At 48.5% G+C, this 71,909-nt stretch overlaps 1 protein-coding gene and 1 long non-coding RNA gene across 2 annotated transcripts; one reads left to right on the forward strand and one right to left on the reverse strand.

Annotated features, from left to right (window-relative positions):
• Positions 1–22,586: 22,586 nt before the first annotated feature.
• On the reverse strand, positions 22,587–50,705 carry MXRA5 (matrix remodeling associated 5). Its single transcript, XM_025277379.3, has 7 exons — positions 50,515–50,705; positions 46,830–47,048; positions 43,776–43,905; positions 42,406–42,796; positions 36,060–41,051; positions 31,677–32,577; positions 22,587–25,954 (listed from the first exon to the last, which is right to left on the reverse strand). The coding sequence occupies exons 1-7, from the start codon at positions 50,559–50,561 to the stop codon at positions 24,046–24,048; spliced, it is 8,589 nt and encodes a 2,862-aa protein (XP_025133164.3). The 5' UTR covers positions 50,562–50,705; the 3' UTR covers positions 22,587–24,045.
• Positions 50,706–52,613: 1,908 nt separating this feature from the next.
• On the forward strand, positions 52,614–54,055 carry LOC123331746. The gene is made up of 3 exons (XR_006548501.2): positions 52,614–52,852; positions 53,105–53,380; positions 53,558–54,055. It is a non-coding gene; the product is annotated as an uncharacterized LOC123331746 (long non-coding RNA).
• Positions 54,056–71,909: the final 17,854 nt, after the last annotated feature.

Below are 71,909 nucleotides of genomic sequence, written 5' to 3' on the forward strand. Positions count from 1 at the left end.
GTGGATGGCCTTTCTCTTCTCCAGGGGATCTTCCCAACCCAGGGGATCGAACTTAGGTCTCCCGCATTTCAGGTGGATTCTTTACCAGCTGAGCCATAAGGCAAGTCTAAGGATATCAGAGTGGGTAGCCTTTCCCTTCTCCAGGGGATCTTCCCAAGCCCAGGAATCGAACCAGGGTCTCCTGCATTGTAGGTAGATTCTTTACCGACTGAGCTATCAGGGAAGCCTGACTATCTACCTACTGAGTGTATACGGGAGTATATTTTTTTTCTTGCATTAAAAGAAGAAAAGCATAGCAAAAGCATTGGCCACATGATTAGGGGTAGAAAAATGATTTTATTTGATGGAATTGACCTGCTGGGATCATGGGCTTTTAAAGAAACAACACACCAGTTTTCTGAGGATCAATCGCTTTTATCAGCTTACCGAGCATCGGAGTAACCCAATGTAAAAAAAAATGATTTTTTTCCCTGTTGGGTGGATTCTCAACGGATGCTTCTTCACTTAAGTTAAATTTGTTGAGATATAATGAGGAAGGGTTGTTTCTCACCCAGAGCCCCTGAATTATCAATACATCCATATTGTAGACTTCGTTTGTGAAAGAGTAAGTGAAAGTCGCTCAGTCGTGTCTGACTCTTTGCGACCCTATGAACTATACAGTCCATGGAATTCTCCAGGCCAGAATACTGGGGTGGGGAGCCTTTCCCTTCTCCAGGGGGATCTTACCAACCCAGGGATCGAACCCAGGTCTCCTGCATTGCAGGTGGCTTCTTTACCAGCTGAGCCACCAGGGGAAGTGAAAAAATAATCAGACTGCTATTAAAACTCAGATTCAGATCCATAAAATGGAGATCATACACATGGGCATTTGAGAAGGAAAAGGCCAAGCTGTTAAACTGTAGCTGGAATTCACTCTGGCCTTATTATTCAGTTTGGTGAATCATTCAGTTCGGTGGCCCAGGGTGGGTTACCTGGAAAACTGCCGACTCGCCAATGCCCTCATTGGTCCATACACAGGCTCAGGGGTTGCCCTCTGGGTTTAACCATAGGGTTGAGGCAGATCCCGTGCATTTCTTTCATCCTGGCAGAAAGGAGTTCAGTTTCAAGGCTGAGTCAACATCTGGACTTGGGTTTGTTTAACTCTCCTGAAAGCCTGTTCTCCTGGCAGGCAAAGAGAGGAGCTATATAATGAGTCTGAAAATCTTAAGGAACTTGGATCACGCTGCACAGCCGTGTCATGCTTGTGGGCTTTGTCCGATGCGGTGAGGCAAAGCGTTCTTAATCCACTCAGAGACACACATGCAAAGGCGAGTCTCGTTTAGACGTGCTTGTGGTCACGTGGGTGCAAGCTCAGTCGTGTCCGACTCTTTGTGACCCCTGTGGACTGTAGCCCAACAGGCTCCTCCGTCCATGGGGATTCTCCAGACAAGACTACCGGAGTGGGTTTGCCATTTCCTCCTTCCGAGGGGATCTTCCCGACCCAGGGATCGAACTGGCATCTCCTGCATTGGCAGGCAGATTCTTGACCACTGAGCCCCGTCTGTGGTCACACAGAATCAAAATAGGGGACCCAGAAAGCTTTAAGGAGGGGCGAGAGTTCACCCCGTATCAGCCTTAGGATGGCGGGCGTGTGAAACCCTCATGAGGACTCTGATGAGCTCCATGCAGCCCGTGGGGTTGAGCCGGTCCAGGTTGCAGTTCTGAGCAATACAATGGAGACGGTCAGGCGGAGCGTGTCTACAGCTGCGGGAAGAGTTCTCTGGCGTCTCGGAGAGCGGCCGTCAAGCAGGAGTGGTTCCGAGGCATCTTCATGTCCCTGAGGCCTTTGACTATCTGTGGACGCTCTGGGCTGTCAACGCTGCGGAAAGGGGCTCCCAGGGGGAGACCTGGGACGCTGCTCCACACCCACAATGCACAGGATGCCCCACTTCAGAGAGTCGTCTGGCACCCAGATGTCAGCAGTTCAGGGGCTGAGAAACCCTGACTTAGCATCAGAGATCCTATCTGTCTGCCTATCTCTTATCCATCTATGTCTCTCTGACTATATCATCTATCTATATTTACCCATTTATCTATCATCTATCTCTATGTGTACCTATCCATGTCAACTATCCATCACCTATCTTTTTTTCGTCTCTGTATCTATCATCCGAGTCTCAGCACTCTTATCTGTCTCTGTCTCTCTTATCATCTATCTACCTACATCATCACAGAAATAATGACAACCTCAGATACGCAGATGACACCACCCTTACGGCAGAAGGCGAAGACGAACTAAAGAGCCTCTTGATGAGGGTGAAAGAGGAGAGTGAAGAAGCTGGCTTAAAACTCAACTTTCAACAGAGATCATGGCATCTGGTCCCATCCCTTTATGGCAAATAGATGGGGAAACAGTGGAAACAGTGAGAGACTATTTTCTTGGGCTCCAAAATCACTGTGGATGGTGACTGCAGCCATGAAATTAAAAGACGCTTGCTCCTTGGGAGGAAAGCTATCATGAACCTAGACGGCCTATTAAAAAGTGGAGACATCACTTTGTCAACAAAGATCCATCTAGTCAAAGCTGTGGTTTTTCCAGTATTCACATACGGATGTGAGAGTTGGAGCATACAGAAGGCTGAGTGCTGAAGAACTGATGCTTTTGAACTGTGGTGTTGGAAAAGACTCTTGAGAGCCCCTTGGACTAAAAGGAGATCCAACCAGTCCATCCTAAAGGGGATCAGTCCTGGGTGTTCACTGGAAGGACTGATGCTGAAGCTGAAGCTCCAATGCTTTGGCCACCTGATGGGAAGAGCTGACTCATTGGAAAAGACCCTGATGCTGGGAAAGATTGAAGGCAGGAGGAGAAGGGGACGACAGAGGATGAGATGGTTGGATGGCATCACTGACTCGATGGACGTGAGTTTGAGCAAGCTCTGGGAGTTGGTGATGGACAGGGAGGCCTGGTGTGCTGTCCGTCACGAGGAGTCGGACAGGACTTAGAAACTAAACAACAAAAATATGACTGATAAACAATGTCAGGATACTTCCAGGTGGACAGCAAGGGGACTCCGGCAAACATAGACATCTCTTCATTCTCCCCCAAGATGCACTGTGTTTACAAAGCAACCAGAGAATATCTAGAAAGCTCGAGTCTATCAACTTCTATAAATACACATGGTTCATTCTTTGGGCTGTTAGTCGATTCTACACCTTTGAAGGGTTGCTGTGTTTCATTATTTCCTGAAAAGCGAGTTGTCTGATAGTCACAGTGCTGAGCCTCTTACATGCCTTATTCTCTGTTTTCACTCACCGCACACAGACCCCGTGGAAGAGTGGCTGCTGTTGTTTCTTTCTGTTGTTCTTGTTTTCCCAAAGATGATGCTTGAACGAATTAGGAAATTTTCCAGCCTTGAAAGCAGTTCTTCGGGGACTTGATTCCCAGGTCAGACAAACACACCCAAAAGTTATTATCATGTATCACCGACTCCATGGACATGGGTCTGAGCAAGCTCCTGGAGGTGGAGATGGACAGGGAAGCCTGGCGTGCTGCGGTCCATGGGGGTCCCAAAGAGTTGGACACGACTGAGCGACCGAACTACAACAGCAACAGATGAGAAGATCATTGACCTGCATCTGCTTTGGTGGGTTTCCCGCTGGCTTTCCCCCAGTCTTGTGTCTGCAAGTCCTCCGGGTCCCTCTGCTTTTCCCCCTCATCCCCTGCCTCTCTCTGACCACACTCTCGCCTCTGACCCCCTCTCTGCCTTCTCTGGGTGACGGACTACTTCAATGAGAAGCCCCCAGCTTCCAAGAGTCATTTTGCCCCTGACACCTTGCCAAGTTCCCCCACCCCAAATGCAACTTCCCCACCTTCCTTCCTGCGTATGTGTCACTCACATGTTATTCCCTGCTGTTTCCCATTCTCTCTGTCAGTTACCTGTCTGCTAGGGACTACATCTTCCACATCCAAGTGTCTGCAGAGACCCTTGTTCTGTTGTCTACGCTTGTATATGTTTGCACATGTCACCATGCACCTCCAGCCCTGCACACTTGTTGCGTTAATTGAAACCCAACATCATAAAGTGAAACCTTCAGTCGCTTCAGTCATGTCCGACTCTGCGACCCTGTGGAATGTAGCCCGCCAGGCTCCTCTCTCTGTCCATGGGGATTCTCCAGGCAAGAATACCGCAGTGGGTTGCCATTTCCTTCTCCAGGGGATCTTCCCCAACCCAGGGATCCAACCTGGCTCTCCTGCACTGGTAAGAAGATTCTTTACTGACTGAGCCACCAGGGAAGCCTCAAGACATTTGAAGTCTTGATAGGTTTGATTTTGATGCAAGTTTTTGTCTGAATAATGCCAGTGTATTCCTCCCCCCTCCATTTTTTTTGATGTCAATTGTTTTTTGAACTCTTTCTTGAATTTATTACAATATTGTTTCTGTTTTGGGCTTCCCAGGTGGCTCAGTGGTAACGAATCCGCCTGCTAGTGCAGGAGACCGGGGTTCGAGCCCTGGGTCGGGAAGATCCCCTGGAGGAGGAAACGGCAACCCGTTCCAATATTTTTGTCTGCAGAGTGCCATGCACAGAGGAGCCCGGCGGGGCTACAGTCCACAGGGTCACAGGGAGTCAGACACGCCTGAGCCTGCACGCACACGTTGCTCCTGTTTTATGCCTTGTTTTTTTTTTTTTTTTTGCCTTGGAGGTATATGAGATCTTAGCTTCCTTACCAGGGATCAAACCTACATCCCTCACATTGGAAGGCAGAGTCTTAACCACGGGAGCCCCAGCCAAGCCCCACCCCCCTGCCCTGGGTAGCCCTTTAATGACAGAATTCCTTTTATGCTGCACTTAATCTCCCCACGCTGTGCCCCAGGACTTTGGTTTGAATGTTTCTGCATCCCTGGTGTATCTGACTTCTGCTATTTTTGCACCATGTTAGTCTCAGAGTAAAACAAAACCAAACAGAATTATAATGGAGGGTTTCCCGTAACTGACGGCAGTCTTAGCAGTTCTGCCTGACCCTTCCTTTTGGGCTCCCATGGTTACCGTCCGTGAAAAAGAAAAGACAAACCCAACAGTCTTCACTGCTGCTGCCCACGCACATAATTCACGCCGTTCGTCTCTTTGCCGGTGCGTTTATCGAGATTCTGGCCTCAGCGTGATTCATTCTATAGGCATGTGGCTTCAGTGAGCTCTTGGTCAAAGCCCAAGCTTTCCTAGGCACCACCCTTAGCAAAAAAGTGGTTCTCCAAGCCAGGAGGGGTCCAGCCGGCTTTATTTATCCTGGCAAATTGGCTGGCAGTCGGCAACAGTTTTGTTGGCTTGGAGATGGCATTGAAGTTGCTGAAACGTTTAGACTAATGAGATTTCCATTCGTCGTATTGAACATTCGCGCTTTGAGAGTCTCCTGTGTGTACCCACGGGGTCTTTCCAGGAGTCGTGTACAGATGTGGGAGTTGGACCACAAAGAAAGCTGAGTGCCGAAGAATTGATGCTTTTGAACTGTGGTGTTTAAGAAGATTCTTGAGAGTTCCTTAGACTGCAAGGAGATCCAACCAGTCCATCCTCAAAGAAATCAGTCCTGGGTGTTCATTGGAACGACTGATGCTGAAACTGAAGCTCCAATACTCTGGCCACCTGATGAGGAGAACTGACGCATTTGAAAAGACTCTGATGCTGGGAAAGATTGAGGGCGGGAGGAGAGGGGGACGACAGAGGATGAGATGGTTGGACGGCATCACCAACCTGATGGATGTGAATTTGAGCACGCTCCGAGAGTTGGTGACGGACAGGGAGGCCTGGCGGGCTGCGGTCCATGGGGTCGCAAAGAGTTGCACGTGATGGAGTGACTGAACAACCGCAATGGGGTCTTTTGTCTTTTGCCTGGTTTTGCAAAGGAAACTTGTGCCTTTTTTTCTTTCCCCTGCCTCTTTCTCCTTGCTGGCTTCTAAGGTCAGGAGCAACAGCAGCATCGTCTGAATCACTGCCCTGTTCTCTGTGCTCTAGAATTGTTGTTTTCTGCGTCTGTGATTCTTTCTTGCTGACTCCCGGGTGGGGTGCGGCGGACTCTGGCTCTGGCTGTCCTTGGTGGAGAGCCGAGGTCCTCCTGGGCAGCCACCTCTGTCAGCAATCCCTCTGGGTCCCCCCACGTCCAGACGCATAGCTTTGCAGGCCAGCCAGGACTTTGCTTCTGAACGTTCCTGGCTTTTGTAGCAACGGACGGTTTTTCTGGGTGGGGGTCTTTATGGCCTCCACTCGGGCCAAGTGAGAAAGATTTTATAGGAGGCTAATAAGCCTTTCCCCAGTCTGCAAGCAACACATGTTTGGGGTTGCCACAAAGCATCTTGAAATCAAAATAAGAATCTCTGGTTTATGCCTTTGTATGTATCAGCCAGCCTGGAGTAGGGCATGGCAACCCACTGCTTCCCTGATAGCTCAGTGGTAAAAGAATCCACTTGCCAAGGCAGGAGATGTGGATTTGATCCCTGGTGGCAACCCACTCCAGTATCCTTGCCTGGAGAATCCTACGGACGGAGGAGCCCGGAGGGCTACAGTCCACGGGGTTGCAAAGAGTCAGACACGACTGAGGGACAGAGCATGCACACATGTATCCATTTTATAACTGAAACTTTTTTTTTTTTGGCTGCACTGCAAAGCATATAGGATCCTGTTCCCCAAGCAGGGCTCAGACCCTCAGCCCGACCCCCTGCATTTGAAGTGCAGAGTCTTAACCACTGGACCGCCAGGGAAGGCCTTGAAAACATTTTTATTGTGGCAAAACGCAGCATACAATTTACCATTCTAAGCATTTTTTTTAAAGCACACAGTTCAGTAACATTCTCGAGCTGAAACTTGGTCCCCACTAAACAATCCATCCCCATTCCTCTCTACCCTCAGCCCCTGGCGACCTCTGTTTGACTTTCTGTCTATGAATGTGACTGGCATGTTTTTAAGGTGAAGTATAGTTGATTCCAGTTAGGTTCAGTTCAGTTCAGCCGCTCGGTCGTGTCCGACTCTTTGCGACCCCATGGACTGCAGCACGCCAGGCTTATTTTACACTAGAAATGTAACACTGTTCATTTCTACTGTATGGCAAAGTGATTCAGTTCATATATATGTATTCTTCTCGAGGATGTTTTATCATAGGGTATTAAATATAGTTCCCTATGCTCTGTAACAGGGGCTTGTGTATCCATTATTCTTTTGGTGTCTTTAGCTCAAGTGAAAGTCGCCCAGTCGTGTCCGACTCTTTGCGACCCCATGGACTATGCCGTCCGTGGAGTTCTCCAGGCCAGAATCCCGGAGAGGGTAGCCTTTCTCTTCTCCAGGGGATCTTCCCAACCCAGGGATCGAACCCAGGTCTCCCACATTGCAGGTGGATTCTTTACCAGCTGAGTCACCAAGGAAGCCCAAGAATACTGGAGTGGGTACCTTCTCCAGCGGATCTTTCAGATCATATCTATAAGTATCTAATAGTCAAAAAAGTTAAACTTTGAAATAACAAAAGAGATACATTTTTAAAAAATGCATTTCTGAATCTGGTGATGGTGAATAGAATCCAGTTCATTTCTAATGAAATCAGCCTGATGGTTTCAGTTCAACATCTGGAAAAGAAATAACAACTTCATCTTTCAACTTCCCCCTTCTTACTAAAGGACGTGCCTGTGCGTACAGGCTAAGTCGATTCAGTGGTGTCTCTTTCTGACTCCATGGACTGTAGCCCACCAGGCTCCTCTGTCCATGGGATTCTCCTGGCAAGAATACTGGAGTGGATTGTCATGCCTTCCTCCAGGGGATCTTCCCCACCCAGGGATCAAACCCGTGAACCCCATTAATTTTTCCCAAATGGGAATCAATCCAATTTATCAAGTTCACATTAATCTTCTTTCTTTTTTTTTAAAGATTTTTTTTTTGATGTGGGCTGTTTTAAATTGTTTATTAAATTTTGTTACAATGGCCTTTATTGAATTTGTTACAATACCGTTTCTGTTTCCTGTTTTGTTTTTTTGGCCACGAGGCAAGTGGGATCTTAGCCCCCTGACCAGGCATTGAACCCACACCCCCTGCATTGGAAAGCAAAGTCTTAACCACTGGACCACCAGGGAAGTCCCTCCCCACCCAATTAATTTCCTTGAAGGCTCTTAGTTGGCAAATAATTGATGACATGAAGTCGAAAGCAAACGGAAAAGCCTACAGCTGTTCCATACCGACTATGCACTTCTTCCTATCGGGGCAATTTGCCGAAACACAGCACGTGGGCTCCGTCAGAGTCCTCTTCCACCCCACACTCCGTGAGACTCAGGTCTAAGCTAAACTGAAACACTCACTGTTTCTCAAAGACCCAGGATCCACATCATGTCTCTTCCTCAAGATAGTGTTCTGGCAGGGATGTTTGCCCGCCGTCTATACTTCTTGTGTTTAGTTGCTCAGGGGTCTCCAACTCTTTGCAACCCCATGGACTATAGACTGCCAAGGTCCTCTGTCCATGGGATTCTCCAGGCAAGGACACTGGAGTGGGTTGCCATTTCCCACTCCCGGGGAATCTTCCCACCCCACAGGGGATTGAACCTGCGTCTCTTGCATCTCCTGTGTTGGTGGATTCTTTACCACTGAGCCACCTGGGAAGCCCCATCTCTGCTTGACCAAATCACAACCCTCTGGGACTGACCCTTCTTCTAAGAATCTTTTCTCACCCAATTTGATTCCCACTTTTAGTCTGGGACTAGGAGACGGAAACTTGTTGAAGCTGAAACTCCAATCCTTTGGCCACGTGATGCAAAGAACTGACTCACTGGAAAAGACCCTGATGCTGGGAAAGATTGAAGGCGGGAGGAGAAGGGGACGACAGAGGATGAGATGGTTGGATGGCATCACCGACTCGATGGATGTGAGTTTGAGCAAGCTCTGGGAGTTGGTGATGGACGAGAGGCCTGGCATGCTGCAGTCCATGGATTCACACAGTTGGACACAAATGAGCGACTGAACTGAACATACGCAGCATGGATAAATAGCAAGGTTCTCCTGTATAGCACAAGGGACTCCTTCCGACATTCTGATAAACCATCATGGATAAGAATATGAAAGAGGATGTTTATATTGCATAAGTGACTCACTTTGCTGCAGGGCAGAAATGCACACGAGTCTAGATCAACTGTACTTCAGTAAAATAAAGATTATAAATTCTTTCAGGAGAGTCTGGGGGAGAAAGGATCTGTGTACATGTATGCCTGAGTCTCTTTGCTGTCCACTTAAAACTATCAAAACATTATTAACTGGCTATACTCCAGTATAAAATACAAAGTCTTAAGGAAAAGAAAACGCAACTACTCCTCTTAATGAACGCTCAGCTGGTGGTCTGTTTCATCCCTGGGGTCACTGGTATATCTCACCCATTCTTGCCCCCACATTGTGAATTGATCACCAATAGTAAATCTTCACGAAGCATGAGAAGGTGCAAATGAAGGAATTTGATGTATATGTAAGGACACGAAAGTCTCCTATCTAAGAACTCCATGCAAAGCGGACTACTGGTGGAACTCTGCAGCTAAGAATTTGTAACTCAGTTCATAAACATGCGGGCATGCCATCTCCTCAGCTATTTTAACAGCAAACAATAAAATTCGGTCGCACGGAGCTAACATAAACAACGCTTGATAAGAGCAAAACCTATTGCTACCTTGTGCCTTATAAACCCAAGCCATTAAGAGTCAGAGAGGAAAAGAAAAGTTTCCAAGTTCCTAAACACACGCACATATGCAGGGTTTGGGTGGGAAGTGAGAGGCTCTGAATTATTCCAAGTTTTGCTTTTATTACTTTCTCTTCAAACCCATGTGGAACTCGTTAAGAGTTCTTTTCCATTGGCGTTCTCTGCTACACAGAAACAATAATATAATCTGGAAACCAAAAGGCCCGGAATGGGAGGAAAAAAACAGAACCTGGGAAGCTTCGACCCAGAGAATGTTTCTTATGAGATTGGTGGGTTCAGAGGCTTGACTGTAGATTCCACTATAAATCATATATCCTGCGCTTTCATCTCAGGCTTCTCTCGTACGAGTGAATCTTTATTTCTCAATTCTGAGGCTTGGCTGTTCTTCCTGAAGCGGCTTCTGTTTATTGTGGCATGCTAGCGGTTTAAAGAAAAAGTGGTCTCTCTGCATTCGATGTAGGGAATTCCAGTTAGGAAGCAGTTGTTTATATTTTCACAGGGTCCATGGAGAGTTCTGGGTGGGTGACTCGGTCACGGCTGAGGTTTCACGTCCTCGGGGAAATCTTGGAAAATCAGGTCTTTAGAGACGGCTCCCTTAGAGACTCTGATCCCATCTAATTCCAAACTCCCAACCCCTCCACGCTCCAGCTCCCACCCCCTTGGCAAACACACGTCTGTTCTGTGAATCATCTGTTTCATAGATAAAGTTTATTTGTTTCATATTCTAGATTCCACATAGAAGTGATATCATATCATAAGTATTTGTATTTTTCTGTTGAATTACTTCTCTGAGTATGACCATCCCTAGGTCCATCCGTGTTGCTGCAGATAACATTCTTTTATTCTTTTTCATGGCTGAGTAATAGCCCATTGCATATATGTACCACAGCTTTGTTATCCAGTCTTCTGTTGCTGGACACTTGGGTTGGTTCCACGTCTTGGCTATTACCAATAGTGCTGCTATGAATATTGGGGTGCATGGATCTTTTTGCATTAAGAGTTTTATCTGGATATATGCCCAGGAATAGGATTGCTGAATCATATGGTAGTTCTCTTTTTACTTTTTTTTTTTTTTTTTTTTGCAGAACCTTCACACTGGGCTTCCCTGGTGGCTCAAGACAGTAAAGCGTCTGCCTATAATGTGGGAGACCTGGGTTCAATCCCCAGGTTGGGAAGATCCCCTGGAGAAGGAAATGGCAACCCACTCCACTATTCTCGCCTGGAGAATCCCATGGACAGAGGAGCCTGGTGGGCTACAGTCCACGGGGTCGCAGAGAGTCGGACATGACTGAGCAACTTCACTTTCATTTTTCATACTGTTTTCTGTAGCAGCTGCACCAATTAACATTCTCACCAGCAGTATAAGAGGGGTCCCTTCTCTCCATACCCTCTCCAGTATTTGTTATATGTAGCCTTTTTAAAAAAGATAATGGCCATTCTGACTGGTGTGAGGTGATACTTCGCTGCTTTTTCCTCTCATTGTAGTTCCAATTTGCATTTCTCTAATAATTAGCAAAGTTGAGTATCTTTTCCAGTGCTTGTCGGCCATTTATATGTCCAGAAAGATTCTTCTTAATATTTGCTTTGTGGGGCCAGAAGCAAATTTTCTTGAGTAGAAAAGTCCTTGTTTCTTTTTGTAGAGCATCAGACAGATTGAGAAGCAGAAGCAGAATCCTGAGCTCCACGTAGGCAATGCTCCTCCAGACAGGTTATCCTACTACTAACCCTCAGAATTTTTGTTGTCAGCCACGACTTTGGGATGAATAGCCAGTAGCCCCTGTGTGGTAAGTTGTTTCAGGCATGTCCGTCTCTCTGTGACCCCGTGGACTGTAGCCCGCCAGGCTCCTCTGTCCATGGGATTCTCCAGGCAAGAATACTGGAGTGGGTTGCATGCCCTGCTCCAGGGGATCTTCCCGACCCAGGGCTCGAACCCGAGTCTCTTATGTCTCCTGCATTGGCAGGCGGGTTCTTTACCACTAGCGCCCATCTGGGACAACCAGTGGAGTGGAACATGAAACACACATAAGAAATCGAACAACTGAGGAAGAGAATAAGCTATATTTTGTCACAGACCATCTGCTCGATGAAGTAGCTACACTGAAAATGATGTATGTAACCTCAACGAGAAGACTTTGCAGAAGTGTTCAAGACTTTTGTGAACAAAAGGTCACAGCGATTCTGGTACATATCCTACTGCTGCTGCTAAGTCGCCTCAGTCGTGTCCGACTCTGTGCGACCCCAGAGACAGCAGCCCACCAGGCTCCCCCGTCCCTGGGACTCTCCAGGCAAGAACACTGGAGTGGGTTGCCATTTCCTTCTCCCATGCATGAAAGTGAAAAGTAAAAGTGAAGTCACTCAGCCGTGTCCGACTCTTAGCGACCCCATGGACTGCAGCCTACCAGGCTCCTCCAACCATGGGATTTTCCAGGCAGGAGTACTGGAGTGGGGTGTCATCTGGTAGATATGAAGATGCTTATTATCTGCTTCTATGGATACCAACACATTGAAGACATGGAACATCAACACATCACTCTACTTAAATTTTTAGCTGCTCACTTGTTGAATTAGCTCAGTGATTTTTGTTTCTTTGTTTATTAGACTGCATCTGGCTTTAGTTGGGGCATAAGGTATCTCTCCTTGCAGTATGCTGTTTAGTTTTGGAACACGGTCTTAGCTGCTCCACAGTATGTGAGAGCTTAGTTCCCCAATCAAACTGGCATCCCCGGCACTGCAAAGTGGATCCTTAGCCACTGTACCACCAGGGAAGTCCCTCAGTGATTGTCTCATAAATAATTTTTAATTCTTTAATAAAGAAAGAAACTTAAAGTTTGAAAAAATTTTTTAAATGCTTTTAAAAATATGGGAGGTGCAACTCATGTCCTTCTGTGGAAAGATTCAACCTCAAAATATATATATATATATAAATATTGCAAAACTAATCTGTATTTTGAAAAAATTCCAATTGAAATGCTGATGACTTTTTGTTGTGAGATCTTTGTCCTTGAAATATATCTCCAAGCAAAATTGGACAACAATGCAGATGGCAGTATGGAAAATATTGAGAGACTTGTACTGCCATATTAACATATGAGGTTTGCACTATCATTAAAATATGGTGTAAAACATTCTACGATAAGCCACAGAACAGACACCTGCGGGTGTATTTAATGTGAGAAGAACTTCTGATCGCTGGGGAAATAACACATCAATACCTGGTGTTAGAAAAAATGGTTAAATTGGTCAAAAAAAATAGATTTTTCATCTCATACCTTAGCGCTAAGTGAGTTACAAATGTTCTCAGTTTTGATATTTGAAAGTGAAAAATATCTTAAAAGCTCGGAGGAGAATATTTAATCTCAGAACGAAGCACTTTCTAAACGTAGCAAAAGAATTTTTTAAAAAATGAAAAAAAATGAATGCAAGAGGGAAAAAATGACAGATATTTTCTTATTTCTCAACCTACAATTTAAAAATGCTGTCGTTTCAAAAACTGCCGTTCTACAAACAAAACTGGAAAACATGGTGAATTAAAAAAAAAACAACAAGTAATAGAAACGAATGAAAATGAAAACACAACAACCCAAAACCTGTGGGACACTGTAAAAGCAGTCTTAAGGGGAAAGTTCATAGCAAAAATTCTTGAGGCATACCTCAAGAAACAAGAAAAAAGTCAAATAAATAACCTAACTCTACACCTAAAGCAACTAGAAAAGGAAGAAATGAAGAACCCCAGGGTTAGTAGAAGGAAAGAAATCTTAAAAATTAGGGCAGAAATAAATGCAAAAGAAACAAAAGAGACCATAGCAAAAATCAACAAAGCCAAAAGCTGGTTCTTTGAAAGGATAAATAAAATTGACAAACCATTAGCCAGACTCATCAAGAAACAAAGGGAGAAAAATCAAATCAATAAAATTAGAAATGAAAATGGAGAGATCACAACAGACAACACAGAAATACAAAGGATCATAAGAGACTACTATCAGCAATTATATGCCAATAAAATGGACAACGTGGAAGAAATGGATAAATTCTTAGAAAAGTACAACTTTCCAAAACTGGACCAGGAAGAAATAGAAAATCTTAACAGACCCATCACAAGCACGGAAATTGAAACTGTAATCAGAAATCTTCCAGCAAACAAAAGCCCAGGTCCAGACGGCTTCACAGCTGAATTCTACCAAAAATTTAGAGAAGAGCTAACACCTATCCTACTCAAACTCTTCCAGAAAATTGCAGAGGAAGGTAAACTTCCAAACTCATTCTATGAGACCACCATCACCCTAATACCAAAACCTGACAAAGATGCCACAAAAAAAGAAAACTACAGGCCAATATCACTGATGAACATAGATGCAAAAATCCTTAACACAATTCTAGCAATCAGAATCCAACAACACATTAAAAAGATCATACACCATGACCAAGTGGGCTTTATCCCAGGGATGCAAGGATTCTTCAATATCTGCAAATCAATCAATGTAATACACCACATTAACAAATTGAAAAATAAAAACCATATGATTATCTCAATAGATGCTTTCTCTGCAAGCCTTTGACAAAATTTAACATCCATTTATGATAAAAAAAAAAACTCTCCAGAAAGCAGGAATAGAAGGAACATACCTCAACATAATAAAAGCTATATATGATAAACCCACAGCAAACATTATCCTCAATGGTGAAAAATTGAAAGCATTTCCTCTAAAGTCAGGAACAAGACAAGGGTGCCCACTTTCACCATTACTATTCAACATAGTTTTGGAAGTTTTGGCCACAGCAATCAGAGCAGAAAAAGAAATAAAAGGAATCCAAATTGAAAAAGAAGAAGTAAAGCTCTCACTGTTTGCAGATGACATGATCCTCTACATAGAAAACCCTAAAGACTCCACCAGAAAATTACTAGAACTAATCCATGAATATAGTAAAGTTGCAGGATAGAAAATCAACACACAGAAATCCCTTGCATTCCTATACACTAATAATGAGAACATAGAAAGAGAAATTAAGGAAACAATTCCATTTACCATTGCAACAAAAAGAATAAAATACTTAGGAATATATCTACCTAAAGAAACTAAAGACCTATATATAGAAAACTATAAAACACTGGTGAAAGAAATCAAAGAGGACACTAATAGATGGAGAAATATACCATGTTCATGGATTGGAAGAATCAATATAGTGAAAATGAGTATACTACCCAAAGCAATTTATAGATTCAATGCAATCCCTATCAAGCTACCAACGGTATTCTTCACAGAGCTAGAACAAGTAATTTCACAATTTGTATGGAAATACAAAAAACCTCAATAGCCAAAGCAATCTTGAGAAAGAAGAATGGAACTGGAGGAATCAACCTACCTGACTTCAGGCTCTACTACAAAGCCACAGTCATCAAGACAGTATGGTACTGGCACAAAGACAGAAATATAGATCAATGGAACAAAATAGAAAGCCCAGAGATAAGTCCATGCACCTATGGACACCTTATCTTTGACAAAGGAGGCAAGAATATACAATGGATTAAAGACAATCTGTTTAACAAGTGGTGCTGGGAAAACTGGTCAACCACTTGTAAAAGAATGAAACTAGAACACTTTCTAACACCATACATAAAAATAAACTCATAATGGATTAAAGATCTAAACGTAAGACCAGAAACTATAAAACTCCTAGAGGAGAACATAGGCAAAACACTGTCTGACATACATCACAGCAGGATCCTCTATGACCCACCTCCCAGAATATTGGAAATAAAAGCAAAAATAAACAAATGGGACCTAATTAAACTTAAAAGATTCTGCAACAAAGGAAATTATAAGCAAGGTGAAAAGACAGCCTTCGAAATGGGAGAAAATAATAGCAAATGAAGCAACTGACAAACAACTAATCTCAAAAATATACAAGCAACTCCTATAGCTGAATTCCAGAAAAATAAATGACCCAATCAAAAAATGGGCCCAAGAACTAAATAGACATTTCTCCAAAGAAGACATACAGATGGCTAACAAACACATGAAAAGATGCTCAACATCACTCATTATCAGAGAAATGCAAATCAAACCCACTATGAGGTACCATTTCACGCCAGTCAGAATGGCTGTGATCCAAAAGTCTACAAGCAATAAATGCTGGAGAGGGTGTGGAGAAAAGGGAACCCTCTTCCACTGTTGGTGGGAATGCAAACTAGTACAGCCACTATGGAGAACAGTGTGGAGATTCCTTAAAAACTGGAAATAGAACTGCCTTATGATCCAGCAATCCCACTGCTGGGCATACACACTGAGGAAACCAGAAGGGAAAGAGACACGAGTACCCCAATGTTCATCGCAGCACTGTTTATAATAGCCAGGACATGGAAGCAACCTAGATGCCCATCAGCAGATGAATGGCTAAGAAAGCTGTGGTACATATACACAATGGAGTATTACTCAGCCATTAAAAAGAATACATTTGAATCAGTTCTAATGAGGTGGATGAAACTGGAGCCTATTATACAGAGTGAAGTAAGCCAGAAAGAAAAACACCAATAGAGTATACTAATGCATATATATGGAATTTAGAAAGATGGTAACAATAACCCTGTATACGAGACAGCAAAAGAGACACTGATGTATAGAACAGTCTTATGGACTCTGTGGGAGAGGGAGAGGGTGGGATGATTTGGGAGAATGGCATTAAAACATGTAGAATATCATATATGAAACAAGTCACCTGTCCAGGTTCGATGCACGATACTGGATGCTTGGGGCTGGTGCACTGGGACGACCCAGAGGGATGGAATGGGGAGGGAGGAGGGTGGAGGGTTCAGGATGGGGAACACATGTATATTTGTGGCAGATTCATTTTGATATATGGCAAAACCAATACAATATTGCAAAGTTAAAAAATAAAATAAAATTTTTTAAAAAATTAAAAAAAACAAGTATTTGTGATGCTTAGAACAAGTATTAATGTCTTGGTGTGTATTTGTGGTATTTAGGGCATGCGGATGCCTTGTTATGTAAATTCCTGTCATTGCTCAGACGGCAAAGTGTAAACAGCTCAAAAGCTCATAAATAATTCTGTTGTGAAATGGACAGGTTATGTATTTTGACTTGTTAATGAAGAAGCATGAAAGACAGAAAAGACACAGGTATCTTTGAGTATGACATTAGGGGTTCTTAAAATGGGAGCAGTTCTTGGGCAGAACGTGTAGAAACACAGTATCTTTCTATGCCAGGACAGTGGCAACAGAGATTGGAAAGCTGTGTAGGCTTTTGTAAGGCACGTCCAGAATGCTTGGCAAGAACTTTAAAAATGTTCACACCCTTCAGGGTTGCAGTGATCTATCTCGGGATTCAGAGATTTATGGGAGAGCCTTTGCAGAGATGGCCAAATGTGGAAAATACCATGAACGGCCACCAAGAGAGGATTCAACTCTTAACAGCATGTGCACTGAATGGGGTCTTAGTCTGACTGACGACATGGGGAAACGCATTCATATTGTTAATGTGGGAAAGAAATGCACCGATCACTACGCGTGCATGCTGAATCGCTTCAGGCGTGTCCGACTCTCTGTGACCCCGTGGACTGCAGCCCACCAGGCTCCTCTGTCCATGGGATTCTCCAGGCAAGAATACTGGAGTGGGTTGCCATGCCCCCCTCCAGGGGATCTTCCTGCTCTAGGGATCGAACCCAGGTCTCTTATGTCTCTTGCATTGGCAGGTGGGTTCTTTACCCCTACTGCCACCCGAGAAGCCCTAACACCATATAGTTTGCTTTATAAACAGAACATTTGTGTGTATATGTGTGTCTGTGTGTGAATACATGAAATAATTGTTGCTGTTGCTCAGTCGTGTCTGACTCTTTGCGACCCCATGAACCGGAGCATGCCCGGCCTCCCTGTCTATCCCCAACTCCTGGAGTTGACCCAAACTCATGTCCACAGTGATGGCATCCAGCATCTCATCCTCCATCACGTTTTTCTCCTTCTGCCTTCAATCTTTCCCAGCATGAGGGTCTTTTCCAATGTGTGTGTGTTTGTGTGTGTATAATTTTTGCATACATTTACCAAAATCGAGCCTGTTCAGACTATTTTTTCCCCTCGGTCCCTGGTAGCTCACACGGTAAAGACTCTGTCTGCAATGCAGGAGACCCCGGTTCGACCCCTGGGTTGAGAAGATGCCCTGGAGGAGGGCATGGCAACCCACTCCACTATCCTTGCCTGGAGAATCCCATGGACAGAGGAGCCTGGCGGGCCGCAATCCACGGGGTTGCAGAGTCTCACACGACTGAGCGACTAACCACAGCCCAGTGCGATTGGGAGTTTTTGTGTTTTATGCTTTCCATTTTCCCCTTTATTTGTTATTATAGTTATTTATACAACGTATACTACAGAATAAGGATTTTCAAAAACTCAGGAGAGTACGAGCTTGCTGTGTGAAAACATTAGAGACTTGGTCTTCTCCTCCCAAGAGGCCCCTCACCCCCGATCAGATCTGTGTTTCGTTGTTATTCTTGCCTAGTTGCTAAGTCCTTTCCGAGTCTCTGCGACCCCGTGGACTGCAGCCCACCAGGCTCCTCCGTCTGTGGGATTTGTCATTTCTGGCTAATTCTTTTAGTCTCTCCAGCAACCTGGCCTCATGGTGGGTGGCCTTGTGAGCACTTTCCTGGTTTCTGCTGGAAAGATGTCAAGAAGGATCACTTTTCCCCCCATTCTGAAATGGACTCAGTGCGGTATTTTCTGTAGGAAAAATCTCGGCGGCTATTTTTTCTTTTTTTAATTATTAGTTTTAAATCCCGGCTTTGACAAAGAGTCTCACTTTCCAGAATCAACAAAAAGAAAATGAAATAGTGGTGGATAGTAATCCTGTCCCCTGAAAATTGTACTTTTAAGCTCCTCTTTTAACTAGTAATTTAAAATAGACCTCTGGCTCCTGCCATTGTCCAGGAAGAAAAAGATAATAAAAAAAAGCTTTTACACAGAATCTATTTATATAATCATCGAGAGAAAGATCTTGAGGAAGCCCATAAACTCCCAGCCTTCATCCAGACCCAGAAAAAGTATCATTGAATTATCCTGACGTATTTTGCAGATGCTTATATACCATAAAGCAATAAAAAAAGAGAGAGAGAGACTGCAGGAAGCTTCAGGGTACACAGGAAGTCTCTTGGATTTGTTTTCCTTTATCATTATTTTTAAAATCACGTTGCCAGATCTTAATGGAGAAAATGTGTCAGTTGCTCAGTCCTGTCTGACTCTTTGCGACCCCATGGACCGTAGCTCGCCAGGCTCCTCTGTCCATGGGATGCTCCAGGCAAGAATACTGGAGTGGGTTGCCATTTCCTTCTCCAAATGGAGAAAATAGCCTTGTTTTTTTTTCTTCCAAAAGCCGTGTGTGTGCGTTTATTTTTTAAATAATGGAAAGTTGAATGAGGTTTCTCCCTAAGAGTGCATCTCTGCTCCCAATCTTTTTATGACTGTAAAAATCAAAATACAGTTTATTCGTTCTATTCTTTTAAAAATATTTGTGTATCTGGCTGCACGGGGTCTTAGCTGTGGCACATGGGATCTTGACTTGCAGCACTCAAACTCTTGGTGGCAGCATGAGGAACCCAGTTCCCTGACCACGGATCGAACCCGGGGGCCCCTGCTTGGGGAGCGTGGAGCGTCAGCCTTTCCAAGGGCACTATGGAAGTCTCAGTGGTATATAGTGCCTGAAAGTGCTTTGCAAACCATAGCCATTTCAAACCGGAGGGCAACAACAGCAAGAATTCTGGAAATAGCAATGCGTACTTGCATGCGTGTGCATGTGTGTTAGTCGATTCAGTCATGTCTGACTCTTGGCGACCCCGTGGACTGTAGCCCCCACCAGGCTCCTCTGTCTGTGGGATTCTCCGGCTGAGAATACTGGAGTGGGGTAAGCCATGCCCTTCTCCGGGAGATCGATCCTGACCCAGGGCTCGAACTCACATCTCCTCTATCTCCTGCACTGCAGGCGAATTCTTTATCTGCTGATCCAGTTTCGAAGTATCTAAGTACGTCTCACTGTGACTGTCTTTACCAGAAAATTTTTAAGAGCTGAGTTGTTCAGGAATGCTATAACCAATGACACCAAACTCGATGGCTTAAAACAAGGAATTCATCCATCCTTGATAGCAGATACCCGTATATCTATTTTCATTGTCATGTAGCTAGCTAGCTGGTATCTATCTACTGTATAGGTATGTTATCAATCATCTGTCTACATAGCTATTTCCATAATTCATCCATACATCCATCCACACATCTGTATCTATGTATCAGATATTGTCTATGAATCATATGTATCATCTACTATATATTTATGTATCACCTTTCTATACATTCATCTGTCCACATACCTATTTATCTATCATTTAGCTATCTTATCTATCCTCTCTACCTATTTTCCGTCATCTCCTTTATCATCATCTAGCTAGCTAGCTATTACCTACTATATATTTATGTATCCGAGCTTCCCCGGTGGCTCAGCTGGTGAAGAACCCGTCTGCAATGCAGGAGCCGCAGGAACTGTGAGTTCGATCCCTGGGTGGGGGAAGATCCCCTGGAGAAGGGCAAGGCAACCCACTCCAGTATTGTTGCCTGGAGAATTGTCATGGACAGAGGAGCCTGGAAGGCTACAGACCGTAGAGTCACAAAGAGTCGGACACAAATGAAGTGACTTAGCACGCAGGCACACCTTTATGTATCCAGCAATCATTTGTCCACCCATGCATCCATCCATCCACACATCTATTTTATACATCACCTATGTCTCTATGTCTCATCCATCTAGGTATCTACATACAGTCTACCTATCAATCAATCTACCAATCTATACATACCTATCTATACATCTATGTATCTATCAATGTATCATTTATGTATCTATCAATCATCTCTCCATTCGTCTATCCACATACCTGTTTATCTATCTCATCTATCATATCACTGAGACAGTCAACTCCTAGGCAGGTTGATAAGAAGTCTGGGGGTCCCCAAGGAGAGAGGGGTCTGGAATTCTCAAGGAGGAGGAAAGGACAAACTTTTTTTTTCTTCTACATTCCTTAGCATTATATAACAATAATGTATCCTGCTTGAGGACAGTTTCTGGAAAAAAACCTTCTGGCTAATCCTGTTATCTTAAAATGTAAATTATGGGAGTGGGTCTAGTAAGGTCTTTCCAACCTCTAGACATTCTTTTGATTCATGGTAATAAGTAATTAAAAAGTATTTAACTCCATTGCTAACACTAGAGAGGGGGCACTCTTTCTGCCCCCTTCTGATGTCTATGTCAGCTTTCTCTATGTCCTTTATACTTTAATGAAACTTTATTACACAATAGCTCTGAGCGATCAAGCCTCGTCTTTGGCCCCGGATTGAATTCTTCTCCTCCAGAGGCCAAGAATCCTGGGGTCTTTCATGGTTCAGCAACAACCTTTCATTATCTAGCTATTTTCTGTCATCTACCGTATACGTATACTATATACTGACTCGATGGACATGGGTTTGAGCAAGCTCCGGGAGTTGGTGATGGACAGGGAAGCCTGGCGTGCTGCTGCTGCTCCTAAGTCGCTTCAGTCGTGTCTGACTCTGTGTGACCCCAGAGACGGCAGCCCACCAGGCTCCCCCGTCCCTGGGATTCTCCAGGCAAGAACACTGGAGTGGGTTGCCATTTCCTTCTCCAATGCAGGAAAGTGAAAAGTGAAAGTGAAGTTGCTCAGTCATGTCTGACTCCTAGCGACCCCAAGTCTATGGGGTCACAAAGAGGCGGATACGACTGAGCAACTGAACTGATATTCGCATATAGATATATGCATCCATCCATCCATCATGTATGTATCATGTAGCTAGCTAGCTATGCATTATCTATCAAATCGTATCTACTTAAGATCTCTCATGGTGGTTCTCAACTAAGGGTGATGGGGGGGCACTGAAAATATTTAGAGCCATTAGTTCACTGCCACGCACTTGGAGTGCAAGACGCTACCAGTGCTCCATGAGTATAGCCTACAGATGCTGCTAAAAACCCCATGATGCACACCACAGCCCCCACTCCAGAAAATGACCCAGCACCCAAAGCTTGTGCTGCGAACGTTGACAAACCCTGTCTGAGATAAAAGCGTTTTGTCTATGGAGCATGAACACTTCAAGCAGGACATGTTTCCAACTCATCTGGGTACCCCCTGGTACCGCATCCTGGTACCAGGCACATCCTAAGGGCTGCGGAGTTCTCCTTAAGCCCATAAATGGATTCATGCCTGAGACAGCATCCACGCTTCCCAGAATGGTGGGAAGCCAAGCTCTTTTTTGCTTCAATGACTGCTATTTCTTTCCAGACTGGCGGCATGTTGAAAACTCACCTTCTTCCCAAATATTTATCTTGCTTTTTACCCGCTTCTCGGCGCAGAAAGCCAAAACAGGCATGGGACATGCACCCAAGATGTCTCTTTCCTAAAGAAAAGTAGCTGAACGATTGCCGTGACGCCATTATTTCAGCCTCAAATTATCTTGTTTCAGATAGGAACTGTTTCCACCCTTTCTTCCTGTCAAAGGGGCCGCCAGAACCAAACCCCCTTGGATTCTGTTTCTTTGTAATAAAAAGAGTTGCAGAGAATGGAGTAATTTCAGTGTGGTGGATAAAAGCAATTTTTAACCAATCTGATTTATTAAGTTTTTTTTTTTTTAAGTGGCCCACCATTTTTAAAGTCTTTATTGAATTTCTTACAATTCTACTTCCATTTTAGGTTTGGGTTTTTTGGCCCCGAGGCATGTGGGATCTTCAAAGTCTTAACCACTGGATCACCAGGGAAGTTAAATTAACCAGTCTAATGTAAAACTCAAATGCACTTCATGTGCTTTTGCTCTTGAAAAATACCACTGTCATGACTGCTTGACTCTTTGGAAAATATTATTTTATTATCCAATGTACATTATATGGACCTTAAAAATACAGTAAAGCAGTCATGGAAATCACAGATCAACTTTCAGTGGACACAAATGGACAGGAAGAAAGCGATTTCCGGGCTTGTCCAGAAGGCAGTGGGTTTATTCTCTGGGGTCACAACTTTGCTTTCTGCTCCGTCTCCTCTCATCTCCCTGCAACTTTCATGGGATAAACTTTATTATAAACAAGGAAATTCAATATGTCACTCCCCTCCCCCCACCATAGGATCCCTGGGAACAGTAATATTTTCTTGGTTCATGAATTTGAAGGAAGTTGAGGAGGCAACTTGCTTCAGTTGAATTTCCATGCCTGCTCTAATGTATCCAAGTCTTGTAAAGACCAATAATTTATTATTTTTAATGAGACAGAAAGTACGTCTTTTGCTTTCTACTCTCATCGTCTGATTAGAAAGAAAAAAAAAAAATATATATATATATATATATATATATATATAAAACTATATAAAAAGTGAGTTCCAGGAAGAAAGCATTCTTATAAAACGAGATGTATTGCATGAGACTTGTATGTGGGGGAAAAAAAAATTCAATCATTGTGGTTCTCAGCCCTTGTTGGGCAAAGCGGAATGTTGAAATAACGGAAAGATGGATACTCATTCTAGAAGGTTCTATCGTGTTGAAACTGCAGGTTAACTAGGGAACGCATTTTGCAGGCGAGTAGCAAGGCACAGTGAATCTCTATGATTTATTTGCAGTGAGTGCTCCTTAGGGATCCTACAGACGCTCGTTCAAGCGGCAGGGTGGTACCAGCGACTCAGAAGTTGAGATCTGCACCCAAGTGCCGTGAAAAGCAAGACCAGAGCTATTGGCATTCTGTAAACATGTCACAAAGTCCCCCCATAGCGGCAGATACCTCCTTACAGCGTTTATGGTTGTTTCCTCTCATTGTCAAGCATGGGTCAAGGTCAGCGTGAGCCTGAAACCCACCAACCTGGAGAGGGGCAGCCACTGTTTGCTGTTCAGCCGCTCAGTTGTGTCCGACTCTTTGTGACCCCATGGACTGCAGCACGCCAGGCCTCCCCTGTCCTTCACCATCTCCCTGGAGTTTGCTCAAACTCATGTCCATTGAGTCTGTGATGCCATCCAACCATCTCATCCTCTGTCACCCTCTTCTCCTTCAGCCTTCAGTCTTTCCTGGCATGCCACCGTGGCCCGAGATGAACCCTTTTCAAGCTCTGACCTTCTGGCCCCAGCTGTGACCCCCAAACCAGGCTTCATTTTAACTTCCTAAGCAATCGCAACGCACTCCAGTATTCTCGCCTGGAGAATCCCATGGACAGAGGAGCCTGGCAGGCTACAGTCCAGGGGTGTGGGCCGCAGAGAGTCCCACACAACTGAATGACTTTCCCTTTCGAGTGACATAGGTGGAGTCCTCGCTGCCCGGTTTGGCGTCTCAGTAGATGTGGACGTAGGTGGTCTTCGAGTCGCTGCCCAGGAGGTTTTTTGCAGTGCATTTGTAGAAGCCCGCGTCTCTCTGGGTGGCCTGCTGGACGGTTAGGGATCCCTGTGGGTGCAGGAATCTGTTGCCATAGAGACGCGGCTGAGTCCCCGCCGTGAGATGTGACTTGTCGGGCAGCTCCCAGCTTATCTCGGCTTTGGGGATGCCCATGGCCATGCAGTTCATCTTCACGATGCTGCCGGGGCGGGCGTAGATGACCGGCGTGGGCTCGCTGGTGATCCGCGGAGGATAGGCGATGACAATCACCGGGATGCTCACGACGGAAGGGCCGTGTTCACCGTCCGCGTTGCACACGTAGGTGCCCCGGTCAAAGACCGAGGCATCCTGCACGGTGAGGGTGCCGTTCTCCCAGAGGGCGAAGCGTCCCCGCACCTGGGGTCCGTCCAGGACCACACCGCTGGGCAGCGTCCAGGACGGGCGCGTCCCCCGGGCTCCCGGGGGGACACAGGGCAGCTGCAGGGTCTCCCCGTTGACGATGCTGACCAGGTTGTTGTAGCGCTTGTTCGTCTCGGGCTTCAGCCCCACCTTCAGGGACACCAGCCTCTCCGTGTGGCCCGCCGAGTTGCTGGCCACGCAGCGGTAGGCGCCAGCGTCCTCGGACGAGAGGCCGCTGATGTGCAGCCGGCCGTCCCCCTTGTGGAAGAACCTGTGCAGCCGCTGGCCGCTCCGCAGCTCCGTCCCGTTGGGCAGGAGCCACAGCAGCGTGGGCGTCGGGGTGCCCACGGCCGAGCAGTTGAGGCTGATGGTGTGGCCGGCCATGGCTGTGATCTTCTCGCTGACCGGGTCGTGGAAGATGGGCTTCTCCAGGGGCTCCAGGACGGTGAGCTGGACCACCAGGCGGGCCTCCCCGCCCTCGTTGCGCCCGATGCACGCCAGCTGCACCGAGTCGCTCATCCGCAGGCTCTTGATGTCCAGGGTTCCGTTGCGATGGATGGTGATGCGGTTTCCGTAGTAGGGGGCGGGCAGGACCACGCCCTCGGGGAAGGCCCAGAGCACCCGCGGCGCGGGCACGCCTTCCGCCCGGCAGTCGATGAGCTTGCGGCTCCCGCCGGGGGCCACCTCCCGCACCGTGGTGATGGCCTCCGGGTAGCCGTTGATGGTGGGCGGCTGCACGTGGACGTGGATCCAGACGGTCTTCCGGTCCTCCCCGGCGCTGTTCCTGACCACGCATGTGTAGTTGCCGGTGTCCGAGCGCTGGGCCTTCTGGATGAGGAGCGTGCCGTCCTGGTAGACCTGGTATTTGTCGGACAAGGCGGGGATGAGCCGGTGGGTGGGAGACAGCCAGGTGACCCTGGGCGTGGGCTCCCCTTGAGCCTCGCAGGCCACGGTGACCACGTCCCCGTAGGGCACGTGGATCACCGAGTATGTCTTGTTGCGGATGGCGGCCGGCTCGCTCACCACCTTGACTCGCACGCGCATCTCGTCCTTGCCGACCTGGTTTTCCGCGAAGCATGTGTAGTCCCCTTCCTCCCGCGGGCCCACCTCGTTGAAGTAGAGCGTCCCGTTGTGGAACACCACGTAACGCTTGGCCCGCCCGCCGCTGTCGTCCGCCTGCATGAAGGAGTTGACCAGGCTCCCGTCTGGGAGGCTCCAGGAGATCTCGGGGTTGGGGAGCCCCGTGGCCAGGCAGTCCACCTTGAGATCGCCCCCATACAGGACGCGGTGGTCGTTGGCTTCCTTGTGCTGGATCTTGGCGGCTTTCATGACCACGTTCACCTTGAGCGCCACGAAGTCGTCGCCCACCTTGTTCCGGGCGACGCACAGGTAATCCCCTGCGTCTTTGTCCGTGACCGACTTGATCACCAGCGTCCCGTTGGCGAACGCCTTGATCCTGGTGTCGAAGCTGACGGGGGAAGAAGAAAAGGAGGAAGAAAGTCAGTCTCCCAAAGGCTCTCTCTCACCTGGCTTGAGAGCACCAAAGCCAGACAGAAACTTGGGGTTCTGAGAACTACCAGTGCTCAGGTTGGTTGTTTATAGTCACTAAGTCGTGTTCAACTCTTTGCGACCCTGTGGACTGTTGCCTGCCAGGCTCCTCTGTCCATGGGATTCTCCAGGCAAGAACACTCGAATGGGTTGCCATGCCCTTTCTCCAGGGGATCTTCCCCACCCAGGGATCTAACTCGCATCTCATGCACTGGAAGGCAGATTCTCTACTGCTGAGTCACCAGGGAAACTCCACCGGTACACAAGGCTGCCACTCAAAACGTCAGATGGTTTTTGCAGCCGAGAGGGGACAGTACCCAAACACAGAAGCAATTAATTTCCCATGAATAAGAACTTCCCGGTGGAGCCTGCCCTCTGGCTGGCCTGGCCACGGATTCAAAGATGTGAAATGCAGCCTATGACATCAAGCCTGTTAGTGTGGGGGTGTACGTGTGGATCAAATATTTGCATGCTGGCCAGTGCGGTGCTTAGGGTAATGATAAAATCAGATCAAATGCTACAGTAACAGACAGAATGAATGTGCATTAACCTTAGGAAGAGGTGAAATTTTTCCTAAAGAAAGCACTTTATGGACGATTTCTACCCTTGACAGTTCTCATGCTGCTGGACTTTAAAAGTGTCCAACATCTCAATTACTTATAAATGACCATTCTGGCTTCTGTAGGGGGAACTTGAACATTCATCCCTAAATATTTCCTGTACACTGCATCATCTCATAGCATGTATGGAATGGTTAATTAAAAAAAAATGCCTGTGATGGAATTCAACCTGATAACATCATTGCTGCTGTTGTTAAGTCATGGCTGACTCCTTAGAGACACCATGGACGGTAGCCCACCAGGCCCCTCTCTCCATGGGATTCTCCAGGCAAGAATACTGGAGCGGGTTGCCATTTCCCTCTCCAGGGGATCCTCCTGACCCAGGGATCGAACCCTCATCTCCTGCATTGGCAGGCAGATTCTTAACCACTGAGTCACCTGATTATTGTTCATCAAAGTACCTATTGTGCTGGTTTAGTCCCTAAGTCGTGTCTGACTCTTTGCCACCCCATGGACTGTAGCCCCGCCAGGCTCCTCTGTCCTTGGGATTCCTCAGGCAAGACTGGAGCGGGTTGCCATGCCCCTTCTCCAGGGGATCTTCCCGACCCAGGAATCGAAGCCAGGTCTTCCTGCACTGCAGAGAGATTCGTTACCAACTGAGCTATAAGCACCTATTGACAAGGACCAAAAACACTGTTTTGCTGGCCATGAGAAAGAGAGTCAAGTCTACGTGAATTCGTCGCTCACTGGATGGCAGGGGAGAAGACAAAGATGTTTTAATGTGTCTTGGGGTCAGACTCCGGAAACGTATACAGTAGCACACGTCTGAAAAACATTTAGCAACACCTATGGCAGCAAATCCTAGCCTTCGTCACAATCAGAATCACCAGGGCAAGCCTGAAAAAGGCGCCTGGCTCCACCGCACAGGAGACTTGGCTTCAAGACGCCAAAGTCCAACAGCTCTGTTTTTTATACAATCCCAGCATGTAGGCAGGGCAGAGAGCCCGCTCTTTTATAAAACTCCCATGGGCTGTTTAATGACACTTTTTTTCTGACAATGTAATTAGCCAGAAGCTAGGAATAACGAAGCTACAGAGACCGCCGTTTATGGTTTACAGCCAGAAGCTGTAGGACGGCCCCCGTCGACGCTGGAATGACCATCCTTCATCTCAGCGTCCGTTCAACACTTGCCTCAGCCTTGCCAACGTCAATGGAAAACAGGCCTCTGCGTGGCAGGACACCGGCCCAGCTGGAAGATATTCTGGGGAAAACTGGGTACGCGGTATTCCGGATCGACTGTGCAAAAGTTCACGAGGTACCACCCAACCACCTGAAGTTAAAATACACAGGCTGGGAGGATGCGACAGCAATCTTTTCCTGCACTGGAAGGAGACTGGGTGGCTGTGCAGAACCCTGGACGCTGTTTTTTTTGGTCGTGTCCCCAGAGAGGAACCCACACCGAGCTGCCTGGCTCTGGAGGCTGAAGAGCTGGGGAAGTGGGGGGTTTCAACATGGTGTCATGGGTGTGGCTTTGCCTCCCTGCTGCCAACCAGTCTCTCTCCTCTGCAGCTTGAAACACTGAATAAAGAGACGGTGGCTTTGGGAGGAACCAGCCCAGGATTTCGAGAAGGCCATGGCACCCCACTCCAGTACTCTTGCCTGGAAAATCCCATGGACGGAGGAGCTTGGAAGGCTGCAGTCTATAGGGTAGCTAAGGTCGGACACGACTGAGCGACTTCACTTTCACTTTTCACTTTCCTGCATTGGAGAAGGAAATGGCAACCCACTCCAGTGTTCTTGCCTACAGAATCCCAGGGACTGGGGAGCCTGGTGGGCTGCCGTCTATGGGGTCACACAGAGTTGGACACAACTGAAGGGACTTAGCAGCAGCAGCAGCAGCCCAGGATTTTGCAGCTTCAGCACTACCATCAGGGGCTGGATGACTGTCCACGGTGGGGTTTGGGGCAGCTCTCCTGATCTATACTAATTAAACAGTAGCATGTATGCAAGGATGCATGGATGAATAGATGGATGGATGGAGGGATGGATGATGGATGGATGAATGGATAGATGGATGGATGGGTAGATAGATTGATGGATGGGTAGATTGACAGATGGATAGATGGATGGATGGATAAATAGACGGATGGATGAATGGATGGATGGGTAGATGGAGGGATGGATGATGGATGGATGGATGGATGGATGGATAGACGGATGGATAGATGTATGCAGGTATGCATGTATGTATGGATAGATAGATGCATGGATGGATGGATACATATATGTATGTATGTATGCATTGATGGACAAATAGATAGATGTATGCATGGTTGGATGAATAGAGGGATGGATGAATAGATAATTAGACAGCCACTTAAGCTAGGTCAGGGTTTCTCAGCCTGGGTTTCTCCCCACTCTCTGATGTGGGGCATCCTCTGCACTGTGGGGTGTGGAGGAGCAGCCCTGGTCTCCACTCAATGGGTCCAGGAGCACCCCCTGCCAAGTTGTGACAACCAGAAATGTCTCTGGATATTGTCAGATGTCCCCTGAGGGCCTTGTCATTCCTGGTTGAGAACCACAGCTATAGATAGAGAGATGGATGGATGGATAGATGGATGGGTAGACAGACATATGGATGGATGGATGGACAGACACACATATGGATGGATGGATGGATATATGTATGTATGGGTAGATGGATAGATACATGAATGTATGAATACATAGACGTATGTATGGATGGATGGATGGGTAGATGGATGGATGGATGGATGGATGGATAAACAGAAGATGGATGGATAGACAGATGTATGTATGTATGGATGAATGGGTAGATGGGATGGATGGGTGGGTGGAGAGATGGATGGATGGAGGGATGGATGATGGATGGATGTATAGATGTATGTATGTATGTATGGATGGATGGATAGATGTACATATGTATGGATAGATGTATGGATGGATGGCTAGACAGATGGATATATGTATGTATGGATGGATGGATAGATCGATGTATGTATGGATGGATGGATGGGTAGATGGATGGATGGATGGGTGGAGAGATGGATGGATGGAGGGATGGATGATGGATGGATGGATAGATGTGTGTATGTATGTATGCATAGATTGATAGATGTATGTATGTATGCATAGATTGATAGATGTATGTATGTATGGATGGATGATGGATGGGTGGATGGATGCATGGATGATGGATGGATGGATGAATGGATGGATAGATAGATGTATGTGTGGATGGATGGATGGGTGGATAGATAGATGGATGGAGAGATGGATGGATGGATGGATGGAGAGATAGATGTATGTACGTATGGATATATGTATGGATAGATGTATGTATGTATGGATGGATAGATGTACATATGTATGGATAGACAGATGGATATATGTATGTATGTATGTATGTATGGATAGATAGATGTATGTATGTATGGATGGATGGGTGGATGGATGGATAGATGGATTTATGTATGTATGGATAGATGGATAGATGTATGTATGGATGGATGGGTAGATGGATGGATAGATGTATGTATGGTTGGATGGACAGATGTACATATGTATGGATAGATGTATGTATGGATGGATGGATGGGTAGATGGATGGATGGGTGAATAGATGGATGGATGGATGGATGGATAGATGGATAGATGTATGTATGCATGGATGGATGGCTGGATGGATAGATGGATTTATGTATGTATGGATAGATGGATAGATGTGTGTATGTATGGATGGATGGGTAGATGGATGGATGGGCAGATGGATGGATGGATGGATGGATGGATAGATGTATGTACGCATGGGTGGATGGATAGACAGACAATTAGAAAGTCTCTGGTGCCGGCTGAGGGTCTCTCAGCCGCAGCGCTGCTGCCGCCTGGTCTGGGCGGCTCTGATGTGGGGCATCCTGGGTACCACGGGGTGTGGAGCAGCAGCCCTGGTCTCCACCCACCACGTGCCGGGGGCCCCGCTCCCCCACTCCTTAAGTCACATCAACCAAAAATGTCTCCCAAAATTGCCCAGAGTCCCCTGGGGACAAAATCCCCCTTGGTTGAGACCTGTTGCTCGAGATTCATACATCTGGGGCTCGAAGACAGGGCAACAAGGCAAGGTGCATTTCCTTGTAGCTGAAATGAACTTTAAGAATTCCAAACGTGTGACCTTTGTGCTGTCACCAGGCCTTTCAATTTTCCTTTTCCCCTCCTTTCCTTCTGCTGCAGATACATTTTAACATAACATCTGGAGCTTCCATGCGCTTTGTTGAAATTTGATTATAGAAAAAGAAGGCAAACGGTTTTTATCTATTCCTTTGTTGTTGCTGTTTAGTCGCTCAATTGTGTCCGACTCTGCAACCCCATGGACTGAAACCCGCCAGGCTCTTCTGTCTGTGGGATTCTCCAGGCAAGAACGCTGAACTGGGTTGTCAAGCCCTTCTAGGGGATCTGCCCGACCTAGGGGATCGAACCCAGGTCCCCTGCATTGCAGATGGATTCTTTACCATCTGAGCCACCAGAGAAGTACAAGAATACTGGAGTGGGTAGCCTATCCCTTCTCCAGTGGATCTTCCCCACCCGGGAATTGAATCAGGGTCTCTCCTGTATTGCAGGTGGATTTTTCACCAATTGAGCTACCAGGGAAGCCCATTCATTCCCTTGTCTGTACCAACCCCACAAAAAGGTGTCTCCCTAGATCCCAATCATTGGAAAAGACCCTGATGCTGGGAAAGACTGAAGGCGGGAGGAGAAGAGGACGACAGAGGATGAGATGGTTGGATGGCATCACCGACTCGATGGACATGAGTTTGAGTAAACTCCGGGAGTTGGTGATGGACAGGGAGGCCTGGCGTGTTGTGGTCCATGGGGTTGCAAAGAGTCGGACACGACTGAGCAACTGAACAACAAAATTTCAACGGGAGACGGAGGGAGGTGCCCCAAGAAGAAAACTCCAAGGGGGGTGCAGGTAAGTGCCCGCGGAGGCACGCGGAGGTGTCCCCGGGAGCTCGTGGAGGTGCCGGGGGAATGACGGCGAGTCTGGAGCGCCCCCATACATACGTACCTGAAAAGCGCGTCGATCATCCGCTTGGATGGCAGCCTCCAGACGATGCGCGGCCAGGGGTCCCCGGAGGCGCTGCAGTCCAGGCGGAGGGTGCCCCCGTAGCGGACGTCGGTCCTCTGCGGGGAGGTGCCGGTGATGCGCGCATTGGCCGCCGCACGCTGCACCGTGAGCTGCACGGTCCGGCGCGCCGAGCCCACCAGGTTGGCGGCCACGCACTCGTAGCGCCCGCTGTCCTGGGGCGCTAAGTTGCGGATGTACAGGGTCCCGTTGGGGAAGACGAAGAGGTTGCCGTGGACGAACTGCGAGGGGCGGATCTGGGTGCCGTCGCGGAGCACCCAGCGCACGCTGGGCAGGGGCGCGGCGCGGGCCGTGCAGTGGATGTGGATGCTGAGGCCGGGCGGCAGCGAGATGTTCTCCGCCTTCTCCTGGTGGATGACCGGGGGCAGGGCCGCCACGTGCAGGCGGATGGCCAGGCTGTCGGCGCCCGCCGCGTTGCTCGCCACGCACTTGTAGACGCCCCTGTCTTGGAACGACGCCTCCTTGATGCTCAGCGTCCGGTTCTCGTGCAGCGTGACCCTGCCCTCCACGAGGGACACGGTCTGCCACACGCGCCCGTCGGGGAAGACCCAGGAGATCTGCGGTGCCGGGGTCCCCTTGGCCAGACACTCCATGGAGATGGTGTCGCCCAGGTAGACGGTGACATCCTTGTAGTGGGAGGCCAGGATCTGGGGCTGCTGCGCCGTGACCGCCAGGAGGACCACCATGCGGTCGGCCCCGTGCAGGTTTTTGGCCGTACACATGTACTGCCCACGGTCCTGCACCTGGACGCTCCGGATGACGAACGTGCCGTTCTTCAGGACCTCAAATCGCTGCAGTCTGGTGTTGGGGGTCATCAGAGCACCTGGAATTCAAAAGACACCTGCCATCAGGTGCGATGCACACCAAGCCCTTTCCACAAGGATGGAATAAAGATTATTAGTTAATGGATCTGTGTGTTGCAGCTGCTCAGGCGCTAAGTCGTTTCCAACCCTTTGCGACCCCCCCCCCCCACTGGACTGTAGCCCGCCAGGTTCCTTGGTGCGTGGGATTCTTCCAGGCAGGAACACTGGAGAAGGTTGCCATTTCCTTCCTCTGGGGGATTTTCCAGATGTAGGGATTGAACCTGAGTCTCCTGCAGTGGCAGGTGTGTTCATTCCCACTGAGCCATCAGGGAAACCCTTTAATCTGATTCTCCTCTTTATGTCCAAACAGCAAAAAAAGCAAAAGGCCACAAATCCCCAGGACTTGCTCTAATCTTCTCGTGTGTGTGTGTGTGCTAAGTCGCTTCAGTCGTGTCCGACTCTCTGTGACCCCGTGGACGGTAGCCCGCCAGGCTCCTCTGTCCGTGGGATTCTGCAGGCAAGAATACTGGAGTTAGGTTGCCAGGCCCTTCACCAGGGGATCTTCCCCACCCAGGGAAAGTGAAAGTCACTCAGTGGTGTCTGACTCTTTGGGACCCCGTGGACTATAAAGTCCAAAGAATTGTCCAGGCCAGAACACTGGAGTGGGTAGCCTTTCCCCTCTCCAGGGGATCTTCCCAACCCCAGGGATTGAACCCAGGTCTCCCACACTGCAGGTGGATTCTTTACCAGCTGAGCCACCAGGGAAGCCCAACAATACTGGAGTGGGTAGCCTATCCCTTCTCCAGGGGATCTTCCCGACCCAGGAATCGAACTGGGGTCTCCTGCATTGCACAACCGAGCCACCAGGGAAGCCCTTACACATGCACTCCGGTGTTCACAAGAGCCATGACACAGCAGCAACCTAAGTGTCCATCCACAGAGGAATGGAGCAATAAGATGTGGTACACACACAATGGAATATTACTCAGCCATGAAAAGGAACAAAGCTGAGTCTGTCATAGTGATGCGGAGGAACCTAGAGTCTGTCGTACACAGTGAAGGAGGTCAGAAGGAGAAAATCAGATATTGTACTATTCACGCCTACATATGGAATCTGGAAAGACGGTCCTGATGAACCTGTCTGCAGGGCAGGAATACAGGTGCAGACGTAGAGGAGGGACAGGTGGACACAGTGGGGGAAGGAGAAGGTAGCGTGAGTCGGGAAAGCAGCACTGGGATAGACACACGACCGTGTGTGAAACAGACAGAGGGAAGCTGGGGTATAGCCCAGGGAGCTCAGCTCCGGGCTCTCTGATGACCTAGACAGGGGGATGGGGCCTGGGAGGGAGGCTCAAGAGGGAGCGGATATATGGATACCTTTAGCTGATTCATGTTGTTGTACAGCAGAAACCAACACAGCATTATGTAAAGCAATTATATTCCAATTAAAAAAAAAAAACTGGAGCTAACTAGGAAAAGTGTTAGTCGCTCAGTCGTGTCCAACTCTTTGTGTCCCCCCTGGACTGTATCCCACCAGGCTCCTCTGTCCATGGGGATTCTCCAGGCAAGAATACTGGAGTGGGTTGCTGTGCCCTTCTCCAAAGGAAAAGCTGGTGCTAAGAAGCAGAATCCCAGTCAGGTAGAGGAAGATACATGATGGTCTCGGGAGGGGGTGTGGTCCAAGGATACTCTACAATGGAACAAGGTACAGAGGACGCTAAGAATAAATGCAAATGGGGTCTCTTCAGTGGAGGGACACGCCTTCCATCCGAGGCAGAGTCCTTTCAGAATGAAAAACCCCGCGGTGTCCCCCGCTGGCTTCCTCCAGCAAATTCCTCATTAAATCATTAGGGAAGCGTTTGGCGTCCAGCGTGGAGCCTTCAAAGATGTCAGTAATCTGCCTGCGTCCAGCGCCTCTTCTCACGACTGGAAAACATGCAACGTGCGTGAGATCAGCAGAGAATGTACAGCTGTCTCGAGTGTAACAGCATCGGTCACTTCCTGGGTTATCCACATGGCAGATGGAGGAAAAAAAAACAACAACCCCAACCTTCTGAACAGAATCCAAGCCTGAAGGACACAGCTGTGCTTGAGAGAGACGGAAAGACAAAGAGAAAAAGGGAGGTATGTTCACGGAGACTGTAGGGCCGAAATAGAGACGCAGATTTGTGGAGTGGGATGAACCGAGAGAGGAACACTGACATATATACCCTCCACGTGTAAAATACATACAGCAACTGGGAAGCTTCTAAACAACACAAGGAGCTCAGCTTGGTGCTCTGCAATGACCTAGAGGGGCGATCATCACATTTAGTTCCTCGTGTCACCTAGAATCTGTTTGGACATCCAAGAAGATGGTCGTTTTGGAGGAAGCAAAGCGGTCTTTGCAGCACCCCGGCCTGCCAAGTAGAGACCGTCGTATGGACCCTTGTTATTTGGGCTGAATTTTGTCCTTCCACCATCAATTCCTATGTTGGAGTTGGGACCCCCACCCCCACCCCTAGAAGCTCAGAATGTGGCTGTGCTTGGAGATGGTCTTTAAAGAGGGGATGAAGGTAGAAAATGAGGTCTATGAGGGTGTGTCCTAATCCCATAGGGCCAGGGTTCTGATAAAAAGAGGAGATGGGAACATTAGACACACAGACGGATGATCACGTGAGAAGACAGCTGCTGATACGCCCAAGACGATTCAGGAGGAATTAGCTCTGCTGTAACCAGGATCTTGGACTCCCAACCTCCCAAACGGTCAGAAAATAAGTTGGCTGCTCCAGCCACCCCATGTAGGGTGCTCAGTGATGGCAGATGGAGCTGACTCATTGAAGTCACAGCTCTAGGTTCAAAGAAAACCAACGCCCGCCGAGCTGAGACCAAACTCCAGCAACCTTCCAAGCCAGTGGGAGGATGCAGGGGACTTCCCCTCACTCCCCTCCCTTGCTGCAAGCCCCGCGTGGTTTGCGGATGACTTCTGTACCGAACCTCAGGGGGATAAGGCAAGAGGTTCCCTTGCGGAACATTTCTAAGCCTCAATTTGTTGTCATTTAGTCGGTAAGTCACATCTGATGCTTTGCGATCTCGTGGACTGTAGCCCGCCAGCCTCCTCTGTCTGTGGGCTTCTCCAGGCAAGAATACTGGAGTGGGTTGCCATGCCCTTCTCCAGGGGATCTTCCCGACTTACGGATGGAACCCGCGTCTCCCGCACTGGCAGGCAGATTCTTTACTTCCGAGCACCCCTGGGAAGCCCTAAGTCCTGGTTAGGAATGCTACGTGTTTCCACTGCTGCTTTAAAAAAAAAACAAACCTCACGCCCTTGTTCATTTCTCACTCCCCCGTCTCTGTAAAGGGATACACCTATGGATAGATTATCTGGAGTCGTTTCCCATCACACCTACCCGTTGTCCTCTTCTGACAGTATCTACTTCTACATGGACTTCTTACACTCAAGGAACTCCCCCTTCTCCACCTACCAGCCCCACTTGGAACGCCTGATGTGTAAACGCCCTACCTGTGGACAGCTTGGTCCAAGTCACGAAGGGCTTGGGCTTCCCCGTGGCCTCACAGGGGAACGTGACGTCTGTCTCCGCGGTGACGGTCACGGACTGCGGGGATTTGGTGATGATCTGCGGCTTTTCCCCGAGCGTCCAGAATTTGGACGCAGGCGGCCCTCCGGCAGAGAAGAGCTTTGTGCTGCCGTGATGGAAGCTTCTGGAGGGCGGGGTGGAGGACGTCACGAAGGGGACGGAGCTCCGGGTGGAGGAGCCCAGGGGGATGTTCCGTACGTTCATGGACGGGGATGCTGTGGTCCTGGGGGGGTGCAAGATGGGAGGCGCTGGGGGCCCCAGGTCCATGTGGAAGATGCTCTGAGAGTGGATCCGAGTGTAGGGACCTACGTTGACCTTTCTGTCTCTCAACGCTGGGGCTGGAGAGCTGGGTCCCTGAGGTTTTGGAGTACCTCCCAACTGGGGGAAAGATAGGGTCCTGTTGATAAAGAAAGGGAATCTTCCACCGGGAAGAGGAGGCGCTCTTGAATTCGGAAGCTTGCCCACGGGGTCTCTTCTTAGATCGGGCAGGTGGTTATTTGCAAACGATCTGGAGTTGCCCTGGAATCGGTCAGCTCCTTGGCCGGTCGCCGTACCAGGAATGCTAGGTTTGGAACCAGGCCACAAAACCACCACGGGAGTCGTTGGATAACTGGGTGATCTCGGAGTCGTGGCATGCCTGCCCTCTGGCCAAACCCTCGACGGGTACGCAGTGACTCCCGGTTTGCGGGTCAGGTGATGAGGGGGCTGGAAGGTGACCGAGTATCTGAAGGGGCTTTGTGTGACCGTGTGCGGGGGTCTCATGGTTCCTCTCGGCGGGATTGGTGTGGCGGGAACTCTGGCTGGTTGGTGGAAAACCGGGGCCCTCCCAGCCTCGTCTCGACCGTCTGGAACATGGGGAAGTACGTTTTTCATTGTACCATCAAACACTTCCTTTCTTAATGCCTCCTCTGGAGTCAAGGTAAATCTGTCCTGCTTGGAAGAGGGCGTGGATAAGTGGTGTGCCTTCGATAAATGTTGAGTTACTTCGTTATTCACAGAAGGCGCTTTGGTTTCTGGGGTCCCCACGTAATGGAAGGTGACGTGGTGTTTGGAAGCTTTCCAGACTGGGGATGTCCCTGAAGGAAGAGGCGGTGTGGGCTCTGCAGTGGTCTCTGTGGAAGACAACAGAGTTGTGGGTGGGAATGGCGATTCTGGCTCCTCCACCGGGGCGGGAGTGGACACGTGACTCTGGGGTCCGATTTCAGAACGGATAGTAGCGTGAGCGGTTTCACGGCCTCCCTGATCACGGACGGTGGTTTCCGCCCGACTCGAGGATGACTCTGCTTTTAGGACGGGGAGAGTCGTCGAAGGAGCCGCCCGTTGGGGTTGAAACAGCGTAGAGACCGCCGCTGAAGGCGAAAACTCAGAGGGCAAACCTAGATCTGCTGACTCTCTCACAGAGGGTGATTCTGTAAGAGCTTCCGAAGGACTGGTAACAGGTGGGTTTGTGTGTTCCACTGCGAGCTGGGTTGCCCCTGGGGGATCCCAGCTTGTCGTTTTTGGAAAGGGAGATGTCAGAGACACCTCCTTAAATCCTCTCACAGGGGAGACCTCGGCCACAGAAGGTGATGCCGGATGAGTGACTGAGTCTCCAGGGACCAGACCGTCGGTTTGATGGTCCCTGAGGTCTGTGACACCATGGTTCTTCGTTTCCTGTCCATCTGACGCAGGCTCACGTGTGACTGGAACAGTCTCTTGGAATGTGTCAGAAGATGAATATGTTTTGCTGATGCTGTCTGTGCTATAAGCTCCCAGGCTGGTTATCTGCCGTGGGTCTCCAGTGGTGAAAGAGACGGTCGTAGGGGAAAGCGCAGCTTGGGAACTGAGGGGAAAAGAGAGTCTATGCTTATCTTCTGGAGAAAAGCTGGGCTTGGACACAGAAGCGGCAGAGCTCAGGGTGGAAGTGATGTATCGGTGTCTGTTGCGTTTCTTGCCCTGTTTCCTGTGTGGGCTGCCCCTGGATACGGATCCGGCATGCTCCTCCGTGTCCAAGTGTCCGGCGGTACCTACAGCACTGTTAACCCAGGTCGTAGGAACCAGAGAACTCGCCACTTGAAGACTAGGAGTCTTCACTTCGGGGACTTGGGTCGGGGCAAACGTCGTATGCGGGCTCTGTTTATGGCGGTGTCGGATTTTGTGGGGTCGGAATCGCCTCCTCCCATGGGGCCTCTTTCGAGAAGGATGAGTGGTCAGTGCCGACGGTGAAGTGTCCTTTTGGGCTGGCGTGGTCACTGGCGCCGTGGTCATGTCCTTGCCAAACACAACGCCAGGCATGGACTCCCCGGGATGCTGCAAGTCAGTGACGCTGTTCACCACTTCCGGCATCGAGTCAAGCGGAGTGGTTGGGTCTGTGGCTTGCCCATTTCCCTTGACACTTCTGGAGTCTGTGGGGTGCATCTCTAGCGTACCCTCTTCCCGAAGTGTCTGAGAAGTCTCCTTCATGCCCTCGGGAGTCAGTGGGTGGCCTGGAGTACTTAAATCAGTTTCCACAAGCTGCGGGCTGTCTGTCTGTTCCTGGAGGCGCATTTCAACTGGGATGCTGGGGTCCCCTAAGGTAGGGTCTTCAAGCGGCTCAGACATCCTAGCCTCGGCAACCCACGAGGCGGGAGTTGGCGTGAAGTGTGTGGAGGCCTGTTCTTTCACGGTCTTCTCAGCTGGTTGTGAATTTGTCCCCAGATCGGGGTAAAAGTAGGTCACAGTCTCAGACTCAGCCAAGGGTACGGCATCCATCGGAGATTCATCCTCAGGGGATGTGGCCTCCAGCACGGATCCAACATGGAGGGTGGACCAGCCGTCTGTGGCTACGTTTTGCTCGGTGGGCTCTTTGTGTTCCATTTCCAGGGTCTGCAGAGTAGAAGATTCATAAAGTACAGATGCCGGTGTCGTGGCTGGGGTCTGGTTGGAGTCAACTTCAGTGGGAGTTGCACCCACGGTCTTCTCAGAAGAGCCCTCATCAATAAATTCTTCCGAGCGAGTGCCTGTCACTCTGGGTTCGCTACGAACGACTCCGTCATGGCCAGGTTGGAGCGGAACGGTCCTAGGGGAGGAGACAGCGCTGGAAACCTGCTCTTCCTCGCCAAATACGAACATATCTCCCGAGGATTCTTCTGAACTGCTTGTGGTCTGCACGGGCGATAATGAGCCGGGAGCGACGGCAGGCAGAGGTGAAGTCACTTCCTGCCTCATCAGTGAAGGTGCGGGGACTGTGATGACCTGTGGTCCTTCCGTTCCCTTAGGGAGACTTCTCCCACGGACTCTGGCTAAGATATCTGCCCAGCGTTCTGGATTAATCTGCTTGTTGGCCACGTTTACCCTCCGCCTGGACTCGAAGACTCTGCGGCCTTCGGCGACGTTGGTCTCCGGTTCCTTGGCGGGGTGCTTCCAGGGTTTCAGCTTTCTGCGCCCTTTCCTGGTCTTCATACCCCCGCCGCCGGCGTCGTCCGTCGCTCTGATTAACACCTCTTGGTCCTGCGGGTGGAGGACCGTCCTTGATGCGTTCTCTTCATCGCCCATGCCGGATCCGCCTTCATCCTCCACGATCCCGCCTCGCCCTCCAGGAAGAGTCCTGCCTCCTGGGCGTCCGCGTCTTTTCGGAGACCCGCGGGACCCCTTCTTGCTTACCTGGACCCCCACCGTAAAATGATCCGACCCTTGCTGGTTGACCGCCACGCACCTGTAGTAACCGCTGTCGGTTCCTTGAACCTTGGGGATGGAAAGGGTGCCGTCGGCCAGCACGTAGGCGTGTGAGGAATTGGCCATTGCATTCAGCATCCTTTTGTTTGGAAGGATCCAGCTGATCTGGGCTTCTGGTACAGCCAGTGCCTGGCAAGGCAGCGTCACAGGCTCCCCTGGGTTCTTCTGAACGGTTACCGTATATGCGTCGGGAGGCTGAATGACCGGCGGCTGTACCAGGACCCTGTAGAGCATCCGGACTGTCTCATCCCTCACCCGAGCGATGCACTGGTACAGACCAGCATCCGACGGCTGCGTCGACCTGATCTTCAGCCAGCCGCTGGTGAGGACGGAGAACCTGCCGTCACGGTCTTCCATCGGCGCTTTCACGACAGACCCGTCCGGGAGCACCCAGGAGATGGAGGGGCTCTCGGAGGCCCTCACGTTGCAGCTCAGTTGGCAGGCGCTCCCCTCCAGGACGGTCTGGGCTCTCTGCACGGCTCTGCCGGGCTCGATCATCACCCAGCTTCTGCTCGGAGACAGCCTCGCGTCCTTGGCGGACAGAACCAGGGCGTGCCGAGACGAATACGACAGCACCACCAGTTTGGCCGAGCTCAGACGCCGGTTGAGCTGCAGCTCTATGGACGGCTGCGTGACCCACTCTGGTTCGGCGAGGACGTGGGCCCTGACGCCTGTGTAGTACAGCGTGGTGTCGTCGTCCGCATCTTGCCTGTACTGGTAGCCGAGCCTGGGGTCTTTGCCGAGCGCCGGTTCCCGGTGGAGCTTCACGGGGACCTCACTGTAGTAGGCGATCAGCTTCCAGAGCTTCTCGTAGTTCTGTCGCGTCATGGGACACTCAAAGTCCAAGGCGACCGTGGCGTTGATCTCTATCTCCTGGGGGTCTGTCTGGTTCAAGTGCAGCCTGTACACGTCGGTGGGCTTCTTGATGTCGCAGACCAGGTGGACCGTGTTTCCGTGCTCGTCGCTCATGTTCACGGACACGTTCCACGCGGGGAACTGGAACTCGTCCGGGGAGAAGGGGTGGTCAGCACCCTCGTCTTCGTCCTGATCGTCCTCACTGCTCCGGCTCCGGTTCTGTCTCAGCGGGGACTCGATCAAAGGCTTCTGACAGCGGACGTCCCGCAGCTTCTGAAGCTCCTGTCCATGCCACTTCTTGGGACTGAAGCACGTGGAACAGAGCTGACCTCCTTCGTACGCTTTGTCCTTCTTACACTTCAGGACCCCTGAAACACAGCAGCAGACAAACATGTGCTAAGTCAACGACCTGAAGAATGGACAGAGGATGAAGCCTGTGTTTGCATCTTTATCACCTGGGTGCATCTCAGCCAAGATTCAAGACTTTACCTACCTGGTATCCGTGATGTCACCTAGGAGCTTAAATCCATTTAACCCCATGTGTGATAACTAACCAGGGTCTGGGAAGTTCTTGACAGGGAGTACTTTTTAAAAAGATATTGTTAGGGACTTCCCTGGTGGTCCAGTGGCTAAGACTCTGTGCTCCCAACGCAGGGGGCCTGGGTTCCATCCCTGCTCAGGGAACTAGATGCCACATGCTGCAAGGAAAAGACATTTTTAAGTTGACAAAGAATCTCTCTTCGTACATATGATGCAATTTTCCTTTTATGAAGGTCCAGGAGAACCTATGTAAGTCTCTGCAACCCATGAATGTATTTCCAGGTCCTAGAACCAACTGTGGGGCTTTCCTGGTGGCTCACATGGTAAAGAATCCGCCTGCAACGCAGGAGACTGGGGTCTGATCTCTGAGTCAGGAAGATCCCCTGGAGGAGGAAATGGCAACCCACTCCAGTCTTCTTGCCTGGAGAATCCCATGGACAGAGGAGCCTGGCGGGCTACAGTCCACAGGGTTGCAAAGAGTCAGACACGACTGAGTGATTAACACTTCAGAACCAACTGTTGGCACGCCTCGTGTCACATCGACCTTTCATAACTACATTTTCTCTTGAAACAATTTTTCACTTCAGGCAGTATTTTCTTTTTTGGATTCACATTCTTACTCTTGGCTTCCTGGACACTCAATCTTCCAGAATTTTGTCCTTCTCTGGCCAACGCTTCTTGTTTCTCTGCCCAACTCATTATGGATGAACTATTCCTGGACTCGGTCTAAGACCCCTCCCTTCTTGCCCTGCCCTGTCATTGAGGGTCTCGCCCACGCGGGTGGTTTCAATTACCGTCTGCTGGCCACCGATGAGTTCTGTCTATGCTTCTCCATTCCAAACCCATCCTATGAGAGGCACACCGACGCCCTACTTGACAAGCCCATCAAATGGTACAAATGCTCCTCAAACTCATGTCTAGAGAATCAAACTATATTTTTCTCCCTGCTAAACGTCTCACGGCTTTTCTGTATTTGTCCAGGCCAAGTCGCTTTAGTCATGTCCAACTCTTTGCGACCCCATGGACCAGGCTCCTCTGTCCATGGGGATTCTCCAGGCAAGAAGACTGGAGTGGGCTGCCCTTTCCTCCTCCAGGGGAATTTTCCTGACCCAGGGATCGAATGCAGGTCTCCCGCCCTGCAGGTGGGTTCCTGACCGTCTGAGCCGCCTGCTCGGTTCCTACCTTTGGATTTGGCATCCCACTGCAGAAACCAGGTCATGTCACAGCCACATGCCCACGGATTGCCGTGCAGGTAGAGGTTCTCTAGAAGCGGCATGTTCTGCAGCATGCCGGCGGGGAGAGTGCTGATGGCGTTCTCGGCCAGGTAGAGGTGTCTCACGGTGGAGAGCCTGAAGTAGTCCAGGAAGGCGAAGGTGGAGAAGGTGGCGGGGTGCAGCTGGCGAAGCAGGTTCCCCTCTAAGTGGAGGAGCCTCAGGGAGGTTAAGCCCCTGAACGCTTCCGGGTGGATGAACTCGATCTGGTTGTGGTCCATGTGCAGCCTCACCAGGTTCCACAGCCCCTGCAGGGTCTCGCCCGTGATGACGCGAAGCTTATTGTAGCTGAACTTGAAAACCTACAAAGACCGGAAGTGGAAAAATGTTGCACCGGAAGTGGAAAATGATGCAGCGGAAGTGGAAATGTTGCTCTGTCGTGGGGTGGAAAATGTTGCACCGGAAGTGGAAAATGTTGCTCAGTCGTGGGATAGCCTTTCCCTTCTCCAGGGAACATTCCCAACCCAGGGATCGAACCCAGGTCTCCCACATTGCAGGCAGATTCTTTACCAGCTGAGCCACCAGGGAAGCCCAAGAACACTGGAATGGGGTCGCCTATCCCTTCTCCAGGGAACATTCCCAACCCAGGGATTGAACCGGGCTCTTCTGCATTGCAGGTGGATTCTTTACCAGCTGAGCAACCAAGGAAGCCCTGTTTATAATTTAAATAAAAGAAAACACCACAGACAGGAACAGAAAGCAGAACAAAGGTCTGGGAAGGAAAGACATGAAGCTCGTTTTTCATGTTTATAATAATAGTCAATACCTATATACAGCAAAAAAAAAAAAAAAGAAAAAGTGGCCGTTTTATTCATTGTGAAGGAGCATTTTAAAGTTTTCCCTCTCCACGGCTGGCGGTAGAGGTTGCAGTTAGTGCTGGTCATATATGCCCAGTTTGTTTGGTTTTAGTAGCTAAGTTGTGACCGACTCTATGACCCCATGGACTGTAGCCCACCAGGCTCCTCTGCCCATGGGATTCTCCAGACACGAACACTGGAGTGGGTTGCCATTTCCTCCCCCAGGGTTAGGGTTAGGGTTCCCCACCCAGAGAGTCTCCCAGAAAGGTGTGTGTGCGCTTAGTCACTCAGTCTTGTCTTACTCTCTGCGACCCCATGGACTGCAGCCCGCCAGGTTCCCCTGTCCATGGGATTCTCCAGGCAAGAACACTGGAGTGGGTTGCCATTTCTTCCCCCAGGGGATCTTCCCGACCCAGGGATCGAAATAGTGTCTCATGCACTCTTTACCACTGAGCCACCTGGGAAACCGCCATGCCTGGTTTACCTGGAGCGAAATGAGGTCTCTCAGAGCCCCGTCGGGGATGCTGGGGATGTCATTTCCATGGATCATGAGGAGCTCCAGCTTCGTCAGTCCAGCAAACGACGTTTCCGACAAAGCCTGTATGCTATTAAACCTACAAAAGAAAAAAATGGAAAGTCATTTCTGAAAAAAAAAAATCGTTGGGGCTGTCCCAACAGGAAAGAACAACTCTTTCTTTCAAAACAGGAAAGAGCCACTCTTTTTCTTTCAATGCTGAATGAGAACCCTAAAAAAACATCTGCGTGGGAATGAAAATCAGGAGTGCTCTGCCAATAATCGGTCATTCCCCGAGGGTTTTCAACCCTTTGCAGACTGCTGACAGGCAACGCAGACCCTGAGTTCTATCTGCAGTAGACACTGCTGTTTTCTCTTTTGCCTTTTTCCCAACAAAATTACGCACCATGCCAGCCTCGTTATCTCCTTTGAGGCTGGACTTCCCTGGTGGCTCAGACGGTAAAGAAGCCACAGCCAGCGCAGGAGACCCAGGTTTGATCCCCAGGTGGGGAAGATTCCCTAGAGAAGGGAATGACAACGCAGTCTGGTATTGTTGCCTGGAGAATCCCATGGACAGAGGAGCCTGGAGGGCTACAGTCCACGGGCTCACAAGAGTTGGATATGACTGAGCGACTAACACCATCCAAAACAGTGCTTTGACATTATGAGTGATATTCTTCTACTACGTGTACGTAATTTTTCTTTTTAATTTTCAATTGGAGGATAATTGCTTTACAACATTGTATTGGTTACTGCCATACATCAACATGAATCAGACAATACAAACATGGGACGCTGAATCAAGTTACACATTAAGCCAGATGGAAGTATTATGTGTTGGTGCCATGAAACTAGTCCTTGTTTATTTTTCTTCCTTGGAAGGACTGATGCTCAAGCTGAAACTCCAATCCTTTGGCCACCTGATGCGAAGAGCTGACTCACTGGAAAAGACCCTGATGATGGGAAGGATTGAAGGCGGGAGGAGAAGGGGACGACAGAGGATGAGATGGTTGGATGGCATCACCGACTCAATGGACATGAGTTAGTGATGGGCAGGGAGGCCTGGCGTGCTGCGGTTCATGGGGTTGTAAAGAGTCGGACACGACTGAACTGAATATTACATGAGACCATCTCAAGATACTGTTGGCGGAAGTAGGAAAAAGAGTCATTTTGATATCTGTCTTTGCTTCCAATGGCAAAGTCTTTGCGTGCTCAGATGCTAAGTTGTTGTCCCACTCTTTGCAACTCTATGGACAATAGCCCACCAGGCTCCTCTGCTCCTGGGACTCTTCAGGCAAGAATACTGGAGTGGGTTGTCCTGCCCTCCTCCAGGGGATCTTCCCGACCCAGGGAATGAACCTGCGTCTCCTGCGTTTCCTGCACTGCAGGCAGATTCTTTACCGCTGAGCCACCGGGGAAGCCCAAGAGACAAGAGTGATCACAGATCAACTCTTTTCCTTTCTACAAACTCGCAGCACCCGTTCTACCCGATTCAAAGCAGCTTTAGTTCCTCTTCTGTGTAAATCGGAAGACTGTGAAAAGGAAACTGGTTTTAAAATTGTCAAACGATTTAAAGATTATAAAAAGGAAACGGTTACTATTCTCTCTTCTGGCAAAGCCAACGTCTTTTCCCTGTGGAGTGATCATCATTGTGGTTAGATTTTTTTTTTTTTCAGACGTCAAATTTGCCAAGCTTTTTTTTTTTTTGAGAGAGCTATTTCATGGTCTGTTGCTATAGATTTTCGAAGTGTTTATCTCAGTCTCCTACTGCCCATTCCTTCACTCTTTTACTGGACCTTCTAATCGGTAAAGGCAAGAATTTTCGAGGCTCTATACTCGAAGGGGACTTTGTCTTACTGGTCACTTTGTCTTACTAAAATGTCTGTTCATCAAACCCTAAATAGTTTTGTTGTTTTATAGGTGGGAGGAAGTAGCTAGCATATTATTAGAATTGTGCAAATGATGGCTTAGTATGAAAATTTTATGAGTACCTATAATTCACAGAAATGGACACTTAGGTATAGAAAGTATATACGGGTATAGAATAGAACTGAAACATAAAAGTTCTACCCAAAATGCTGCAATAAAATATCTGCTTAGAGGACTTCCCTGGTGGTCCCAGGTGGTGCTGGTGGAAAAGAACCTACCTGCCAATGCAGGAGATGTAAGAGACGGGGGTTTGATCCCTGGCTTGGGAAGGTCCTCTGGAGGAGGGCATGGCAACCCACTCCAGCATTCTTGCCTGGAGAATCCCCAGGGGCAGAGGAGCTTGGTGGGCTACAGTCCATAGGGTCGCAGGGAGTCGGACACAACTGAGCGACTAACACTTTCACTCTCTGATGGTCCAGTGGTTAATACTTCATGCTCCTCCCAATGTAGGGGGCCCAGGTTCAATCCCTGGTCTGGAACTAGATCCCATATGCCTCAACTAAGAGTTGGCGTCACACAACTAAAGATTCTGTATGTTGAAACTGAGGCCTGATGCGGCCACATAAATAAATACATTAAAAAAAAAACTGTTTAAAAGACATCAACATTTTAAATAGGCAAAACCTGAAAGAACTCTTATTTCATCAAAGTCACGATTGCGTCATACTGATAATTTACAGGGTCAAAGATGTCTCACTCATTCTATTTATCGTTTTGTAATAACTGCTGAAATCTATTTAAACGCTATTAGTATATTTATGCATGCGTCATATATTTTGCATCTGCAGTGTATTAAAGAATTGTTAACAATGGAAATGTATCAAGGAGCCGAAGCTGTCTCTGATGGCTCATAATCAAGCTTTGTGACAGAGACTCGTGCTGATGAATTAAGTCAGATACTAGCCCCAAAGGACCACATTTAGTAGACTTATAAATGTCCTGTTGATTAGACCCACATCATGCGAGACACGGTGACCCACACACGAATACACACTCGCCGTCACGTACGTGCTCACACACCCGTACACGAAAGACGAAACCCACCCGCCCGCTCGCGAGGAGGCTGAGATGGCTCAGAAGGAATGTGGTACAAACCCCAGATTGATTCTTTCCACATGTGGAGAGATCCCAGCGGGCACAGAAGCCAAGGAGCGGAACGTGCAGTGGACTTCGCTGGGGACGTAGCAGGCGCAGGGGTGGGGGCAGGCCAGTGCCACGTGGGGGCATCCCCAGAGCAGAATCAGCACCATGGAGAGGGCCCGCCATCGCGCCCATGTCATCGGCATCTCGTCCGGGTGGGCCATCCCGGCACACCTGTCGGGGAACCACACAAAGCCAGGTGTCAGACAGCCCTTCCGTACTGCCAGCTGGTTTTACCTGCACTGTGCCTCACGACGCTAAGCTTCCCAAGGCGTCAGCATGGGACGTCTGAGTGACACAAAGCATGCGCGTGGAGCAACACAAACTTTAAGATTTTTTTTAAATTGTCATTTGCCACTCAGTTTAATGCAACTGTAGAATACAGCCTTCACTCGTGACATCGATATTACAACTTGGAAATGTCGCTGTGTTTTAAGGGAGGGTATGAATTTGACAGGCCCAGTGGAGTGGGTAGCCGTTCCCTTCTCCAGGGGGATCTTCCCAACTCAGGGATCAAACCCAGGTCTCCCGCATTGCAGGCAGGTTCTTTACCAGCTGAGCCACCAGGGAAGCCCAAGAAGACTGGAGTGGGTAGGCTATCCCTTCTCCAGGGGATTTTCTTGATCCAGGAGGCCAACCAGGGTCTCCTGCATTGCAGCGGATTCTTTATTAGCTGAGCTACCAGGGAAGCCCTGTACATACAGACAAATACACAAATGGGTGTATATATACAAACATATATTTGTATAAAAGTATGAAAGCTGAAAGGAAAGGGTTAGTCAGTTGTGTCCATTTCTTTGCAACCCCATGGACTGTAGCCCGCCAGGCTCCTCTGTCCATGGGATTCTCCAGCCAAGACTACTGGGATGGGTTCCCATTTCCTTCTCCAGGGAATCTTCCTGACTCAGGGATCAAACCCAGATCTCCTGCACTGCAGGCAGATTCTTTACTGTTTGAGCCACCAGGGAAGTCCTATATGCATAAGTATGCATTTGTAAAAATGTATATATATACACAAATATACAAATATATGTATACGTAAATATGTATTTGTATAAGTGTATTTATAAGGGCTTGCCAGGTGACTCAGTGGTAAAGAATCTGCCTGCCAATGAAGGAAAGTCAGGAGACACAGGGTTCAATCCCTGGGTCAAGAAGATCCCCTGGAGGAGAAAATGGCAACCCACTCCAGTATTCTTGCCTGGAGAATTCCATGGACAGAGGAGCCTTGGCGGGCTACAGTCCATGGGGTCACAAAGGAGCTGGACATGACTTACCAACTCAACAACAATGTATATGTACACACAAGTATATACTTGTATAAATGTGTATATATATATTTGTGCTTATATATAGCGATGAGAAATTCCATGGACAGATGAGCCTGGTGGGCTATAGACCATGGTGTTGCAGAGAGTCAGACAGGACTGAGGGACTAACACCCACATTACTTGAAACATTCATGTTTCAAGTCATAAAAGTAACTGTTATCTATCCACCCCCGATGTTTATCTCGAGCCGTTACATACTGTATATAACTGAATAACAAGCTTCTCAGGAAATCCATTACGACCAGAAGTATTTCCTTCTTTTAATGGCATTCCTTAAAGTTTTACTCATACCATCTTCAAGGACTTATAGAGATGTTCACTAAAGCAGAATGTATTCCATTGTATGTGGGTTTGTCTCCTCTCCTTAATTTTTTTTTCCTCCCTTGGAAGAACCGAAATGTTGAGAGGGAAAAACATAATTCTTTACCAGGGAGCAAATTTGGAGAAACGTCTGAAAAATCTGCCATGAGAGAAAGAGGCAAGGAATAGCCTGATGAAGAATCTTGAGGCAAACAAAAAAATGTCAGAAAGACCAAAAAAAAAAAAAAAAAGAGAGAGAGAGAGGGGAAGGAAGCACAAACGATAGGAAAGAAGGGAGGTCAGAAAGGAAAATAGGGAAAGAGGAAAAAAGAGAGAAAAGGAAGGAAAAGATCAGATAAAATATTAGCTTGCATCAGCCGCTACCTCCTTTAGAAAGTCAGTGACTATTTCTTCATGCATCAGTCATGCCTTCATCAAATCACACTTTCGCCAACTCTTGCATGAAGTTTATGGATCAGTAAGTAACAACACAGGGAAAGTGGAGAAACACGGATAGAGAAACGCGCCGGTTCCCCACGGTTGCCAACCCTGAGTTCTGATCATAAACACTCCATTTGCTCTCGCGCTGCAGGGACACCCCAGATGCATACATAGCGTTTCCCGCCCTTGAGGGGACCTGGGAACAGACGTTTTCTGAAGCCGTTACGCGTTTCGTTTTTCAGCTGTTCCTAAAGAGCTGACGGTGCAAGCAGCTTTGCAAACACCGAGCCCAAGCGCCTCCTCTCCGCCTTGGAACCGACCGGCTTCTGCAGAGCGTTTTTCGGTTCTCCAGGCCCCTCACCCGCGCGCTTGACCCTCCACACGGGCTCATGCCCAGGCCCTGTGCCCGCAGGCGGAGCTGGTCCCCGGCGCTCGGCTTTCTACCCAGGGGCCCCCCCACCACCCCCGCCAGAAGACCGCAGGGATGCGCCCCCGCTCCCCTTTGAACCCCAGTCCCGAGGCCTCGCGGGGAAGCCTCCCTGAGTCTGCACGATCTCCGGGCACGCCCGGCGAACCCCGGGAAGCTGGACTCGGGGCGCGAGGCAGTCGGCGGTCGTCCACCCGGCGGGGTAGAGTCTGGAGGGGCCGGACGTGCGGCCTTGCGCTCCTGGCCGGCTTCCAGCGCGCGCTCCGGGCGCGCCCGGGCAGGCTGCGCCGTGACTTCACGAACGAGCTTTCCCGGAGTGCGGCTCGGGTTACCCCGAGGGTCTCCGACGCCGGAGACTCGGACACCAAAGGGCGTCTCTCCCCCAAACTATGACTTCCTCAGCTTGCGCGCGGATCAGAGACCACCCCCACCCACCCAAACCCCCGTCCCCCGGCAGAGGAAGGGAGTTGCTTTGCGTCTCCCCACTTTGCAGGGCAAAAGGAGGAGGTGGGCGGGGGTTAGGGGTGGAGAGTCTTAGGGATCTGGAGAAATTGGGGAGACGGCCCCGCAACTGTGACTTGCCCCTCACCACCAACGCAGGAGCGCAGCCGGTTACACTTGAGGGTCTTGTCGGGGGGTCCCCAGGAAACCAGGGATGGAGGAGAGAGAGGCCACTTTGGAAAGGGGACCTTAGACCTAGTCTGTGCATCTTCCGGGATGATTTCCGTCAGCTTCTGTGCTGGATGGTGCTGTGCTGTGCTTAGTCGCTCAGTCGTGTCCGACTCTTGGCGACCCCACGGAATTCCATGGAATTCTCCAGGCCAGGATACTGGAGTGGGTTGCCATTTCCTTCTCCAGGGGGATCTTCCCCACCCAGGGATCGAACCCAGATCTCCCGCATGGCGGGCAGATTCTTTTACCAGCTGAGCCACCAGGAAAGCCCTTTCTGGATGGTAGCTGTACCCTTAAAAGAGCGCCAGGAAACATTTCCAGAAGTCTTCTTTGCCCTCGCCCCCTGCTCCCCCCAATGCAATACCGGTCCCCTTTCCAACTCTCTCCATCTCTTGCAGACAGAGCCGGCCCCCCCGCCCCCACCTCCCCAGCAACCGCCGGGGGCGCCCAGGCAGCCCTCAGTCCTCACCTGTTCGTCGGAAGTCGCCACCCACTGGAGCGGTGCGCCCAGAGCATTCACCGGGCCGGGCGCGCGAGTCACCGCCGGGGGTCGGCCGGGGCCATGTCCTGCTGCCCGGGGGGCGAGGCGAGGCGGCTCGGCTTCCCAGCGCGGCGCCCTTTTATTCCCGTCGCCGAGAGCCTTCCCCGAGAGCACGCCTCGGCCCAGCCCCACCCTGCCCCACCCCGGGGAGACGGGGCGCGGAGGACCCTGGCCGCGCCGCCGCCGCGCGCTCAGCCCTCCTCTCGGCTCCGCATGGCGCCGCGGCCCGGGTGGGCACGACTCGTCCACGCCGGTGGGGCGAACCGCTGGGGCCCCGCGCACACACGGCCGGCTGGAGGAAGCTGGAGGGGCTGGTGCGGGGGTCGGGGGGTGGGGAAGTATCCGGGCCCCCTCACCCCCGAGAGGAACTCCGGGGGGTACCCGAGGGACGGAGAGATACCCGGGAACGCACAGCCCCGAGGTCTGCGCCCGGAGCGCCCTTCCCAGCAAGACTTGGAGGAGGACTGTGTCTTTCTTTTCAGGGGGGGAAGAGAGAAGGAATACGGCTTGCGCTCCCCCAGGCGGGCTGGAGTTTTCTCTGGCGGCGCCTCCGGACCCCGAGTGCAAGCTGCAGGCAGCCGGGGGCGCCCGCCGGCATCTCCGGAGGAGCCGTAGGCGAGACTGCAACCAGAGCCCCCGGCCACGCCCTCCCGCTTCTCCTGTGGCTCCTGGCAGCCACCATCCCTCCTCCAGCCTGAATCCTCCTGCCAAAAAAAAAAAAAAAAAAAAAGGTGGAATGCTTTCTTTTTTTTCTTGTCCCGGTTTGGAGAGCCTGAAGGGGCTGGGCCCGGATGAGCGTTTTGGGGAGCCCCGAAGTACTGGCTGGGGCAAGTGAGATGGAGGGCTGGAGGGGAGGGCTGGGGAAATCGAGGCTGGAGAGGACCGTGCTGTCTGTAACGCAGAAGGGGAAGAGGGCAGAGAAGGACCTATGTTGGTTTCCAGGTGAGGGCTGTTAGCAGTGAGACCACCTGGGCAGAGTTAAGGCAGGCTAAGGGCAGTCACTGGGAAGAGAGAAAAACAGGCTGAGCACCCAAAGAACTGATGCCTTCCAACTGTGGAGTTGGAGAAGGCTCTCGAGAGTCCCTGGGACGGCAAGGAGATCCAGCCAGTCCATCCTAAAGGAGATCAGCCCTGAATATTCATTGGAAGGACCGATGCTGAAACTCCAATCCTTTGGCTGCCTGATGCAAAGAGCCAATGTACTGGAAAAGACCCTGATGCTGGGAAAGATTGAAGGCAGGAGGAGAAGGGGACGACAGAGGATGAGATGGTTGGATGGCATCACCGGCTCAATGGACATGAGTTTGAGTAAACTCCGGGAGTTGGTGATGGACAGGGAGGCCTGGCGTGCTGGCAGTCCATGGGGTCCCAAAGAGTCGCAAAGAGTTGGACACGACTGAACACACACACACACATTACTGGCTTTTGGGCTTCCCGGGTGGCAATAGTTCTAAAGAACCTGCCTATCAGCTTCTTTAAAGACTCCAGGTTCTTTTTGGATTCTTAAGGAGACTTTGGAGAAGGCAATGGCACCCCACTCCAGTACTCCTGCCTGGAAAATCCCATGGACGGAGGAGCCTGGCGGGCTGCATTCCATGGGGTTGCTGAGGGTCAGACACGACTGAGCAACTTCACTTTCACTTTTCACTTTCATGCATTGGAGAAGGAAATGGCAACCCACTCCAGTGTTCTTGCCTGGAGAATCCCAGGGATGGGGGAGCCTGGTGGCTGATGTCTATGGGGTCGCACAGAGTCGGACACGACTGAAGTGACTTAGCAGCAAGGAGACTTAGTCCTGGGTTCAATCCCTGCAGCAGGAAGATTCCCCCAGAGAAGGGCATGGTAACCCACTCCAGTATTCTTGCCTGAAGAATCCCGATGGACAGAGGAGCCTGGTGGGCTACAGTCTAGGGAGTCACCAAGAGTCAGACAGGACTGAAGTGACTTAGCACACATCACCACCTCTTTATCCATCCCTCTGTTGATGAACATACGACTTAACAATCCCACTCCTGGGCATCCACCCAGGGGGGGAAAAAAAGAAACATAATTCAAAAAGATATGGACCCCAATGTTCATTGCAGCCCTGGTAACCATAGACAAGACATGGAATCAACGGTAAAGATCACTGAGTTGCAAAGACTCGGACAGGACTGAGCAATTTTCAGTCCCGTTGCTTAACAGGGGTTGTAAGAGTGAATCCTGCCTCCATGACCACTACTTACCCTCCATCAACAGAAGGACAACTGACCCTCAATATTCTAGGGTGAGTGGAGACAAAAGGGGGTGAAGAAAAAAAGAAGTCTGCCCAAGCCGGGGAATGTACTTGCCCAAGCCGGGGAATCCCAGGGGTGGACTTGTATCTGATGGGGAAGCAGCATCTTTATTTGAGCAGAGACTTTGAGGAATGTTGCATGTGAAACTTGCCCCTCTGTCTGTCTAGGGGGAAGCCTTAAATGAGAATCCAAGCTACTGGCTCTGAGAATGAGGGGTTATTTTTGTGTTTCTTCCTTCATAGCACAGTCAGTGGAAGTCTCCCATTCCATGGCGTTCACTCAAATGTTTCCAGATTTTTCTCAACTGCGTATTTCAAAATAGAAAGAAGAAGGACCCATCAGACGGAGGCTCCCAGGTCTCCCCAGCTCAGCTGAATTATTTCTGCCAAACAGGCTGGAGAAATTCCTGGTCAACCCGGAGGGTAGCCACGCAAGGACATGAACTCAAGAGTGACCCATCATCGCGGGGGTTATGCAAAATGGGATTTCTGGACAAAATGGAAACAATTTTGTCATAAGTAAGTGCTCAGTCCGTGTCCGACTCTTTGCCACCCCATGGACTGTAGCCCGCCAGGCTCCTCTGTCCTTGGGGATTCTCCAGGCAAGAAGACTGGAGTGGGTGGCCATGCCCTCCTCCGGGGGATCCCCCCAACCCAGGGATTGAAGCTGCATCTCCTCTGTCTCCATCACTGCAGGCGGATTTATCAGCCGTTGAGACATGGGGGAAGCTGGTGAACTGGGATGAGCAGACTCACTTATGCATAAGTTTACAAAGAGTCGTTCAAGTCACTCGGAAAACAGAGAAGACAGTGGACTGCCAGGCAAAGTCCCGAGATTCGTATTCTAAACAAACCACCCACCTTCTCCCTTACGCATCCTTCAAGAGCATCTCAGGCGAGCTGACTCCGTTTACTCAGCTCAACATCCTGTATCCTCAAGTGACACACCTCAGGCTGCGATCTTATGTAACCGTCTTTCCGAGACAGACTAAACATTTCCCGACGGTGAAGGAAGTTAAAAAAAAAAAAAAAAGCGGGACATGATCATATGTAAATTTCAACCCTGGGGCCAACACACCTATGAGACACCTGCAGAATTATATATATATATATCGCTATACAGTGTATTTTGTGAAGGAATACAGATACAATGTACACTTTCTGCATCTGGAAACAGTCCATGCCTGCTCAGTCACTTCCGTGGTGTCCGACTCTTTGTGACCCCATGGATTGCAGCCCACCAGGCTCCTCTGTCCATGGGATTCTCCAGGCAAGACTACTGGAGTGGGTTGCCATTCCCTTCTGCAGGGGATCTTCCCCACCCAGCCAGCAATTGAACCCGAGTGTCTTGCATTGGCAGGCGGATTCTTTACCACTAGCACCACCTGGGAAGCCCCCAGAAACAATACCCTGTGTGTATACTTGGGGGGGAGGTGTGTGTGTGTGTGGCCTGGGCTAATTGGAAAAATAATAGTGTTGCAATAGCAAGTTCAACCTTGATGGGGTTGGGGGATGGTACAGACCCAGAGGAAGTCAGATGACCTGGATCCTTCTGTAATTTTAGTGGTTAGGAGACCTAAAAGGTTGTTCTTCACTTGGTCCCTTACATCCAACTCTTTGCGACCCCATGGACTGCAGCACACCAGGCCTGCCTGTCCATCACCAACCCCCAGAACTTGCTCAAGCTCAAGTCCATCGAGTCGGTGATGCCATCCAACCATCTCATCCTCTGTCGTCCCCTTCTCCTCCTGCCTTCGATCTTTCCCAGCATGAATAGATAGCCCACGGGCTGAACTCAGGACGGCTGGTGTGCAGGAACCTTTGGAAGAACAGGTTAACCGTGCTTCAAAAGGAAATAAAATTCAACAGTGGGCAGGTTCCTACCTGCTTATATAGTTCCCATCTGATTTTATCACCTCAGCAAGGGCTAAATTAATTCAATACCATTCCTGCCAAGCTCCCAGCCAGACTACGTAACTTGCCCGCCTTCCATGATACAAGGTTGAATCTTTGCGAGGTAGGCCAAAATTCATTACATTCAGCCCTATAAATCCATGTCTCTGTAACCTTCGTGGGTCATAGGTATGTCCGCCCCCAGGGGACATGTAAGACGTGCAGGAGTACTTCACCTCCCTGTTGGCATTCAGTTGCTCAGTCGTGTCTGCCTCTTTGCGACCCCATGGCCTGCAGCTTGCCAGGCCTCCCTGTCCATCACCAACTCCCGGAGCTTGCTCAGACTCATGTCCATCGAGTCGGTGATGCCATCCAACCATCTCATCCTCTGTCGTCCCCTTCTCCTCTTGCCTTCAATCTTTCCCAGCATCACTCTTTTTCAATGAGTGTTCCTCTCCCTGGGTGTCTTTTAAATGTTAAAAAAAAAAAAAATCCCTGTGGTACCTATGTTTTATTTACTGTAGGAATAAATACACGTCTGTGCGTGTCCTGGTTAAAACCCTTGTACCAGCCGTTGCTTTTCTACATTCTTTCAAAACGAGGCTTCCCTGATGGCTTAGGAGGGCAAGAGTCTGCCTGCCAATGCAGGAGACACAAGAGACCCAGGTTCCTTCCCTGGGTGGGGAATATCCCCTGGAGGAGGGCATGGCGACCCACTCCAGTATCCTTGCCTGGAGAATCCCACGGACAGAGGAGCCTGGCGGGCTACAGTCCACAGGGTTGCAGAGGGTCAGACACGCCTGAGCGACTAACACTTAATCAATCAGAACAATGTCCATGAGCTGATTGTGCCCTCTTTAAACCACTTCTATAAAAGTCCTCAATACCCTTTCCTAGTGTTAAGACTGGAGAACACATGTAGGAAGAAAATACCCTTAGACAATCTGACTAGTTGAAGATAAAATGCAAGAATAATTAAAAACGGAGTGGAAATGTATATTGCTACAGGCACTGTGGAGAACAGTGTGGGTGTTCCTTAAAAAGCTAAAAATGGAGATACCATGTGATACAGCCATCTCACTCCTGGGCATATATCCAGAGAAAACCATAATTACACGCATCCCAATGCTCATAGCAGCAATATTTACAACAGCCAAGACATGGGAACAACACAAATGTCCATCAACAGATGAATGGATGAAGAAGACGTGCTATTTGTATACACTGGAATATTACTCGGTCATAAAAAGAATGAAATAATGCCATGGGTGGACCTAGAGACTGTCATAGTAAGTGAAGGAAGTCAGAAAAGAACAAATATCATACATGTGATACCACTTACATGTGGTATCTAAAATATGCCACAAACAAACTTATTTATAAAACAGAATCGGACTCACAGGCATAGAAAATAAGTTTATGGTAACCAGCGAGGAGGCTTCCCTTGTAGCTCAGTTACCTGCAATGCAGGAGACCCAGGTTCCATCCCTGGGTCAGGAAGATCCCCCGGAGGAGGGCATGGCACCCCACTCCAGGACTCTTGCCTGGAGAATCCCATGGACGGAGGAGCCTGGCGGGCTACAGTGCACGGGGTCACACAGAGTCAGACGGACTGAAGCAACTTAGCATGCACGCATGGGTGGACAGGAGACCGAATATCAGACTCTTTGGTGTCAACAGAATAATAATAATTATTACATCAATAGAATAGTAATAGTGGTTATTCTCTTTGTAGAATAATTACTCTAGAACAGTTATTTGGCCTCCCTGGTGGCTCAGAGGTTAAAGCGTGTGCCTGCAATGTGGGAGACCTGGGTTCGATCCCTGGGTCAGGAAAATCCCCTGGAGAAGGAAATGGCAATCCACTCCAGTATTCTTGCCTGGAGAATCCCACGGAGAGAGCAGCCTGGTGGGCTACAGTCCACGGGGTCGAAAAGAGTCGGACACGACTGAGCGACTTAACTAACTGTTATTTGAGGCAAATGGAGAAATTCTTCCAGGAAAGACAACAATGTAAAACAAAAAATTATTGTTGATAATATATTACATTATATATTATAATTAATCAATATAATACTTTCTATATAATAATTTTGAGTAGTTATTATATTGCAATAATATATAGTAATAGGTATTATTGTAATATATACTGTACTATATACACTTGTAATAATATATATTATTATATTATATATTGTATACACATTGTAATAATACATAGCATCATTATTGTATTATATATGTTAGTATATTATATATAGATAGTAATAACATATAGTATTATGCTACATATTATCTTATATACATTGTAATAATATACATATTATTGTTATATATGTTGCATACACATTGTAATAATACATAGTATATATTGCTATATATACATTGTAATTATTATATATGCATTATAAGAGTACTACATTATATAATATATATTGTAATATATAGTATTGTTATATATTATCATATATACATTGTAATAAGTTATATATATGTACATTGTAATAATATATAGTATTAGATTATCATATATACATTGAAATAATATACAGTATTAGTATATATATTATAATGTATTATTACTATATTGTATATATACATTGCAATAATATATAATAGTATTATATTACATATTATTACATATGGTAATACATAGTATTGTTATATATTATATGTATACATATAGTATATGGTAATACTATATAGTAATTATATATTATATATGGTAATAATATATACTAGTATATTATATCATTTATATAGACATTGCAATGATACACAGCATTATTATTATTATATTGCTGTCTTTTGGTGGAAGACTTTCTCCGTCTGGGTCAAATCCCACCGCGTTAGGAGTCGTCCGCTCAAATGAAACCTGCTCGCTGGCCCTTGTTTCTCCTTTCTTCTCCCATCTCCCGGTCAGGAGGCTAACAGACAAAGCATTAAACCCACAGGAAACAGAGGCTCTTCTTTGAAAGCAGAAATGCGGACCAAAAGTATTTTAAAACATTCCTGCCCATATGTGACGCTACCCTATGCATCCTATGTCCTTTGATGACTTTCAGGCCCCTGCCTTCTGGGTGTTTTTAAAGGATGCCTTTTGCATTTGCAAACTATCAGAGGACTAACATTTGGAAAACAGGAGCGACATCCTTTCAAAAGGCTGGAAACGTCTTTGTTTTAGCTCTGGAGTCAGAGGTCACTTTTGATGTTCCAGACATACTTTGAATCTTTAATTTGACTACATGCAAAAGAGGGGGAGGAAACGGACGATGTGAGACATTTTCATTTGAATTGTTTTTATAGAGGGACCACAACACACACACACACACAAATCTGCCATAATTTTACTGTATGAAAAGTGTTAGTGAGTGTTAGGCACTAACTTATATTCTCTTTTGAAACCCTATGGACTGTAGCCCGCCAGGCTCCTCTGTCCAAGGGAGTCTCCAGGCAAGAATACTGGAGTGGGTTGCCATGCTCTCCTCCAGGGGATCTTCCCCACCCAGGGATCGAACCCAGGTCTCCTGCATTGCAGGCGGATTCTTTACCATTTGAGCCACCCTCATAGAGTCGGACACGACTGAAGCGACTTAGCAGCAGCCGCATATAAGACTACGCGATCAATGCAAAACATAACACATCTTTACTGAAAATGCAAACGGTGAAGATTCATTACAAGTACCAGACATGAATGGAATCATCCACAATCAACAGCGTGTCAGTGTGTAAAGGAAAAAAAAAAAAAGATTTAAACTTAATAAAGAGAAGCAAATGCCTCCTCTTTGATGATTCTGGCAAAGACCTTGAAAACTGCAGCTGTTCAGAACAAATGCGCAATTTCACTGTCACGGAGCAGGTAGATGAAAAGAGCAGAGAAAGTGGTGGTCAAAAAAATAATATGATGAGAAGAGTTTTAAATTGAGTAAAGCAGATGGCAAGGGGCCACCGCTTAAGCCACTGTACATCTTGGAAGATGAATTCAAAAAGGATGCCAATTTCCAAATTAAAAAAACAAAGCCATCGCGGAAAGAATGGTTCCTTTTTTTTTCCCCCCACTTTTTTTTTTCTTTCTTCTTTGTGAGCTGTGCCTACTTGCCCCGTTACCGATCATCTGGGAATCTGTGGTGGCGAATTTTTTACGTAGAATTTGTTTTTAAGAGTTCCATGTTGCCCTGGAATGGGAGTGGATGGTTTGAGGGGGTGGTTAGCTTCGGTTTAGGGGGGAAAAAAATGATGAAGCGTCAAAAGATTCTTTCTCAACACTGTTTACTTTGAAAAGAGGCTTCAGGTTCGTTTCTGGCTCATCATGGATGCTGTGTTAAATTAAAGGGTTGAGGGCAAGCGTCTATTAAAGAGATCTAAAAATAAAAATGCAGATGCTGTGTCTCTCAAGTCTAGTGAAGAAGGTGCTGGGGGCGGGGAGAATGTTCTCATGGACGGACCGCCTGGTAAGAGCTTCTTAAAATAAAAACAGTCTTTCTAATTTCAGGAGATATGGTATTACGTGTCATGCTTTGCAAGAAGACCCCACAACATATGGATTGGAGAAATCTTACTAGGTCAGTGTTTCTAAAGTCTCAACGTTCTTTTGAGTCACCCGGGGGCTTTGGTACAGTACAGATTCTTATTTGGGAATATTCATTGGAAGGACTGATGCTGAAGCTGAAGCTCCAATACTCTGGCTACCTGATGCGAAGAACAGACTCATTGGAAAAGACCCTGATGCTGGGAAAGACTGAAGGTGGGAGGAGAAGGGGCCGACAGAGGATGAGATGGTTGGATGGCATCAATGACTCAATGGACATGGGTTTGAGCAAACTCCGGAAGTTGGTGATGGACAGGGAAGCCTGGCGTGCTGCAGTCCATGGGGTCGCAAAGAGTCGGACACGACTTAGCGACCGAACAAAGATGGCTCTGGTGCTAAAGAATCCGCCCACCAATGCAGGAGACACAGGTTCGATCCCTGGGTCGGGAAGATCCCCTGGAGAAGGAAATGGCAACCCACTCCAGTATTCTAGCCTGGAGAATCCCATGGACAGAGGAGCCTGGCGGGCTACAGTCCATGGGGTCGCAGAGCGTCAGACACAACAGAGATTCTTACTTCACATATCTGAAGTGGTTGGCCCCAAACTGTGCATTTCCAGCGCCTCCCAGGTGATAATGATGCTCTGGATCCATGGACCGCAGTTTTTGAGCCACAGATCCACTGAAACGAAATCCCCTGGATTGAGAACCTAGCCGTGGAATTGTTCTTCGGCTCCCCAGGCCACGTGACCATGTAGTCAGGGTTGTAAAACTGAGATTGCAACTTCCTTTGTGGCTCAGTAGTAAAGAATCTGCCTGCCAATGCAGGAGACATGGGTTCAATGCCTGGTCCCGGAAGATTCCCCCGGGCCATGTGGCAACAAAGCCTGGAAGCTGCAGCTACTAAACCCCTCACGCCCTAAGAGCCCACAGGCCTCCACAGCAAGAGAAGCCACCGCAACGAGAAGTCCACACACCGCAACCGGAGAAGAGCAAGGCCGGAAGAGCAGGCCATACAGAACCGAAGCCACCTTCTCTCTCTGCAGCTAAACGGCGCAGGGCTGAAAAAGGCAGGGGCCGTCCGAAAACTCTGTCCTTCTAGAAAGAAGTGACTTCCTTTTCACGGCCACGAGCGCTGCAGCAGAATGTGAAGAAACAGGTTTGCACAGGTTCTCTTGTTGAGACACTACACATGGAGAAACGTCCTTTGTTAAGTTTCCTGGCGGTCCGGTAGTTCAGACTCTTGCACTTCCAATGCAGGGTCACCGGTTTGATCCCCGGTCAGGGAACTGACATCCCACACGTCCTTCTACAAAAATAAAAGGGACTTTACAAATCCGTTTAAAAGGGGAGAAATATCCTTTGGCCCTTTGGAGAAAGCACCAGCAAAGGACACTTCCAGTTTCAAACTGGAGGGCGTGATTAGGAATGGGTTTCTGCTATGGTCCCACTCCTGCTGTGTTGGTTGCTCGGTGGTGTCCGACCCTTTTTGACCCCATGGACTGCAGCCCGCCAGGCTCCTCTGTCCATGGGGATTCTCCAGGCAAGAATACTGGCGTGGGTGGCCATGCCCTCATCCAGGGGATCTTCCCCACCCAGGGATGGAACCCAGGTCTCCCGCTTTGCAGGCAGACTCTTAACCATCTGAGCCACCAGTTTTATGGTGGAACAAAAATGCAATAATTATCTGTATCTCCCCCGCCCCATCATAAACTATTCTTACTTGGATCATCATTTTGGCCCCCACCCACCTTGAGTTACAGTCTTCTCCCTGGAAGGAGCTGAAATAGAAAAAAAGCAAAGCAAAAAAAAAAAAAAGATTTCTAGCAAAAAGTTTGTTTCACACACACACACAAAAATCCACATTTATTAATGGGTTGAAAGAACTCCAAGATCCTGATGTGAAAACAGAAGAAAAAGGAGCCCACTTATAATGATGCTGCTGAGCTCTGAAAGGCTTTTTTGTGTAGACAAGTGGCGGAAGCCAAACCCTGAGTTCAGGCTTCAGGTCCCACTTGGATCATCGTCCGAGCCCTTAGCATTCCAGACATGCTGCCTACCGAGGAGACGTTGGGATGACTTAAGATACGTGTGAACACACAGGAGGGGCCGCCGTGGAGATGTGGAAACATCCCTGGAGAATTAACAGAATAACACATGCCAGGGGAAAAAAAAAAAAAAGGACCAGCAATAGGAAAAGCAGAAAATAATGATTTATTAGTATCCAGGGCTTTTGCCAAAAATGACCTCAAGCAAGCGGCGCTTTAGGTAAATCATGTGTGGGAGGTTTCTCAGTGAAATGTAGCCAGTGTGTGTGTTTGAGGCCGGTGGGGGGGGTGGGGGTGGGGTTGTGGAGCAAGAGGTGAATCTGGATGGGAGGGAGGCGTAAAGAGGGAAGAGATCCATGTCTACACGCAGCTGATTCACTTGATTGTGCAGCAGAGAGCCACACGACATTGTAAAGCAATTATACTTCCATGTAAACAAAGAAAGTAAGGGGACGTGATGGAAGGGATGTCATCTCTCTTGTACCACAGAGCTGTCTGTCACTGGCTTTGTGGTCAAAGACCCAGGGTTGACGGGGCCAGCCCACGCTATCTGGGTGAGCGCGGCCAAACACACAGTCTAGACGTGGAGATAGCGCTCTGATTAGAACCCAGCACGGGATCTTTGTAGGGAGTCCAGCTGCAAACGTCAGGCTCAAGAACCCGCCTGCCCTAGCTCACCTCCAGAAGACGCAGGACAACAGCTTAGGATGGCTTCTTTGGAAGCCGGGAACATACTTCCCTGGCAGGGGAGTTTCATTTGTCTGCTTGATCTTGGAGGGAATTTCTTTCGGGTGGGGTTGGTCCTCTCTGCCTGCTCTCTGTGCTCTCGTTCAGTCACTCAGGTGTGTCTGACTTTCTGCGACCCCGTGGAACGCAGCACGCCAGGCTTCTCTGTCTTTCACTATTTCCCAGAGCTTGCTCAAACTCATTCCCATCGAGTCAGTGATGCCATCCAACCATCCCATCCTCTGTCGTCCCCTTCTCCTCCCGCCTGCAATCTTTTCCAGCATCACATTCTGTCCTAACAAGTCAGCTCTTCGCATCAGGTGGCCAGAGTATTGGAGTTTCAGCTTCAACATCAGTCCCTCCAATGAATATTCAGGGTTGATTTCCTTTAGGCTGGATCTCCATGCAGCCCAAGGGACGCTCAAGAGTCTTCTCCAGCAGCACAAATTGTAAAACTTCAATTCTTCGGTGTTCAGCCTTCTTTATGGGCTGTTTCTATCGTATTCTTCACGCTCTATTGGTGGGGGGTGTATCTGACAAAAAAAGGAAACCCACTGATGGCTTGACCTCAGTTGATCTTGTACTCTGTTATGACATCTCCTGAATGTAGATTCTTTACCGCTGAGCCACCAGGAAGTCCTTACAGTCTTATATTTAAAGCAAATGAGCCCCAAAGAGACAAAGTGATGAAACACAGGAAGCTGTCGGTTGGCTGGACGCAGAGTTCTTTTCTGAGATTGGAGACTGGAGGAGGATGAACAAAAAAAAAAAAAAAGGATGGGAGGAGAGACTGAGGAGGGAGACAGGAGGTAGTGAACGGGCAGACGAGGAGTGAGGATGCTACACAGCAGAAGAGATTCGAGGGGGTCGCCCCAGGAAGGCAGGGAGGACCCCAGGAGACACTGACCACAGCGTTCCTGCTCCTGCTACCGGAATTCTCGCGTGTCCTCAGCCCACCGTCCCTGGGGCTTCTGATCTCTTCCCTTGCATGCTTTTGTCCACCGCGTGGGAGGCGAGTTTCCGCTCCAGCAAAGTCAGTCCCGCTGGCAGTCACCAGATTCTCGGCCGCAACATTTCCTGTGGCCTCCAGGAGACCACGATGCACAGCTCGAATCCTTGTTGAGTTCTTTTAGGAAAGACGAATCTCTCTCGGCTCCTTCCTGGGATTTCCCTGGTGGTGGGGGGTGGGGGGGTGGGGGTGGATGCTGACTCCTTGTCCTCCCCTCCCTGGACCAGGTCGTCTGCCTCTTTTCCTCCCCAGGAGGGCTGGCTGCTGTCCACACGCCGGCCACAGGAGCAGATGGACGGCCTGAGCATCTGGCCGAGAGGTTCTCCAGAGCGTGGTCAGCAGGCTCGGGGTGGAAACCACGTTTGCAACTCAGGTGCTGAGCCGAGAGTTGCTGACATCGGCAGGTTCCTCTGGGTAACAACTGCTTTCCATGAACAGATTCTGGGGGGCAGCAAGGACCTTCCCCATAAAGAAGGCCAAGTGCCAACAAATTGATGCTTCTGAGCTGTGCTGTTGGAGAAGACTCTTGAGAGTCCCTTGGATTGCAACTGCTGCTTTTAAACTGTGACGTTGGAGAAAAGACTCTTGAGACTCCCTTGGATTGCAAGGAGATCAAACCAGTCCACCCTCAAGGAAATCAACCCTGAAGATCTCCTTGCTGTCCAAACAACTCTCAAGGGTCTTCTCCAACCCCACAGTTTGAAAGCATCTGTTCTTCTTTGCTCAGCTTTCTTTATGGTCCAACTCTCACATCCATACATGACCACTGGAGAAACCATTGCTTTGACTAGATGGACCTTTCTCGACAAAGTGATGTGTCTGATTTTTAATATGCTGTCTAGGTTGATCATAGCTTTCCTGCCAAGCAGCAAGCATTTTTTTTTTTTTTTAATTTCATGGCTTGCAGTCACTGTCTGCACTTGATTTTTGGAGGCAGTCACTTGGCCAAAATTCTCTTCTACATGAGGAAGCTCTCTCTCCCTAGATTTTTCAGAGCTTGCCGCGGCTCTTACAATGGACGATAGCGCTGGCTTGATGCATAAGATCCTAAATTGTGGTCCTTCTCTCCATCCCCGGTCTCACTTTTTAACCTGTCTCCCCTTTTCCCATGCCAGTCACTGTGTCTCTCCTTCCCCTTTCACCTCCATCTGCTGGAGATCTTTGCACATACTGCGTCTTCTGTGGGACATCCATCTCCAACCAGCCGGACCAACCCACTCTCTCTCTGTCCCCCAGCAACCTGTTTATTTGCCTCACAGCACCTACCACAGTTGACTCATCTGATGTTCTAATGAATCTGGTCGGGCTCACTTGGTAACCCGCCCAACCATGATGCTTTGGATCTGGCATCCAGCAGGCACATAACAAAAACAAGAATCTCATGGATACAAGGACTGCGCCTCGGAGCTGTTGAAAGAGTTCGCTACCAGGAACTGCCTGTCTTGGATGAGAAAGTTAAACAGGAAACTGCGTCCCTCGGGAGCTTCTCTTGTGGCCCCTGGCGATGATTCTCAAGAGCAGAGAACGTACTTGGGAAGGTCCAACTCCACAGTTTGTGACTGCATCTGAAGGGCTTCCTTATTCCCCCCACGGAAACACACTGTCTTTAATGCCTTCTTGTTTCGCATCTGAACACTGGCATCCGGAGCGTAAAGGATCAATGCTGTGCTTGTCTCAAGCGCTATGAATGCTAATAACTGCCTGATTCTGTTTATGCCTCGGGGCTGACGAGCGTGTTGGGATCCGTCTTCTTGAACTGCCAGGAGTCAGGTTCAAGATGCCTGACTTGGGGTGAGGTAGTTAATGAACGGTGAACATTCTTTCTCAGCTCGAACGGAATAATTCTTTTCTTTAGATTTTTAAATTGAAGAATAGTTGATTTAAAGTATTGTGTGAGTTTCGGGCATACAGCAAAGGGATTCAGTTAAGGATGTATGCATCTGTCTGCAATGCGGGAGACATGGGTTCGATCCCTGAGTCTGGGAAGATCCCCTGGAGAATGGAATGGTTACCCAGTCCAGTGTTCTTGCCTGGAGACCTGATGAATCTCATGGAGAGAGGAGCCTGGCGGGCTACAGTACACGGGAGTTGCAAACAGTTGGACATGACTGAGCAAGTAACACACACACACACACACATACACATGTTCTTTTTCATACTGGTTATTATAAGATACTGAATATAGTTCCCTGTGCTATATAGTAGGATCATGTTTTTATCTATCTTATATACAGTAATGTGTATCTTCTAATTAAACTTCTAATTTATCCCTCTCTCCCTTCCTTTTTGGGTTTCCCTGGTGGCTCAGATGGTACAGAACTTACCCACAATGCAAATTCTGGGTTTGATCCCTGGGTTGGGAAGATCCCCTGGAGGAGGGCATGGCAACCCACTCCAGTATTCCTGCCTGGAGAATCCCAAGGACAGAGGAGCCTGGAGGGCTACAGTCCAGGGGGTGGCAAAAAAGTCAGATATGACCGAGCGACTAAGACCTTTTCTGATCCTTTGCCTTTGGTAACCAGAAATTGGTTCTCCATGTCTGTGCATCCGTTTCTATTTCATAAATAAGTTCATTTGTATGGTCCTTTATTCCTTTTCAGATTCTTTGAAAAGGAAAACAACTTTGATCCACCATAGCTTTCTTGGTTACATCCTGAAATGATGGGTTCCTATTGTTCCATTGCCTCAATTGCTTCCATGGGGGTATGTTGGTGACTCTGGGAAGACGTAGCAGATGAAAAAAGGCGGTGGAATGTATACGCCTGTTTGCATATGGAATTCCATCAACATTAAATGTGTGTTTTTGTGTTTGGTTTGGATCTAACAGATGAATGGATAAAGAAGTTGTGGTACATATATACAGTGAAATATTGCACGTGTGTGTGTGTGTGTGTGCGCCTGCTCAGTCCCTCAGTCACGTCTGACTCGTTGTGACCCCGTGGACTGTAGCCCGCCAGGCTCCTCTGTCCATGGGATTCTCCAGGCAAGAATACTGGAGTGGGTTGCCATGCCCTTCTCCAGCGGACCTTCCCGACCCTGGGAATCAAACCTGGGTCTCCTGCATTGGCAGGAGGATTCTTTACCACTGAGACACCTGGGAATAGCTAAAAAAAAAATAAAATAAAATAACTAAACTTGTTTAATGCTTGCAGGCGTGTTTGGCTGGTGTGTACAAAAAGCCCTGTGCATTCATTTCTGTTTTTGGTGCAACAGTAACATGAACCTTGCAAGCCTACTCCTGCGAAACATCTATTCTAATCCTCTGCAAGATGGGAGAGAGCCCGGTGGTTTCATCTTTGTCACAGAGGGATTTTCTTTTTAACTGGCACAACCAACCATTAAAATCAATCATCTGCTAACACAGGGCGTCCTTTCAAGGTGGGACAAGCTTTGTTCGTTTCCCAGTCATTTGTTGTGATCGTGAATTTTTCTCAACAGTCTCTTTGGGAGTAAAGAACAAATTTGGCAGGTGGTGCCCATACATTAATTAATATGAGAGTTCAATCAATGCAAATCAATGAATGAATGCATTCAGGGCAAAAAGGAGTGCCTGCCGATGTTATCCGTCTCGAGGTTTTAAGAACTGTATTTACCTTGGCAACAAATTGCAATTATTTTTCTGGGGAAATTTTTGTTCCTTAAACAGATAATTTCCAGTCTCTTCCCATGCAAGATTTTTTTTTTTCTCCTTGTGTTGACTCTTCGTTGCTGCGGGCTTTTCTCTAGTCCCGGTGCGCAGGGGCTATGCTCTAGTTGGGGTGGGCAGGCTTATCCTTGCTGTGGTTTGTCTTGCTATGGAGCAGAGACTCTAGGTACTCTTCTTATAAGGACCCCAGTCCTATGGGATCAGGGCCCACCCCGGTGACCTCATTTTACCTTCATCCCCGCTTCGAAGACTCTCATCTCCTAATACACTTTCGTTCTCAGGTCCCGAGGGTCAGAGCTTCAACGTAAGGATTTTGCAGGGGACAGAATTCAGCCCACAGAAACCTTCTTCTCTATAAACATTATGGTCCTTGACCCATTTATTTAAAAAAAATGTTTTTTGGCTGCACCAAGGGGATCTTGACTTCCCTGGTGGCTCAGTGGTAGAAAAAAGAATCCGTCTGCCAATGCAGGAGATGCAGCTTTGATTCCCAGGATTGGGAAGGTCCGCTGGAGAAGGGCATGGCAACCCACTTCAGTATTTGTGCCTGGAGAATCCCATGGACAGAGGCGCCTGATGGGCTATAGTCCATGGGGTCACAAAATATTCAGACATGACTGAGCGCGTGCGCGCACACACACACACACACACACATGCATGGGGCTTTTAGTTCTCCAACCATGGATCAAACCTGTGTCCCCTACCTAGAAGCATGGATTCTTAACTATTTGACCACCCCAAAGTCACCCCATTAATTTCCCAAACTCAGATACCAGATACACACACACACACACACACACATCGGTAGAAATATCCGCCGGGATAAATAGAACGTCTCTAGTTAGCAATTTTATTTTTATCTTTAGAGTTACTCCTGGATTTAGCCTTCACGGCCATTCAGCCCTGCAGAATATCTCAATTTGAGGTGGTCAACGAACTCACTGTTGTTCAGTCGCTAAGTCGTGTTCAACTCTTAACACTCACCAAAAGACACTTTCTTCACGAGCTTATGTGCAAACACCTGTAAACTGGTGAAGACACGTCTCGATTTTGTCTTGCATTTTATGATCTTGAAGTAAAAGTCACTTCAGTGCTCAGTAAATTCTAAGAAAATGAAGAACAGCCGTAAAAGACAGGCGACTGATGAGAAACGCCTCATGGCAGATACCCCTGTTTTTTCCGGGAGAGATTAATTCTGCTTCCTCCACATTCGGGTAATGGTTTTCAAAAGGATAATATCCCCTAAGAATGAAAGTGCATATGGACTTGCTCTGTTTCTTGGAGTTCCTGTCTAACAGGATTAAGAAATCTGGAAAAAATGAATTCTCTGGCCTTTGAACTAATTATTGGGAGGGAAGTATACACAGAACCACGTGTATTTGCCTCTCACCCAATCCACATTTTGGAAGACAATTCTTTCATTTTTTAAACCTTAATTTAACCCAAATATTGCCACTAATTCAAGAGTCCAGTCTTAAAAGAAAGTGTAACTATGTTTTGAGTGCATGAAACTGAAGTCGCTCAGTTGTGCCCGACTCTTTGCAACCTCCAGGCCAGAATACTGGAATGGGTAGCCTTTCCCTTCTCCAGGGGATCTTCCCAACCCAGGGATCCAACCCAGGTCTCCCGCATTGCAGGCAGATTCTTTACCAGCTGAGCCACCAGGGAAGCCCAAGAATACTGGAGTGGGTAGCCTATCCCTCCTGCAGGGGATCTTCCCAACCCAGGAATCAAACCAGGGTCTCCTGCATTGCAGGCAGATTCTTTACCAGCTGAGCTATCAGGGAAGCTCACCAAGTGCATACCATTGCTAACTAATTCCATTTTCAATATGATGATAAAGATAGAGTGCTTAAGTGGCTTGCCAACTTTAAACAGTCCCTTGAGATTTAGTTTAGGCTTTAATTTAGGGTCAGTGACTCTACCAGGGCACTTTGGCCAAGACTCTTCTGATTTGCCATTTGTTGTTGTTCTTTGGTTACTGAGTCATGTCTGACTCCTTGCGACCCAAAGAACTGCAGCACGCCAGGCTTTGTCCATCAGCAGCTCCTGGAGCTTGCTCAAACTCATGCCCATCGAGTCAGTGATGCCATCCAACCATCTCATCCTCTGTCGTCCCCTTCTTCTCCTGCCTTCAATCTTTCCCAGCATCGAGGTCTTTTCCAATGAGTCAGTTCTTTGCATCAGGTGACCAAAGGATTGGAGCTTCAGCTTCAGCATCTGTCCTTCCAATGAACACTCAGGACTGATTTCCTTTAGGATGGACCGGTTGGATCTCCTTGCAGTCCAAGGGACTCTTAAGAGTCTTCTCCAACACCACAGTTCAAAAGCATCCTAGGTGTGACCCCAGAAAAGGAAGAGCTGAGGGACGTCAAGGGAAAGATGATTTGGGGTTCATGAAATCAAAGACTACACAGGGGTGGCAGGCATGACAACCCACTCCAGTATTCTTGCCCGGAGAATCCTATGGACAGAAGAGCCTGGCGAGCTACCGCCCGTAGGGTCGCAAAGAGTTAAGACACGACTGAAACCACTTGTCACGCACACACATCCAAGACGACTGAGGGGTAGCAGGCATGAGTTTTTACAAACTTCACAAAACATTAGCATCCTAACGACCCAACCTGAATACCATTTGCGTGCTCGGCTGGCCCAGAGAAGCCATAAAAAATAACTGAACTCATTTCTAAGGTTACCGGAGACACAAGAATCTGTTTTCTTCATTCCTCTGGCATTTGGGGTAGGTGTACTTTATTACGATCATGACTCTCAGTGTCACTTCGTGCGCCAGTAAAATCATATATATATATTTTTTCCTTTGTGGAAATATATAAAATTAAGAAGAAGGGACACTGACATGATAGATTATGAAAACACTTTAGGAAGAGAAAACTCGTTAAATTATTTTCTGGGAGTGGTTTTTGGACATGCCTTCGGAACCAAAAAGAAAAACAGGTGACCAAGCCAAGAGCTAGAAAGAAAAAAAACAGTTAGGATGGGGAAGATGAAAATTCAGAGTTTGGATTCCGTTTGTGGTAAACGAATGCACATGCCTTTTGACAAGTCTAACTCTTAGATAAAAAGTTTCTTTTACAGTCTTTTTAATCCAGGAAGAGGGGGAAGAAAAAAAAAAAAGCAGCCTGGTTTAATTCTTCTTCATCAGTAAATAAACCCGAGGTCACGACAACAGCTAAGTGTTCGGAAGCCAAGTGGCTTCAGATGGTATAATCTTAATGAAGTGCTATTAAATGCTTCATCTCGCTAAATTTTTCTTATTAGTATGAAGTAGCTGAGTCTCAGCTAGACCAGAAAGTGTGTTTGTGTTGGCAGAGATGAGCCATGGACTGTACAGTCCACGAGATTCTCCAGGCCAGGATACTGGAGTGAGTAGCCATTCCCGTCTCCAGGGGGATCTTCCCAACCCAGGGATGGAACCCAGGTCTCCCGCATTGCAGGAGGATTCTTTACCAACTGAGCCCACAAGGGAAGCCCAGAATCAGCCTGGTAGAAACCAATTCCTGGGTCATTCCCCAAATCTGACACGTGTGTCCAGAGAGCTATCACCCACGGCACTGAGACAATGAACCCCGTGAGACTCACGGGAGCTGGGTGTTCACTCATCCACATTCAAGTATGGACCTTGGTCTTTCTTGTTCTAAACAAGCAAACCCATCAGATGGAATCCATGGTGGACCCCACATGATGGACCCATGGATGGTACAGCTGTTGATTCAACTTGCCATGACAAGGCCAAATCTTCCTCAAATGGGGATAATAACAAAAGTTCTTCCTGGAGTAGCTATAAATGTGTGTGGGTGTGTGCAGGCTCAGTTGTGACCAAACCTTTGCAACCCCATGGACTGTAGCCTGCCAGGCTCCCCTGTCCATGGAATTCTCCTGGCAAGAATACTGGAGCCGGTTGCCCTGGCCTCCTCCAAGGGATCTTCCTCACCCAGGGACCAAACCCGCGTCTCCTGCATTGGCAGGTGGATTCTTTACCACTGAGCCACCAGGGAAGCCCATGGCCAAGCGTATAATGGAGCTTTCAGAACATAATAAACGCTCGTAATGGTTTGATGACATTTCACAAAATAGGAATATTATTTTCGCTGCATACTCTTTAAAAGGCCCTGGTCAGATTGCTACCTTAAAACTGAGATAATTTTTTTTTTTTACATACACAGTTTAGATGGGTTTCTGCAATGCTATGTTTTGGTGTTCTCTGCGGGTGGATGTGACGCGGAACTGTTGAAGCCAGGTGCTGTCAGGTTAGAAAAAGGAGCCGTTTTGTCCATGGAAATTAATTTTTTTTTAAATTTTCATTGGAGTATAACTGCTTGGGCTTTGCAGGTGATGGTAGTGGTAAAGAACCCATCTGCCAAGGCAGGAGATGTAAGAGACACGTCTAACGGGTCTGGTGGGTTCGATCCCTGGGTCGGGGGAAGATCCCCTGGAGGAGGGCATGGCAACCCACTCCAGTATTCTTGCCTGGAGCATCCCCATGGACAGAGGAGCCTGGCGGGCTACAGAGTGGGTTGCCAAGAGTGGGTCATGACTTAGCGACTTAGCACACATGCACGCACGGTTGCTTTGGAGCATTCTGTCAGTTTCCGCTGTACAGCAGAGCGAATCCGCTATGTGTACATATCCCCTCTTTTCTGGATTTCCTTCCCATTTAGGTCACCACAGAGCAGTGAGTATAGAGTTCCCTGGGCTGTGCAGTAGGTTTTGGTTAGTTTTCTATTTTATACAGAGTATCAGTAGTGTAGATATGTTGGTCTCAAATCTCCCAATTCATCCCGCCCCCTCATACCTTTCTTCTCTGTGTCTCTATTTCTGCTTTGCAAATAAGATCGTCGGTATCTGGGTTTTTTTTGGCTTGCACATATATGCATTAATATACGGTACTTGTTTTTCTCCGTCTGGCTGACTTCACTCTGTGTGACAGACGCTAGGTCCATCCAGGTCTCTGCACAGGACCCGATTCTGTGTTTCACGGAACGTTAAAGCCTGCTTTGCAGCAGGTGAGAAGACGGAACCACGGGTGTTCTGCTCAAATCGCTCACTGACACGGAGTCTCAGAGGTTCCAGTTTTCACACGTCCCGTGTGGACAGGAAACGAGCTTTGCCCTGCTATATAGGGCACCAATTAGTCCTGCATCGTATCCTGTCAGCAGGCCTCTGTGCCAATGACGGAAA

This window comes from Bubalus bubalis, chromosome X, assembly GCF_019923935.1.
Source record: "Bubalus bubalis isolate 160015118507 breed Murrah chromosome X, NDDB_SH_1, whole genome shotgun sequence".
NCBI classification, from domain to species: Eukaryota; Metazoa; Chordata; class Mammalia; order Artiodactyla; family Bovidae; genus Bubalus; species Bubalus bubalis.

Excerpts from the sequence above, each read along its gene's own strand:
- MXRA5 (XM_025277379.3), bottom strand. The coding sequence starts at position 50,561 with ATGCTCTGGGCGCACCGCTCCAGTGGGTGGCGACTTCCGACGAACAG. Across the intron at positions 42,797-43,775 it reads GAGACCTCATTTCGCTCCAG|GTTTTCAAGTTCAGCTACAA; the intron begins GTAAACCAGGCA and ends CGGTCTTTGTAG. Across the intron at positions 32,578-36,059 it reads TTGGACCAAGCTGTCCACAG|GTGCTCTGATGACCCCCAAC; the intron begins GTAGGGCGTTTA and ends TTTGAATTCCAG.